Raw genomic sequence first — 72,089 nt, 5'->3', positions numbered from 1 at the left:
TATCCCTCGGGTGGGCCCTCTTTTATTTACAGGCCTACCCCCTACGTCGGTTCCGGCACACCACACCGACTTATCCATACCTGCAGGTTCTAATCATCATTAATTAGCCGACCACAAGTGAACAATACAGTCGTCGTTAAACTCTGCTAAGATTCATACAGCTTGCCTGACCCATGAGTATTTGTGAGCTGGGTTGAATCATGTGCGGGGAGAAATATGTTCATTTGCTAATCACTTGATACAAACCATAAAGGCATGTTTCATATGACAACAAAATGGGGAAGTACGAGTCTTGCTGGCACAGCGGATGTGGGAAACACTCAGACTTGTGTTCACAACAATGATTCAGCACTTGTATCAGGTGGGGAGAATAAGTGTAGCACAGCTAATGAGATGTTGTCACAGCTAAAGTGCTGAGCACAAACCTGAAACTCTGTTATGCAACCAAGCTATTAATACCAGTCACTGAAATATTGTCACACCATTAGGGCTCATTTACACTTGCTTTGAATTTAACACATTAAAGCGGTAGTAAACCGCACCTTTTTGAACTACTTGACCTCCGAAATATTTACTCCCTTTCATGACAAGGCTATTTCTTGCGATGTGGCACTGCGTTACTTGAACTGACAATTGCGCGGTCGGGGACGCTGTACCCAAATAAAATGTATCCCTATTTTTTACCACAAATAGAGCTTACTTTTGGTGGTATTTGATCACCTCTGCGTGTTTTATTTTTTGTGTTTTAAAAAAAAAAGCCTGAAAATTGTGAAAAAAAAAACAATATTTTTTACTTTCTGCTATAAAACATATCCAATAAAGAAAAAATTGAAAAAAATCAAATATCTTCCTAAATTTAGACCAATATGTATTCTGCTACATATTTTTGGTAAAAAAAAAAAAAATCCCAATAAGCGTATATTGATTGGCTTGCGGAAACGTTATAGCGTCTACAAACTATGGGATATTTTTATTTATTTTATGTTTTACTAGTAATGGCGGCGATCAGTGACTTATAGCGGGACTGCAATATTGCGGCAGACAAAATGGAGACTAACTGACAATTTTGACACTTTTGGGGACCACTGACACTAATACAGTGATCAGTGCTAAAAATATGCACTGTACTAATGACACCAGTTGGGAAGGGGTTAACATCAGAAGTAGGGATCGACCGTTTATGCACTTTCCCCGATATATCGGAATCGGCCCCGGAGTGACATCACTTCCGGGTACTGTCTGGCGCCAGATTGAAAAAATTACAGCATTCAAAACAGTCAAACTTGGCGTTTTGAATGCTTAAGTGCAGAGGAGGGATTTGGGGTCTTTTAGGGTCCATGTACACGGGACGTTGTTAAAAGTCCCTTTGAATGCTGGAATTTTTAGGACGTTTGAAACGTCCGTTCGGTCGCGTTTGTACCCGCGTTTAGCGGGCGTTTGCGGGCGTTTGCGTTTAGAACCGTTCCTAGAGGTCAAAAAAATGATTCCCGTTTAAAATGGAAAAACGCGAACGCCAAACGCGGGTCATCGCGTTCGGTCGCGTTCGGACGCGTTCGGTCGCGTTTTTGCGTTTGAAACGCCGGGAAACACACGTTCGAACGCAAATAATTGCATTCTAAAAAAAGTCCCTGAACGCAACTCCCCGCAAACGACCGCAAACGACCTGGTGTACATGGACAGATAAGATAAAATGTAGATGGGTTCAGGGGCTTCTAAAAAAAACGCCCAACTGCTCCTAAACGGCCATTTCCAGCGTCCCGTGTACATGGAGCCTGAGACCCCCAGATCCCTCCACAAGAGTACCTGTCAAAAAAAAAAAAAATTTTTTTAAATGTACAAAAATATCAGGCCGATACCGATATGCATTGGCCAAAATATCAGTATCGGTATCGGCTGATCACTAATCAGAAGCGATCAAAGGGTTAACTGTGTGCCTAGCCTGTGTGCCTAACCTGCAGTGGGGGAGGTGCTTTTACTAGTGGAAGGCATGGATCGGTGCCCCTGCTTTACAGGAAAACAGGATCCATACCTTCTGTACTGACAGAACGGCAATCTGTATAATCACAGCAAGAGTGAGGTGATGTGCATGCGCGCCCACCCCAGACCCGGAAGTGCAGGATTAGGTACTAGGTACGCAGTGGTGTATTTTGGTTTTGTGCTGCCCTAGGCAAGACTAAAATTGGGCGCCCTCCCCATGTAAATTTTCCCCACTCCTTTATTAACGGATGTGTCTTCCTCCAAAATTGAAGGACTACAAGTCCCAGCATGAACCCCTGAGATCTCACGAGAGGGGGGGAGTGAGAGGGGGTTGGAGAGACAGGGTGGGTGAGGGAGAGAGAGGGGAGTGGGTGAGGGAGGAAGAGAGAGAGAGGGGTTGGGTGAGAGAGGGAAAGAGAGAGGGGGGTGAGAGGGGGGGATGAGAGAGAGAGAGGGGGGGAATCGAAGAGAGAGAAAGGGGGGGATGAGAGAGAGGGGGATGAGTGAGAGAGGGGGGGTGAGCGAGAGAGGGGGGATGAGCGAGAGAGAGAGAGAGGGGATGAGAGAGAGAGCGAGAGAGAGTGGGGATGAGAGAGAGAGTGAGAGGGGGGTGAGAGAGGGGGATGAGGGAGGGAGATGAGAGCGAGAGAGAGGGGGATGATAAAGAGAGAGGGGGTGAGACAGAGAGAGGGAGGTGAGAGGGAGGGAGAGAGAGGAGGGGTGAGAGAGTGAGGAAGGGGGGTGAGTGAGAGAAAGAGGGGGGTGAGAGAGGTGGTTCTAGCAACCAGTGGCCAATAAAGTCTCAGGTGGTGGGGGGTGGCTTTTTTGCTGCCCCCCTGCAAAGTGCTGCCCTAGGCCTGGGCCTTGTTGGCCTAGGCCAAAATACAGCACTGTAGGTACGTGATCCTACGCACGAGAGCCACCATATATGTAAGTTATATGGTCTGCAAACAGTTAAAAAAAACCCTGCAAGAAAATGGCATAATGTGCTAGTAGGCATCACATACAAGCACATTATGAAATACTTTAGAACGAAGCCCTCCAGCATTGCGCTGTCACCGCTGATTGAGCTTCCACCTTCAGTCTTCTTTCTGTGTTCGAGTGCTTTGGCCATCTGATTGGCTGAGCTGCTATGATGTCACTCCAATGTATGCGTGCGGGAGTCACGGCCGTGGCACAAAGCTTTGAAGGGAAATCTCCGGCTGCATAAATTGTGAATATCTCCTAAACAGTGCAAGTTTAGGGGATATTCACTGTACCTACAGGAAAGTCTTGTTATAGGCTTACCTGTAGGTACAAGTCAAAAAGAAGACTTTACTTCCACTTTAAGCGTCTACCACTTCAACATGCTTTTTTAATGTGTTTTTGATGCTTCAGTATTGCTTTAAAGATGCTTTTTTGAAGCATTAATGAAGCTTGGAAAATGCCCTGTGTCTTAATTTTCTATTTGTTTTAAAGGGGCCCATTAGAACTCCAGCTCATTAGTACCCTCGTTCAGCAGATCCCCAGCTCTTTAGTACCCTTGTTCAGCAGATCCCCAGCTCATAAGTACCCTCGTTCGGCAGATCCCCAGCTCTTTAGTACCCTTGTTCAGCAGATCCCCAGCTCATTAGTACCCTCGTTCAGCAGAACCCCCAGCTCATTAGTACCCTCATTCAGCAGATACCCATCTTATTAGTATCCTCGTTCAGCAAATCCCCTGCTCAGTACAACCCCCAGCTTTGCTGATCCCGCGCTCAGTAGTAACCCCCAGCTCTGGTGATCCTCCTCTCTCTCCTCCCACTATATTGCTCCCATGCTACTCACCACGTGTGACATCTTCTAGTTTCCCCTGCTCTGGTCCCCCCGCTCTGCTGATCCTCTGCCACTCAGTCCTCTCTCTCTGGTCCCCGCTCACCTTCTGCTATAGCATTCTCACGTGTGCAGTGTTGCCAACCGCCCGTAGATTTACGGACAGCCCGTAAAAACAGGGCACTTTTCTCCTGCCCGTAAATGCCCGTAGCAGGAGAAAAGTGCCAGTAAATCTACGGCGGCGGCGGCACTGTCAGAACTGCGCGTGCGCGGCGCGCAGTTCCGGAGATCCCCGAGCTCTCTCGCACTCGCAGAGAGATGCAGACTCGCACTGGATGATGATCGTCGCCGGACGAGTGCCACGGCCCGCCTGCGCCGCCCCTGCCTCCACCGTCATTTAAATTTTCCCGCCGGCCGCCAGGCGCCGCGCCAGCAGTATGGAGTGGAGTCTGTGCTGCAGCGCAGCTGTGGAGTGTGGACAAGAACTAGAACTCTAGAAGATGCCGCTGGACAGACGGATGGTGGAGTGGAGTGGACAGAGCAGACAGGCTGCGACAGCAGAGGCAGAGAGAGCACACAGAAGAGCAGGAGGACTGGTCTGGTGAGTGGGGTTCTGAGCCACCGAGGCGCAGACACTCAGCTAGCAGTAGCAGCGCAGACTGTCACTGAAGTAGTAGAGAGATGAGTCAGGGGGCAGAGGACATCAGTGTCCTGCTCCTGTGCCCCCTTCGCCTCTCCACAGGTTACTGCAGAGTCACACAGCTTCACTCTGCAGTAATGTCACTGATATGGCTATGGAGAGGTGAAGGGGACTTAGGAGGAGGACACTGATGTGGAGAGCTAAGGTAAGGGGGACAGAGGAAGAAACTACTGTGAGGGGGTGAGGCGGGCACTTCCATTGTCCACGCAGGCTCTGACCACCCCCCTGTGCCATGACCGCAGTCTCTGACCACCCCCTGTGCCATGACCGCAGTCTCTGACCACCCCCTGTACCATGTCCGCAGTCTCTGACCACCCCCCTGTGCCATGACCGCAGTCTCTGACCACCCCCTGTGCCATGTCCGCAGTCTCTGATCACCCCCTGTGCCATGTCCGCAGTCTCTGACCACCCCCTGTACCATGTCCGCAGGCTCTGACCACCCCCCTGTGCCATGACCGCAGTCTCTGACCACCCCCTGTGCCATGTCCGCAGTCTCTGACCACCCCCTGTGCCATGTCCGCAGTCTCTGACCACCCCCTGTGCCATGTCCGCAGTCTCTGACCACCCCCTGTGCCATGTCCGCAGTCTCTGACCACCCCCTGTTCCATGTCCGCAGGCTCTGACCACCCCCCTGTGCCATGACCGCAGTCTCTGACCACCCCCTGTGCCATGACCGCAGTCTCTGACCACCCCCTGTACCATGTCCGCAGGCTCTGACCACCCCCTGTGCCATGACCGCAGTCTCTGACCACCCCCTGTGCCATGACCGCAGTCTCTGACCACCCCCTGTGCCATGTCCGCAGTCTCTGACCACCCCCTGTGCCATGTCCGCAGTCTCTGACCACCCCCTGTGCCATGTCCGCAGGCTCTGACCACCCCCCTGTGCCATGACCGCAGTCTCTGACCACCCCCTGTGCCATGACCGCAGTCTCTGACCACCCCCTGTGCCATGACCGCAGTCTCTGACCACCCCCCTGTGCCATGACCGCAGTCTCTGACCACCCCCTGTGCCATGTCCGCAGTCTCTGACCACCCCCTTCACCATGCCCGCAGTGTCTGACCACCCCCTTCACCATGCCCGCAGTGTCTGACCACCCCCTTCACCATGTCCGCAGTGTCTGCCCACCCCCTTCACCATGTCCGCAGTGTCTGCCCACCCCCTTCACCATGTCCGCAGTGTCTGCCCACCCCCTTCACCATGTCCGCAGTGTCTGCCCACCCCCTTCACCATGCCTGCAGTGTCTGCCCACCCCCTTCACCATGCCCGCAGTGTCTGCCCACCCCCTGTACCATGCCCGCAGTGTCTGCCCACCTCCTGTACCATGCCCGCAGTGTCTGCCCACCTCCTGTACCATGCCCGCAGTGTCTGCTCACCTCCTGTACCATGTCCGCAGTGTCTGCCCACCTCCTGTACCATGTCCGCAGTGTCTGCCCACCTCCTGTACCATGTCTGCCCACCTCCTGTACCATGTCTGCAGTGTCTGCCCACCTCCTGTACCGTCTCTGACCACCTCCTGTACCATGTCTGACCAGAGTCTGCAGACTCTGATGTAAGGGGGAACTCTGTGCTGGCTGGGTTATGGTAACCCAACCTTCATGTAAATTTGAGAAATATGTTTTTTGACTTTTGTTTAACTTTAACACATTGCTAATAGCACTAGCTATATGTTTATAGTTAAAATATTGATATTTGCACGGTTTAGCACTAGGGATGTAACGATATCAAAATCTCACGGTACGATACAATTTCGATATTGACCTCACGGTACGATATTTATTGCGATATTGTGGAAAAGTTCACGGTATTGCAGTCACTCACTACCTTCTCTCTAAGACACCACATTTTGTGCCTCATGCTCTTGTCCCCACTAGCACCTACTATGATACCTCTTCTCTTAGCACTGTCTTCTCAATGTGCTTACTCTGAGACTGTTACTAACAGGTGTTGTACTCATGTACTTCTGATGTCCATCCTATTCCACAGTGTTACCATATCTAGGTAGGTAATGTCTTATACAGCTTGGTAACACTTGTTTTGCAGAGTTCTGCAGCCAATTAGTGTTTTAACACTAGGACTGAGAGGCCATGTGTGGTTCCTGTGCTCTTTTGGTGTTATCCATCAGAAACCACTATTTAAGACCTCTACATGACTTCCTTGTAGTGAATGTGTCATTTATTTAGAACACAGAGAATGTCATGGGCTTGCTCTGCAGCATGAGTGTAATGCAAAAACAATTAACACTACATCTTTTACCATGTGCTTTAGTAACTATCCTCTCTTTCTGTGTAAATTAATCCAGTAGTAAAGTGGCGTCAGTGTTTTTTTTTTTTTCATTTAATTTCTTTATTCTTTATCACATTACTCACCGGCAGTCCGGTATCACTGTCTTGCCGTGGTGCCTGCCTGGTGGAAGCTGGCTCTGCTCCGCCGGCCGAGTCCGCCACTCTCGTGCGCTGGCTCCGCCTCCGCCCCACAAGCCCGCCCACCCACACTGCTCCAAACCAACTGGCAGCCGCTCGCCTCGGCTCGGCCAGTAGCAGTGCAGCATAGAGGTGAGTGACCGAGGAGCCGACGAGACACAGAGAGAGACACAGAGACGGCGGCCAGACACCGTGCACCCACCACGACGATATCGGGCCATGTAAACCACCGCGATACCGCGATAGCGGTAATATCGTTACATCCCTATTTAGCACTGAAAATTGTTATTTTAGGTACTTTTTTCAGTGTCCGTAAAAAATTGGTGCTGTCCGTAAATTTTGGACGTTCTGTCAGTAAATTTCCCTCCGGGGGGTTGGCAACACTGCACGTGTGCCATCTGCTATTTGCTCTGCTCCGGTCTGGACCCCACTCACCTTCCTGCTGCTCCTCGCTGCATATCAGATATGACGCGAGGGGGGCAGTAAAAACAGGCAGCTTGTTTTTTTTTTGGAAATGCATTTAAGGCATTGTATTATAACTGCCCGTTTAAAAAAGTGGTCCACATCACTTCTAAATTATGCAACAGATCAGCGTGTTTAAGTGGCCCTTTCCCTAAATATCACATTTCTGCACGCGGATGTGAAATCAGCTAACATTTTTTTTTTCTATGTTTTACTTACAGGGGGTGGCGCGGCTCGGCTGGTGACGTCATCGCATTGCCCCCTGTGGCATCCTGTACACCAGCTGCCAGCCAAGTACGTGCGGGTGGCCTCATAAAGGGGCGGCGCCGTGCACTGCTGGCTCGGAGGGGGGGGGGGTTCATAAGGCCCCCTCGTACATGTGGTCTATGTGAGGGGCACACCCCCTGTTCCTCCTCCCCCTCTTTCAGACTATATATAAATATATATATATATATATATATATATACACACACACACATATATAGAGGCCCTGGGGGTTTTGACGTCGCTCACCTGACTGCTAAACAAGCTTTGGATGACACCAGGTAATATATTTATGTTAGTTTCCTCTAGATCATGCAATAGCAGGTGCCTGGGAGGGCCATGTATATACCCCCCCCCCCCCCTTTTATCTTGCTCACTTGGCTCTTTCTTCCCTACAAACCTCTGGAACTACAGTATTGGGATGACCACAAACTTTCCTGTTTGTCCCCAAGAGACACCCTGCCTTGGAGTCTACCATAATACATAAGTAAGCCCATTATCTGCACCTTGCTCTGTCTATTACTAGTGGGAGATCCATAGTACATATGTTTAAAGTGGAGTTCCAGTCCCCATAATCAATTTTTTTTTAAATGCTCCGCTGGGAACGTTAGAGTTTCTTCTTTACGATTTTAAAAATGTTATTAACTTCATTTTTCTTTTAAATCAATAAAATCTTACCTGATCTGGGAAGCAGGCAGGGGCCATTGAGGTTGTGGGCATCCAAAGCCCGCTTGTATTTATTTCCGGGATTTGGTGAAGCTGGCTACCCAGCATGCACCTCCCGATTTCGCGCTTGCGCAGTAATGACACTGCACGGCGCAATTTCTTCATTAGGCGAGTCTCATGGACTCTTGGGATAGACGACGCCGATATCCCAGGAGCCCATGGGAATTGCCTAGGCGGCCGGGACTGCAATTGCAGCGTACACAGATCAAAATAAGGTATTTAGACATTAAAAAAATATATATATATTATCTAATTAGATATGCACTGTGGATGGCCATTTGGATAAAAGTAAATTTAAAAAAATAGGTGGAACTCTGCATTAAGAAATAAACAATTATAAAAGGTAGTTAGACACCACACCTAAACCATTGACCTTTAAGACCTCTGTATAGTGTCATCCACTCTTGCTGTCTATTTTCTCCCCCGTGTGGGCCTCGTTGGGCTGATTTCATAACTGTGGGGTCTAGGTAGGTATAAATGCTGTAAGAGCAAAACTACTTTTTTTTCATTATTGTTGTGCATCTCACTCTTGATCATCCTGCTCTTAATTGGCAGACTTATGACCACTTTGGGCCTTCCTTTTTGACCTCTTGTGGGCTCAGTGATGCGGGTTGCAGCGTCTCCACCGGATGGATCTTTGGTAGTAGGCAATGGCAAAAACCCTGTTGTGTTTCTTTTAAAAGGATGCAGTTTTCCATTACTGATGTGTGAGCTAATAGGGTCATTATATAAATATACACATGATGTGATTATTCTGTACTAACAGATGTGCATGAGTTTTAACTGTACCCTTTTTACATTTTAGAAAAGTCTTATATTGTAACCACTTACCCCTAAAGAACAAACTTTTAGTTTTTGAAACGCTTTGGATCTTTACTTCTGTTCATATACAGATGAATGTGCTTACCTTTGTAAACGCAGCAATAGTACTACATTTAACCGCATTGGTATTTTATTGTATACAAATGTCCTTTTTTGTATATATATATATATATATATATATATGTCAATAAAGTATATTGTATACATTTTGAAATCACGTTGATATTTATGCTCTAAAAAATCCCATTGGGGGTTGTGTCTATTCAGCCTACTTTTTTCTCTTCCACTTCTTGGTATCCCTGACTGCACAGATGCCCCCTAAGAGTGAAATCCCGGTACCCAAACTGCAAGATCTCACAATATTGTCATACTCTGCACACGAGATGAAGCATGTGACATCATGTGCTTTATCTCACGCATGCACAGTATCACAGACATTTTCAAAATGACCACGCAGGAACCAAGACCCAGGCATTACAGGGACAGGACAAAAATAGGTAAGTATGAAGAAAAAGTCAAGAGCATAGACGTAAACCCTTGTACACACCTGCCAAATTTTGGCCTATGTATACACCTGTCTGTTCGACAGAAGCCAGGAGCCTGCCTGTCAAAACACAAAGGCACAGCGGGGGAGATTGTTGCACCAACATTACTTGTGTTAGTACAGTGATTTCTTTTTTTTTTTTGTTCAGCCCCCTGGGAGAACACAAAAGCTTTGCGGATCGGGTTCCCCCTTCAACACTGACTGCGTTGATAGGGGAATCTAGCAATTTTCTTTCCTAAAAACCCGTGGCTGCAGAAAAGAAAATCAGACCACTAATGGCCAGCATTATACATGCCTAGATATTCAAAGCGAACACAGCTTTACCCAATTTACGTATTTAGATGAACTTTGTTTGAAAAGTGAACAACTTCTATGTATTAAAATCAGGCATTTTGTCACGCTGGAAGTCCAATCTTCTCCCAAATCTCAGGTGTTTTGTAGATTGCATCAGGTTTCCTCTGCACTTTTCTGCATTCAATCGACCCTCTCTCACAAGCAAGTCAGGGCTTGATGCAGAGAAGCATTCCCATCCCATGACACTGTCACCACCCAGCTTCACAGTGCGGATGGTATTTTTAGAATACATGCAATGTTTGGTTACACCACACAAGGTATTTAGTTGGATGGTCAAAAAACTTAATTTTGTTCTCTAGACCAGGTGACTTCATTTTTCTACCTACCTTCTAACTAACTGTTGAGAGATGTCTTGTGAGTTATAGGTAACAGTGGCTTTTTGCCACTCGCACATAAAGCTTCATATACAGTATGCACAGTAGAGATGAGCTTGGGCGGACTCCCCTCTATCTGAACATTAAAAGGCACTCTTTTTCAAGCTGCGTCATTCATCATGCCACAGCAAGCACACATAAACAAAGGTCTGGGAATCTGGTGACATCAGTGCCCTCATATGGTCACGTCTATATTTCATTCACTAAATATGGGCAGGTGTCCATATGAGGGCACCGATTTCACCAGTATTCTTCCCCTTTGTCTACTGCAGGGTGAACTGTTAACTGTTATATTAATCAGTTGCCGACTGCCCTATAGCACTTTTACTGCTAGAGGCCAGCCGCGCTGTGCAGGATCACGTATACCTAATCCTGCACTTCTGGGTATTGGGCACGAGTGTGCGCCACCGATGGCTCGTTCCTGCTGTGATTCTTCACAGCGGGAGCTGATCAGCGCCCACCCGGTGGACCCAATCTCCGCCGCCACCTGCTGATCATTCTGTACACAGGCAGAACGGCAACCTGCCTATGTAAACAAGGCAGACTGCCGTTCGGTTATTAAGGAAGGCATTGATCCAGTGTTCCTAAAAAACAGGCACACAGATCTATGCCTTACTCTAGTCCAGTGATGGCAAACCTTGCCACCCCAGATGTTTTGGAACTACATTTCCTATGATGCTCATGCACCCTGCGTTGTAGCTGAGCATCATGGGAAATGTAGTTCCAAAACATTTAGGGTGCCAAGGTTCACCATCACTGCTCTAGTCAAAGCACCTCCCCCCACAGTAGTAGAACACCAGCTAGGCACACAGTTGACCCTTTGCTCTCCCCGCATGTTAACCCCTTCCCAGCCAGTGTCATTAGTACAGTGACAGTGCATATTTTTTTTAGCACTGATCACTGTAATAATGTCACTGGTCCCCAAACAAAAGTGCCAGTTAGTGTTGAATTTGTCCACTGCAACATCGCAGTACCGCTATAAGTCGCTGATAGCTGCCATTACTAGTAGAAAAAATATATAACTAAAAATTAAAAAAATATATATCATAGTTTGTAGACACTATAACCAATTCTTATCCACTTATTAGGATTTTTTTTTAACCAAAAATATGTAGCAGAATACTACATAGGAAGAAATTCGATTTTTTTTTTATTTTGTGTTTTTTAGCAGAAAGTAAAAAATAAATAAATAAATATATATTGTATATATATATATATATATATATATATATATATATATATATATATACACATATACATACAGTGGGTACGGAAAGTATTCAGACCACCTTAAATTTTTCACTCTTTGTTATATTGCAGCCATTTGCTAAAATCATTTAGGTTCATTCTTCTTCTCATGAATGTACACATAGCACCCCATACTGACAGAAAAAAACAGAATTGTTGACATTGTTGCAGATTTATTAAAAAAGAAAAACTATCACATGGTCCTAAGTATTCAGACCCTTTGCTGTGACACTCATATATTTAACTCAGGTGCTTTCCATTTCTTCTGATCATCCTTGAGATGGTTCTACACCTTCATTTGAGTCCAGCTGTGTTTGATTATACTGATTGGACTTGATTAGGAAAGCCACACACCTGTCTATATAAGACCTTCCAGATCACAATGCATGTCAGAGCAAATGAGAATCATGAGGTCAAAGGAACTGCCTGAAGAGCTCAGAGACAGAATTGTGGCAAGGCACAGATCTGGCCAAGGTTACAAAAAGATTTCTGCTGCACTTAAGGTTCCTAAGAGCACAGTGGCCTCCATAATCCTCAAATGGAAGACGTTTGGGAAGACCAGAACCCTTCCTAGAGCTGGCCGTCCGGCCAAACTGAGCTATCGGGAGAGAAGAGCCTTGGTGAGAGAGGTAAAGAAGAACCCAAAGATCACTGTGGTTGAGCTCCAGAGATGCAGTCAGGAGATGGGAGAAAGTTGTAGAAAGTCAACCATCACTGCAGCCCTCCACCAGTCGGGGGCTTTATGGCAGAGTGGCCCGACGGAAGCCTCTCCTCAGTGTAAGACACATGAAAGCCCGCATGGAGTTTGCTAAAAAAACACCTGAAGGACTCCAAGATGGTGAGAAATAAGATTCTCTGGTCTGATGAGACCAAAATAGAACTTTTTGGCCTTAATTCTAAGCGGTATGTGTGGAGAAAACCAGGCACTGCTCATCACCTGTCCAATACAGTCCCAACAGTGAAGCATGGTGGTGGCAGCATCATGCTGTGGGGGTGTTTTTCAGCTGCAGGGACAGGACGACTGGTTGCAATCGAGGGAAAGATGAATGCGGCCAAGTACAGGGATATCCTGGACAAAAACCTTCTCCAGAGTGCTCTGGACCTCAGACTGGGCAGAAGGTTTACCTTCCAACAAGACAATGACCCTAAGCACACAGCTAAAATAACGAAGGAGTGGCTTCACAACAACTCCGTGACTGTTCTTGAATGGCCCAGCCAGAGCCCTGACTTAAACCCAATTGAGCATCTCTGGAGAGACCTAAAAATGGCTGTTTACCATCCAACCTGACAGAACTGGAGAGGATCTGCAAGGAGGAATGGCAGAGGATCCCCAAATCCAGGTGTGAAAGACTTGTTGCATCTTTCCCAAAAAGACTCCTGGCTGTATTAGATCAAAAGGGGGCTTCTATTAAATACTGAGCAAAGGGTCTGAATACTTAGGACCATGTGATATTTCAGTTTTTCTTTTTTAATAAATCTGCAACAATGTCAACAATTCTGTGTGTTTCTGTCAGTATGGGGTGCTATGTGTACATTCATGAGGAAGAAGAATGAACTTAAATGATTTTAGCAAATGGCTGCAATATAACAAAGAGTGAAAAATTTAAGGGGGTCTGAATACTTTCCGTACCCACTGTATACAGTGCCTTGCAAATGTATTCGCCACCTTGAACTTTGCGACCTTTTGCCACATTTCAGGCTTCAAACATAAAGATATAAAACTGTAATTTTTTGTGAAGAATCAACAACAAGTGGGACACAATCATGAAGTGGAATGAAATTTATTAGATATTTCAAACTTTGTTAACAAATAAAAAACTGAAAAATTGGGTGTGCAAAATTATTCAGCCCCTTTACTTTCAGTGCAGCAAACTCTCTCCAGAAGTTCAGTGAGGATCTCTGAATGATCCAATGTTGACCTAAATGACTAATGATGATAAATAGAATCCACCTGTGCGTAATCAAGTCTCCGTATAAATGCACCTGCACTGTGATAGCCTCAGATAGCCTCAGTCCGTTTAAAGTGCAGAGAGCATCATGAAGAACAAGGAACACACCAGGCAGGTCCAAGGTACTGTTGTAGAGAAGTTTAAACCCGGATTTGGATACAAAAAGATTTCCCAGGCTTTAAACATCCAAAGGAGCACTGTGCAAGTGATAATATTGAAATGGAAGGAGTATCAGACCACTGCAAATCTACGAAGGCCTGGCCGTCCCTCTAAACTTTCAGCTCATACAAGGAAAAGACTGATCAGAGATGCAGCCAAGAGGCCCATGTTCACTCTGGATGAACTGCAGAGATCTACAGCTGAGGTGGGAGACTCTGTCCATAGGACAACAATCAGTCGTATACTGCACAAATCTGGCCTTTATGGAAGAGTGGCGAGAAGAAAGCCATTTCTTAAAGATATCCATAAAAAGTGTCGTTTAAAGTTTGCCACAAGCCACCTGGGAGACACACCCAACATGTGGAAGAAGGTGCTCTGGTCAGATGAAACCAAAATCGAACTTTTTGGCAACAATGCAAAACATTATGTTTGGCGTAAAAGCAACACAGCTCATCACCCTGAACACACCATCCCCACTGTCAAACATGGTGGTGGCAGCATAATGGTTTGGGCCTGCTTTTCTTCAGCAGGGACAGGGAAGATGGTTAAAATTGATAGGAAGATGGATGGAGCCAAATACAGGACCATTCTGGAAGAAAACCTGATGAATTCTGCAAAAGACCTGAGACTGGGACGGAGATTTGTCTTCCAACAAGACAATGATCCAAAACAGAAAGCAAAATCTACAATGGAATGGTTCACAAATAAACATATCCAGGTGTTATAATGGTCAAGTCAAAGTCCAGACCTGAATCCAATCGAGAATCTGTGGAAAGAACTGAAAACTGCTGTTCACAAACGCTCTCCATCCAACCTCACTGAGCTCGAGCTGTTTTGCAAGTAGGAATGGGCAAAAATTTCAGTCTCTCGATGTGCAAAACTGATAGAGACATACCCCAAGCGACTTACAGCTGTAATCGCAGCAAAAAGTGGCGCTACAAAGTATTAATTTAAGGGGGCTGAAATATTTTGCACGCCCAATTTTTCAGTTTTTTATTTGTTAAAAAAGTTTGAAATATCCAATAAATTTTGTTCCACTTCATGATTGTGTCCCACTTGTTGATTCTTCACAAAAAATTACAGTTTTATATCTTTATGTTTGAAGCCTGAAATGTGACAAAAGGTCGCAAAGTTCAAGGGGGCCGAATACTTTCGCAAGGCACTGTATGTCAGGTCACCTGTGGCCAGGTGACGACTGCACCCTGTTGGAGGCAGGGGTGCAGCGCAAGGTAGTGAACCCGATAGCAGACTGCTGCGGATGGACCGGAACGTGAGCCCAAGATTCCCCAGGGCGTGGAGTCTAAGACCCAGCAGGTGTTCACCAGAGCCTCTAGTGGTGAGGATGGACTTGGCTGCAGCTGGGCTCAGGTTGCAGCCCCTGGGGTCCCCCGGGTCACGCTCCGTAGGGAGAGAAGGGAAGCAGACACTCAGGACACAGAGAATGGTGATGGGTAAGCCGAGGTCGGGGTAACAGGCAGACAAGGGTAACCAAGGGACAGGCCAAAGGTCAGAGTAACAGGCAAACAGGAATATTCAGAGAAAAGCCAAATTCGGTACACAGAAAAGTAGATCAAGCACACGGCAAACAGAAAACAAACACTGTTGAACAGCAAAGCAGACCTGCAGTGCACTGGTTAATATAGACTTCCTGTGATGACCTGGGAGGGGCAGGAACAGGAAGTAGAGGTGATAAAAAGGAACCAGAAATGCAGTCTGACCTCTAATACAGACATGAAGGGACAGGTAAGCTTGTCAACACTATTGCAAGTCCATGACACTGTATACATGTCCTTCTCAAAAAATTAGCATATTGTGATAAAGTTCATTATTTTCTGTAATGTACTGATAAACATTAGACTTTCATATATTTTAGATTCATTACACACAACTGAAGTAGTGCAAGCCTTTTATTGTTTTAATATTGATGATTTTGGCATACAGCTCATGAAAAACCCAAAATTCCTATCTCAAAAAATTAGCATAGCATGAAAAGTATCTCTAAACGAGCTATTAACCTAATCATCTGAATCAACGAATTAACTCTAAACACCTGCAAAAGATTCCTGAGGCTTTTAAAAACTCCCAGCCTGGTTCATTACTCAAAACCGCAATCATGGGTAAGACTGCCGACCTGACTGCTGTCCAGAAGGCCATCATTGACACCCTCAAGCAAGAGGGTAAGACAGAAAGAAATTTCTGAACGAATAGGCTGTTCCCAGAGTGCTGTATCAAGGCACCTCAGTGGGAAGTCTGTGGGAAGGAAAAAGTGTGGCAGAAAATGCTGCAGAATGAGAAGAGGTGACCGGACCCTGAGGAAGATTGCGGAGAAGGACCGATTCCAGACCTTGGGGGACCTGCGGAAGCAGTGGACTGAGTCTGGAGTAGAAACATCTAGAGCCACCGTGTACAGGCGTGTGCAGGAAATGGGCTACAGGTGCCGCATTTGAACCAGAAACAGCGGCAGAAGCGCCTGACCTGGACTGTTGCTCAGTGGTCCAAAGTACTTTTTTTCGGATGAAAGCAAATTTTGCATGTCATTCGGAAATCAAGGTGCCAGAGTCTGGAGGAAGACTGGGGAGAGGGAAATGCCAAAATGCCTGAAGTCCAGTGTCAAGTACCCACAGTCAGTGATGGTCTGGGGTGCCATGTCAGCTGCTGGTGTTGGTCCACTGTGTTTTATCAAGGGCAGGGTCAATGCCGCTAGCTATCAGGAGATTTTGGAGCACTTCATGCTTCCATCTGCTGAAAAGCTTTATGGAGATGAAGATTTCATTTTTGAGCACGACCTGGCACCTGATCACAGTGCCAAAACCACTGGTAAATGGTTTACTGACCATGGTATTACTGTGCTCAATTGGCCTGCCAACTCTCCTGACCTGAACCCCATAGAGAATCTGTGGGATGTTGTGAAGAGAAAGTTGAGAGACGCAAGACCCAACACTCTGGATGATCTCAAGGCCGCTATCGAAGCATCCTGGGCCTCCATAACACCTCAGCAGTGCCACAGGCTGATTGCCTCCATGCCACGCCGCATTGAAGCAGTCATTTCTGCAAAAGGATTCCCGACCAAGTATTGAGTGCATAACTGAACATAATTTTTTGAAGGTTGACTTTTTTTGTATTAAAAAACACTTTTCTTTTATTGGTCGGATGAAATATGCTAATTTTTTGAGATAGGAATTTTGGGTTTTCATGAGCTGTATGCCAAAATCATCAATATTAAAACAATAAAAGGCTTGCACTACTTCAGTTGTGTGTAATGAATCTAAAATATATGAAAAGCTAATGTTTATCAGTACATTACAGAAAATAATGAACTTTATCACAATATGCAAATTTTTTGAGAAGGACCTGTATATATATATTATATATATATATATATTTGAAAATTGTAATTTTTTTGTTTATAGCACAAAAATAAAAACTGCAGAGGTGATCAAATACCAACAAAAGAAAGCTCTATTTGTGGGGGGAAAAGGATACACGTTATTTGGGTACAGCAGTGCATGACCATTAAATTGTCAGTTAAAGTAATGCAGTGCCGTATTGCAAAAAAATGGCATGGTCAGGTGGGGGGGGGGGGGGGGTAAATCTTCTGGAGTTGAAGTGGTTAAAAGGGGTGTATATAATAAATCAACCCGTTAAAATGTATTTTTATTGTAACTCATAAATAAGATTGCAGAGATCTGTTTTCATTTTAACATGAGTGTATTTTAGTTGAAGAATGTTAAATAAGGAAATAAAATCTGCTGTGGTTCAATAACTTTTGGCAATAAAACACAAAAACCTTTAAAGGAGGTGAATACTGTAAATGTAGCTGATTGAAGTCCTAGCAAATTATAATTTATGGATCTTGGGATAATGACATACAGCAAGTGGCCAAGCCTTAATCTTACCAGGAGCACCTACATGCCTGCCAGTATACAAGAACAAACAATAATTCTCTTCCCATGCATACTTTACACTGTACACACATTTACAACCTATATGACAGTGCTGGCATAGGCAGAGGTTCAGAACTGGGCATGTTGTGCGTAATTACCGATAACTCAATAATATTAAAAAGCACATGACAGGGAGTACGGCCAGATCATCATATGACTGAGCACAAAAGACATTAGATAAGCTTTTGTATCTCCAACGAGGTTAAACTCATTTTACAGTACCCTCTCTCTTGGCAGAATGTCTTTAGTTAAAGCACTCTTCCACTTGTCTACACAGTAGTCTATCTGTTATTGGGCGGTTTAATACGTGGTCATATTTCTGGGGCAAGAATAATTTACTTAGAGTGGGATGATGATTAGTAGAAGTAGTTCTGTAATTTGGGTTCATATACAGTGCCTTGAAAAAGTATTCATACCCCTTGAAATTTTCCAAATTTTTTCATGTTGCAACCAAAAACGTAAATGTATTTTATTGGGATTTTATGTGATAGACCAACACAAAATGGCACATAATTGTTAAGTGGAAGGAAAATGATGAATGGTTTTCAAACTTTTTTTTACAAATAAATATCTGAAAAGTGTGGCATGCATTTGTATTCAGCCCCCTTTAGCCCCTTTCACACGGGCAATCCGATCCGCCTGTCAGTTTTTCAGGCGGACCTGATCGGATGCTCCATGCATCCCTATGAGGCAGCGGATGTCAGCGAAGACATTTCCGCTGACACCCGCTGCTCTCTGATATGATCCTGTCCTTGAAATACGGACGGATGGAAACCCTATTTTCCATCCATCTGGAGGATTGGATCGGATGAGAACGGACAGGCGGTCCGTTCTCATCCGTTCTCCCCATAGAGGACAGCGGGAATCTGACACCTCCGTCTCTGCACACAAAGCGGAGAAGGAGCTGTCATCCGCCTACTCAGCAGAGATCGGCGGATCGATCCCCCGTTGAGCAGAACAAGCTCTCTCCCGTGTGAAAGGACCCTTTTCTCTGATACCCCTAACTAAAATATAGTGGAACCAATTGCCTTCAGAAGTCACCTAATTAGCAAATAGAGTCCACCTGTGTGTAATTTAATCTCAGTGTAAATACAGCTGTTCTGTGAAGCATTCAGGAGGTTTGTTAGAGAACCTTAGTGAACAAACAGCATCATGAAGGCCAAGGAACACACCCAACAGACCAGGGATAAAGTTGTGGCGAAGTTTAAAGCAGGGTTAAGTTATAAAAAAAATATCCCAAGCTTTGAACATCTCACGGAGCACTGTTTAATCCATCATCCGAAAATGGAAGGAGTATGGCACAACTGCAAACCTACCAAGATATGGGCGTCCCCCTAAACTGACAGGCTGGGCAAAGAGAGCATTCAGAAGCAGCCAAGAGGCCCATGGTAATTCTGGAGGAGCTGCAGAGATCCACAGCGCAGCTGGGAGAATCTGTCCACAGGACAACTATTAGTCCTGCACTTCACACATCTGGCCTTTATGGAGTAGTGGCAAGAAGAAAGCCATTGTTGAAAGAAAGCCAGAAGAAGTCCGTTTGCAGTTTGTGAGAAGTCATATGGGGGACACAGCACAGTGTGCCCCCTGCAGGCGGTAGTCTGGAATCACGTCTATATACATGATTGAGTGCACAGCTGCTGCCCTGTAGCAGTAAAACTGCTTTGGGGCGGACAAGTGGTTACACTAACTTTTAACGTGGGGCTGAATGTTGCCTGAACAGAAAAATTGATGCTGAGTTGGATGACATGTTGGCATTCATGGTTCCCTCAATGAACTGTAGCTCCCCAGTGCCGGCAGCACTCATGCAGCCCCAGACCATGACACTCCCACCTCCATGCTTAACTGTAGGCAAGACATACTTCTTTGTACTCCTCACCTAGTTGTCGCCACGCACACTTAAAACCATTTGAACCAAATACGTTTATCTTGGTCTCCTCAGACCACAGGACATGGTTCCAGTAATCCATGTCCTTAGTCTGCTTGTCTTCAGCAAATTGTTTGTGGGCTTTCTTGTGCATCATCTTTAGAAGAGGCTTCCTTCTGGGAGAACAGTCATGCAGACCAATTTGATGCAGTTTAGCATATGGTCTGAGCACTGACAGGCTTACCTCCCACATCTTCATCCTGGCAGCACTCATACGTTTATTTGCCAAAGACAACCTCTGGATATGACGCTGAGCACGTGCACTCAACTTCATTGGTCGATCATGGCGAGGCCTGTTCTGAATTGAACCTGGTCTTGGCCACCGTGCTGCAGCTCAGTTTCAGGGTCTTGGAAATCTTCTTATAGCCTAAAATAGCTGTAAAGGCTTGGGTGTTTTTGATCCTAATGCATTCCCTGCACAAAAAAACACCCCATTAACTATACCCCCCCTCTCTAAACACTTATCCGAGTAGGTCGACTAGGGCCAGAGCTGTTCTGGTTGCAGTCTTTTCTCCCCTCTCTTCCTCTTCTCACAGGTACTTGAGCAGCAGTGGGACTCCTGCTTCTGTCAGTCAAATCCTGTGCCGAGGAGGCGTGCGGTGGATAGGATAAGGGATGCGGAGGAATGGATTGCCAAATGTAGGGGTGTGTGGGAGCGCAATGATGCGAGGTGGCGGCCGTGGCTTGACCTGGCCCTGTTGCCCTCGAGCCTAGATCGGGCCCTACTGGTGCTGGCCGAACAAACCTTCGGTGGGCTGTGAAGACCCTGAGGCCCACATCGTCCCTTATTTAGAGTAACAGGTGTACGGATGCCCTGGGCTTCTTGGGCGCTGGAGGTGGTTATGGCGCGGCAGTCGGAGAGCTCTGGATGTTGACAGGTACGATACTTACCTCCCCCTCTTTCTCCTGCTCCCTCTTTTCTCCTTCTCTTCTCCCTCCCTTTTCCTTTCCTCCTTTCTCTCTCCACATGTTGTTTATACTATTTTTTGATAGATGCATTACTATGCCTCCGGCGGTACAATTGTTCTCCACTTATACCGTGGGGGGGCGGCGGCACCGAGGCTGCCTGTGTTTTCCCGTTGAGACCTTGGCTGTTAAGCCCCCCCTGCTGCCTGGCTTGGGTGGCGGGGACGTGACCTGGGGGGCCCCTGGCTGGGGGGGAGGGCGCGTCGGAGGAAGTTTGTTGGAGGCTAGATTGCCCCCCTTCCTTGGGGTGGGCCCTGGCCTGGGGTCCCTCGGGCTGGCTCCGTTCAGTGGACTGCGCCGTGGTCGCCTGCTGCTAATCTGGGACTTTGGATGCCGGCGGTCCGCCTTATGTCTTACGATGATTGAGCTATCATATTCACCAAGCATGTGCCTCTGTATTCTGACTTGCTATGATGCGTTCATGTGGGTTTGGCACTGTTTGGCCTTACCCCTGTTTTCTATTTCGGTGAACTATTGTTTCTTTTTCTGTGATTTAAAATAAAATAAAGATTCATAAAAAAAAAAAAATCCTGTGCCAAGGGATCGGGGGGCAGGGCCTAGCCGTACTGTCTGGGTCTATGGATGCAGGCAGCGTGGCTCAGGTGAGCCCTCAGGTGGGCTCCTATAGGGATCGGCTTCCTATGGGGGCCACCGGGAAAAGTAAGAGCCAATAGCACCAGCAGGGGACCCCAGAAGAGGAGGTTTGGGGGCGCACTGTGCAAAACCATTGCACAGAGCAGGTAAGTATAAGATGTCGGTTTAAAACAAAAAAAATTGATTTAAGAATACGTTAAACTGGTTTATTAACTGGCTTTTTACATAAATACCCTAGTGTGAATTAATGTATGACTCAATATGCTGGCACTATAATAAGAAAATATACAAAACTTAAAGGCTAACACTAACCTTAGAAACACATTATTTTACACCTGTATCTAATTGTCCCGTATCCCTCCAAACAGCTTGCCGAGGTTCATTTTTCTCATAGCAGCTGTAGCTTTTGAAATTAGCATGGCTGTAATGGGTTCTGCCCACATCCACATTTATTTACAGAGATCGAATGGACTTGTAGTTAATGGATTACGAGTGCGGTGATAAGCGCACTCGTAGTTTATTGGCACTTCCTCCAGCTCTCAACTTAAAAGTCTATACAGGCAGAGAGCTGAAGGAACAGTTTGCTCTAATCATGGGTGCAATGCTTTGCAGGTTCCTGTGGGAAAAATTATAAATTCATATTTGCACATTTTTTTTTTTAAAGGTGAACTTAAGGTGCTTTTCCACTGCATGGTACGGCTCGCTTAAACAGTACCACCTCGGTTGGGGTTCCAAGCAGGCCGTACCGATACCATATCCCACAATACTTTGCATACAGCATTGATTGTTTGTCACTACTAGCCACTGATTGGTTAGAGAATTGTTGTAATCCCACCCACTTACTACTAAGTACTACAACAGTGGAAAAGCAAACCAAGCCGAGTAGAGCCTATACAGTGCTGAAAGGTGCCGACTCGTATCACACAGTAGAAAATCAAACTGAGCCGAGCCGGTACTTGCAGTGGAAAAGTGCCAATAGCCTTTTAAGTGGTCCTAGCACCAGATTTCTTTTTTGTTACATGGAAAAAATTAACTCTCAATTTGATGTTGACAACTTCACTCTAATATATAAAAAAACTAACAAAAATTCAAATTTATGAAAATATATTTAATATATAAAATGTACTACACACGCCTCAATAAACAGGCTTGCTTTGTCATCATGCCTTTAAAAGATCTGCAGGTGGAGGGTATATGGGAATTTTCCCTAGTGAAAACTTCTTGGATTCAAACTGTGAGAGTTCTTTGTCAGAAAATTCAGACCGTGGTGTGAAAACAGGATTTTTACTGCTGGCTACTGATGTTGAGGTCACACTTGGTGGATGGCTTACTGACACACCTGATGCTTGCCCAAATATTGAAGTAGTGGCAGAGCTGGCAGCAGCCGTTTTGAATAGATCAGACACAGCACTTGTTTTTGCTCCAAAACCTGATGTCACTGTATTAGCAGTAAGACCTCCAAAACCAGAAGTACTTGGATCACCTCCAAAGACTGATGTTGCACTTTGCCCAAAACCAGAAGAAGTTGTTGTCCCCCCAAAGCCTGATGTGGTACTCTGCCCAAAACCAGAAGCCGCTGTTGTTCCCCCAAAGCCTGATGTGGTACTCTGCCCAAAACCAGGAGCTGCTGTTGTTCCCCCAAAGCCTGATGTGGTACTTTGCCCAAAACCAGAAGCCACTGTTGTCCCTCCAAAGCCTGATGAGGTACTTTGCCCAAAACCAGAAATTGCTGTTGTCCCTCCAAAGGCACCTGTGGCAGGAGAAGATGTATTTGCAGGCAGAGCAGTTGTGGCTGCCCCAAACCCAGAAAAAGCAGATGCTCCAGCACCTGAGGGGGCGGTGGGTGCAAAAGAAAATGTAGAAGCCGAAACTGCCTTTGCAGTGTTGAAGCCAGATGATGCTCCATCAGAAGCTGTCGTTGCTGCAAAAGTAAATGAAGCTGCGGATTCCGTCACTGCATTGCTAAAACCGGTTGCTGGTTTGTTGGCAAATCCTGAAGCACTGGGAAAACTGGAAATGGTCCCTGCACTAGGTGCCTGAGAATCTGGCTTGAAGCTGAAATTAACGACAGACTGAGGTGCACTGCTGGTGGAAGAGCCTGCAAAATAAGAGATTACTGTTAAATTAGGGTAAGGCAGTAAAATTGCGGATTAGCTGCCTGCTCTTACAACCCCCTGGATGCATGTCTAAATGAGCTCTTAGAAAACATTCATACTGACAGGCTACACCATGGATTACTGCAATTGGTTGGTATAATAAAGCAAAACTGAAGTTGAACATAAAGTGCTAGAGGGTACAGTTTATGGCTGAAGAGACGATTATAAACTGCTTTACCTTTTTTTTTTTTTAAAGCATTTTTTTTTTAGATTAAATCCTAATGCACATAAAAAAAACAAAAAAAACACAAGAGGTTGCCTCCATCTATCAATAAACAGCTATACGGCAGTATTTAGTACTATCATATAGCTGTTTATTGATGCCAATTTTTGCCATCTAAGCATGGATACATTCCATGCCCAATCATAAGACTAACCCATTAAGACTGACCCATTCGATTATGTCTTTTACTTTTAATAACTTATTCACAGTTTATTTCTCAGTTTTTTGATTATGGACAGTATTGGTCACTCTAGGGTCAAGTAACATTAGCCTTATGTATCCCCTTGTTCTTTCCTCCACATGCTGCAGTATCTAGTGCCAGTTTGGTTAAACAAGAGTTAATAGTGCTGGGCTCCTACTACCGCCCCCCACTCTTTACAGCATATAAAGACTAGATCTTGAGCCAATCTCCTTCCTATGGTTTGATAAAGGAGCCCTCCAGTCTGACCTGAAACATGAAGCCACGCCCCCTCCACTTCCTGTCATCACCCAGCCAAAAGAAGTGATGTTTGGAGCCACAGCCATCTTGCCACTTCTGGAAGCTGCTGATGCTTATGTTCCAGTCTGAAGCCTGACAGCAGTACTTCCATGAAGAACTCTGCTTCCACTAGCCTCACGGTGATCCCACGGAGGTCTATAACAAACCTTGTTCCACTTTTATTGTCTTTGATACTTTATAGACCTAGATGGAGGCGCCCTCTAGTGTTTGTTTTTTAAACAGAAAAACAGCTTGTCTTCAGCAAGCAAAAACAGTCTAACAAGTGCTGGTGCAAAAATAAAGAGTCGGTCCATCTCCACTCCAACATATTTGCAAGCTACCATCTGCCTTAGAGGTCCACAGTTCAGCAAGCGTGTCTCAGCCACAAGCTAGCCCACACTGCGCACTCAGCTGTGTTCTGCGTTCTCCCTCACACACAGGTGCTGGCTGTTTCCTCTTCCTTTTCTGGACTTGGATCCACTGGGGTTAACCCCTTCGAACCAAAATCCCCATAATCAGGGTTTGAAGGTTCTTCCCTCCAAAAACCCTTCATACCTCAGAAATTCCAGGTCCCTAATGTAGATTTACCAATCTGGAGTGTACTGAAAAATCAGTTCTCTCCTTTCTAGCAAGACTACCCCTCTCCCCCTCACCCTACATGGGAGAGAACCCCTAAATACTCAATGTCTTCAAACTGTCCCCCTTAAAGCAACCACAACCCAAATAGTGGGGAAATATACCTGCTGCTCAGGGCCCATCCCTGGCATTCTGTACACATTTAAAGGTTTGTTATCCCCAACACTTCATATCCCTGATATGTGCCTGCTGTACCATGTACTTGTATGAGAAAAACTCCTGTTCTCTTTGCATTGTTTCCTTTTGCCTGAAATCCCTGGTGTACCTGCCAGTCCCCTTCCTATTAAAAACTAACCACACTAAGCAGGAGAACACACCGTGGTCAGTTCTCTAGCTATGCTGGGAACTCAGTGTGCTCTCCTCCAATGATTAGACTTGTCCTGACATGCCCCTGCTGCACAGTCATTCACTAGGAAGCTCAGCATACTGCTGCTTCTCCTCCCTCTTTTGCAGCAGGGAACCGAGGGATTGTGATCACTTATACAAAAAGGGAAATAAAAGGGATTTACAATTTCTGAATCACCATGGCTGTTTAATAAACCTAGAAACTAAATACAATTAAAAGTATGGAAACAATGGAGTCCCCAGGTAAAGCTGATCAGTCTATCCATCTGATACAGTAATCATGTCTGTGCTGGCCTACTGGTGTTTCCTTTATGGCATCAGTAATCAGTATGAACAGTATCCACATTCTATGACTTCTAGAACGTTAATGGAAACTTACTTGTAGTGGGAAAGCAAGAGTTTTGTTGTCCTCCAAACGCGGGAGCTGAGCTAACTGCAGGCTTGTTGAGCTCACTGATCTGAGGAACAATAGACCAAGAATTAAAAAAATGCACACAACCTGGAAATGTATTCTTTACAAACATTTCTTAACAAACACAGTCTTTAAAGTGTTACTAAAGCCACAACAGTAAAACCAGTAGGTTTGTTCAGTTAAGCATGCGTGTTAAACTCACTGTGGAACCTAAGGGGTTAATCCACTGCATTGTGTAAAAAGGCTGTGTAATCCTGTCTTCTCTGATCCTCCCCCCCCCCTCCTTCCACTGTCCCCAGAAAATTTCATGATAACACAAAGTCTATTGAGTCAGGCTGCACATGCTCAGTTCAGTGTGTATTGCTAGAGAGTTTTTTTTTTCTGATTGCATGTGATCAGCATAGGGCCAATCAGCATCGGCCGGGCAGAGGGTCAGGGGTTCTGCAGTCTCATAGGACAGTCAGAAAACTCCTTCTACAAGCTTTAACCAGTGCTTGGCTGGACACTGATAGAAATCACAAGACTGCTATATACTACTGATGAGAAAAGGTATTTAGTAGTTTATATTTACTAAAATAATTGCATTTCCATGTTTTGTGTACTGTGGGAGATCAGATATAGTGACTGCAGGTTGCTGGGTTTGTTAACACTTTAAACTTGGCTGTTCAAGGCTCAGTCTGAGGTACACTGGCAAAATATCAATGCACAAAAAAAGAAAAGAAAAGAAAAACAGTTTCCAGTCATTACAGTTCACACCAAACACACTACATTTTTTAGACTCTACCAAAAAACTCAGACCCTGCCTTTAGTCTGAAGCTTTCCCTCACTGTACTCAGTTTTCCTTTGTCTTCTGAGCTAAAGGACACCAAGTGTAACTCTGGAATAGACTGAGGAGATCCTGTTTGCTCAGGGCGTCAAGGACCCGTCGCCTGAAGAAGAGTCATCATGGTGGCCTGCATTCACCGAGTAGTGGAGCAGAGCACAGCACTGAACTCATTACATTGGTTCTATTTGAGGACCACCCATCTTCAAATTAAGACTCAAAAGGAGCCAGGCATTCACCAGACTAGCCCAAGGACTGTGGAAAAAGGGTATATAAATTGAAATAATAAAGCATAAAATACTGCTGGGTGAGCCTCCAGGGGGCTGAGCTCAGAGTTGTGCTTTACAGGAAAAAAAAAAAAAAGTGAAATCTGAACAAGTCTATGACAGGGGTCTCCAAACGTTTTACTTCGAGGGCCACATCATATATTTTACAGATATTCAAAAAAAAAAAAAAAATGTTATTTATAAATGAATTCTCAGCCACGGAATAGAGATGAATAGAATTTGAAAGGCTGCCATTAGCAGGGCTGGGTGGGACACTTGTATCCTCCACCTGCATCTAAATGCCAGAGCTTTGTGCACCAGGGCCAAACATTTAGTGTGCATGAGGCCTTACACCTGTGTTCCTGTCAAAGTCGCCCCATCAGATTCTCCCTGCCCATTTTTGTCCCCATACATCTGTGTCCCCATCAGAGTCTCCCTGCCCATCTGTGTCCCCATCAGAGTCTCCCCCATAGATCTGTGTCCCCATCAGAGTCTCCCCCATAGATCTGTGTCCCCATCAGAGTCTCCCCCATAGATCTGTGTCCCCATCAGAGTCTTCCCCATACATCTGTGTCCCCATCAGAGTCTTCCCCATACATCTGTGCCCCCACCAGAGTCTCCCCTATACATCTGTGTCCCCATACGTCCCCATCAGAGTCCCCCCCCATACATCTGCGTCCCCATCAAAATCTCCCCCAAATACATCCGTGTCCCCATGAGAGCATCCCTATACATCTGTGCCCCCATTAGAGTCCCACCATACACCAGTGTGCCCAGCAAACTCTCCCCCAAATGCATGAGTCCCCATCAGAGTCTCCCTATACATCTGTGTTCCCATTAGTCTCCCCTATACATCTGTGCCCCCATCAGAATCTCCCCCAAATACATCTGTGTCCCCATCAGGGTCCCCCCATACATCTGTCACCCCATCAGGGTCCCCCCAATACATCTGTGACCCCATCAGGGTCTCCCCATACATCTGTGTCCCCATCAGGGTCTCCCCATACATCTGTGTCCCCATCAGATTTCCCCATACATCTGTGTCCCCATTAGAGTATTTTTGCCCATTTGTGTCCCTAGCAAATTTTTTTTCATATATCTGTGTCCCCATCATATTCTCCACACACAATTGTGTCCTTATCGGACTCTCCCTGCATGCCTGTGACCCCATTAACACCCCCTTGCACAATTGAGTCCCCATCACAGCCATCCCCACACATTTGTGTCTCCATCAGAGCCACCTCCCCACACCCATTAAAACCCCCCCTGCCCATTTGTGTCCCCATCAAAACCCCCTACATTTGTGTTCCACACCAGAGTCCCATCCCCACTTTTGTATCCCCATCAGAGATCCCCTGCGCACTTGTGTCCCCATCAGAGGCCCCCCTGCACACTTGTGTCCAAGGAAAGTCTCCCTACAAAATCGTGTCCTCATCAGTTTTTCCCTGCACACGTGTCCCCCTTAGAGCACCCCCTGCACACTTCTGTCCCATCAGAGTTCTCACACTTGTATCCCACATCAGAGTCCCCCCTGCACACTTCTGTCCTCATCTGGGCTGGCTTTGGTGCAGACTTACTGCACTTTCCGGCTCCCGTCCTGTTACTCAGGCACGCTGTGTGTGAAATTACAGCGGTAAAGGACACTGCATTTAGCTGCAGGCAGGAGCCAGGAAGCTTAAAGAAATTCCGGCACAATACCATCTATGCTGATTGACCATGTATCTCCTGTAAGTGCATTACTGCTTTTTTAAATAAACTGTCTAGAATATATCACACTATCTGCTGCTTCATTCCTTTACACCCCATGCTTGGAAACCACTGGCCCTTTGGTCAGAGATTTACCTCGCTACAGGCTGGTCACGAAGGAAGTGGTAGTGGATACAAGTGGAACTACAAGCGCCCATTGCCTGCTATTTGAGACTCACCCTGCTGTAGGCTGGATACGGAGGAGGGAGTAGTCGTTATTAGTGGAATCAAAAGCACCAATTACCTGCTGTCTGGTAAGGGAATATTTTGGGTGGTTCACTTGGAGTTTGGAAGCACGATTATTTGTGGTCATTAGTTATATTTTGTGCACACCTTATTTCCGTCTGGTAAGGAAGAATTACACTTGGTGGTGGGTTTTAACACTGAAGTTGAAGAAGCTATTCATTCATTTTGTGGAGCACCAGTTTGATTTTATCATATATGGACACTTATGTTTGATGTTCTATGGACTTTTTTTGAAACACACCATTCACTTGGTATCCAACCTTTGTTTGTTTGCAAATTTGTTTGAGTTGGATTCATTATTTTGTTTTAGCGCACCTTATCCTTTACATATCTATATTCTTATTCATCTGGCACTGAATACCGGTAGCAGCTTTAACGTATCTCTATCAGCGCACCCTCCCCCATATACATACCCCCTCAATGCCTGTCAGTATGCAGAACAAGCCCTGCAACCTGTGCAGAGACTGTCCCTGCAGTGAGTCTGGTGACTCTAGCTGCGGGCAAGAAAAAACATCCTAGCGGGCCGCATGTGGCCATTCACACCAGTGTTTTTTTAAACAACAGACGCAATGGTAGCCTTTGACAATACAAATGAACATCAATGTAGTTCATTGAATCTTCCTGGATTGAGGTAACAACTACACTGACAGTTTACAGGGGCCTGACACTTCACCCACAATCTTCTGATCGCAGGTGCAATGCTTTCCAGGCTCCTAAGAAAATAAAAATAGTAAATGCAAATTTTTTACCTGCAAAAAAATGCATTAATATTTTTTTTTTTTTAAAAAGGTAAACTTATACTTTAAGTTCCCTTTAAAATATTTTCATGGAATTCAGTGCAGAGCACAGGCTGAGTAACCATGGACCCTAGCTGGTACCTTCAAGTGATTTAGTGCTGGAAAGCTTTTGAAGACAAGGCCGTTGGACGTGTCCCCTTTAACCCTGCCCCACTTCACAAATTCTCAGTTTTCTAACAAGCAAAGAAGAACACAGGAATACAATGGAGTGTGGCCTGTCTCCAGTACTATACTCCTAGATATAGAATTTACAGGAAAGTCAAAATTCCTCTTACAATAATTGTACAGTACAGGATAAAGGCTGAGTATTCATAGACCCTATGGCGCCTCCAAGCAAGAAATGAGAAAGGTGGGCAATAATTAGGCAAACAGAACTATGTAAACAAGCCCCACAACAAGAGAGTCAACCGACCTAAGTTTACAGTGCCGCAGCAAGAACCTTGTGGTTGAAAGCTGCATATGCAGAAAATTGTCTACCTGATAGAACTAGCAAATGGCATAAACAGAGGACCAAATGGCAGTCTTACAAAGCTATACAACAGACATCTGGGTGCCAGGATCACAAGGAAAAATCCACTGACCTCGTGGAGTGATCATATAGAAGCACAGGAAGATATTTGTCCTTTAGAGTGTAAGCTCTGGTGAGGAGATGTCTTATCCATCTAGGGATGGTGGACTTGGAAGCAAGATATCTCTTGCAAGGTCCTAAGGGTCGAAACAGGGCGAACGCTTTTGAAAAAGAAGAGACCAGGCCAAGGCATGTTCTTTTTAGAGAGCTTAAGGCCAAATTCTGCTCAAGTCCTTTTTGTAGTAAGGACAGAATGGAAGGTAGTCATTTTGGGGATTGAAGTAGTATTCTTATGTATGATAAAGCTTTCTGAGAGTGGCTTTTCTTGCTTTTAGCAAAACTAGGAATCACAGACCTTTCAGTTCTTTAAATCCTTCCAATAATGCCAGTGACTGAGAAACAGAATGGAATACAGGGCTTTGAGACAACAGGCCTGGCATGTTGTGAAGAAGCCAGGGGTCATCTCCTAGAAGTCCTAGTATGTCTGCATTCAAGGTTTTTCTGGGTCTGTTGGGTGCTATTTTGTTGAGCAGACGAGGTAGAATGCACATTGGCTTAGGTTAGCCTAAACTGAGACCAAGGAATTAAGGCATCCAGTGCCAGTGCTAAAAGATCCTTGGTTCTGGCCACAGAGGTGACTTGTTGAATCTCAAGGCCATGATATTCACACCTGGGATCCCCTATATCTAACATTTAAGGTTAAAGATGCTGGGGGGGAGCCCATAATCCGCCTTCCAGTTGTCCACTGTTGGCATGTGGACAGTCAAGACTGCTAGATAGTGTTTCTCTGTCCAAGGGATAATCTGGCTTGCTTACTTCAAGTTTGCATGACTCCTTGTACCTCCTTAGTGATTGATGTAGGTCACAACTTTGGCATTGTCTGATTGCACCCTGATATGGTTGCCTTCAAGAATGGGCGCTGCAGAGCCAACCCTATTGCTCTGAGCTCCAGTGTGTTGATGGAGAGTTTTGCTTCCACTGTTCATCATGTTCCCTGAACTGTGAAGGAGAGTTTTTCTTCCACTGTTGATCATGTTTCCTGAACTGTGGAGGATCAGAACACAACTCCCCAAGCCTGAAAGAATAACATCCGTCATTATTTTCCAGTGATATGGAAGGAAAGACTTACCTGATGATAAGGCTTGGCTGGAGACCCACCAAACTAGGGAATTCCTTGCTTGGCGGGACCGGAACATGGGTAGGTGGAGAGAAGGGCCCTGCTTGTTCTATGCCAAGATGATGTTGTATTGGAGAAGACTCAAATGAAAGTGAGCAAATGGAACAGCCTCAAGGCTACTATAGAACCCAAAACCCTCATGGAGAATCTCGCAGAGGGTCTCAAGTGTGAGCTCTAATGGAAAGGAAGACTTTTGCTTGGGAAGTGTCCAGGATCAGACCCAAGTATTCCAAGCAAAGAGAATATTGGAGAGCGGATTTTTAAAGGCTGATCACCCAACAAAAAGCCTGTAGCATCTGAATTGTCCTGTGGATGTTTGCAGATAGCTGGGAGATAGAGGAATCCTTCTAGAGAAAGTAGTTTAGCTAACATATGACCTGGATGTCCTGAGTTCTTAGAAGGGCAAGAAGAAAAGCAAGGACTTTCCTGAATACTCTGGGGGAAGAGGAGAAGCCGCAAGGCAGTGTGACAAACTGGATTGTCTCCCATTGGAAAGTGTAGAAATCTCTGATGAGGCGGATCAATTGTAATATAAAGATAGGCGAAATTTTGGAAAATGAAGTCATGTGTTCAGTGATTTTTAGCTCCAGGATAGAATGAATATCCCCATTGCGTTCTGGGAACATGAACATATCTGAATAGAATCTTTTGAACCTGTCCTGGAAGGGTACTAGCATAACTGCTCCCTTGGACAAAAGATGGTTCAGGACATTCTGTAGTCTTAAAGCAGAAGGAGCTTCACTCTCTCAATCAACATTAACTAATTTTATTGCTTATGCTGCTAGCCTTAGTAAATAGATAGGAAAGTATACCATATTTATTTGTTTTCTTTTTTTTATTCTTTTATTTATTTATTTTTTTAATTTCTTCAGTTACTTCCTGGGTTCAAGGCCTAGGCCTGTCATACATTCCAGGAGTCTCCAGAAGGGGTTTTCTCAGCTAAGTAGTAAGCCCTCATGCCTTAGCTAAGGGCAGATGGATTCCAAGAAGTAAAGGCTACCTGAATCATCTGTCCTTACTCAAGATAGCCATGGCCAGAAATGCTAGGGGAGTGTTTTTCAAAGTAATTTCTCAGTAAAATAAACACGGGTACACAGATTGATAGGGGTGTTTGCTTTGAAAATTAAAAACGAATGAAACCGTTTTTGGTTAGTGATGCTCAGATGCAGTGTAGTTCCACTTTAACTATCCTTGGGCAGATTTTGTTTAATTTGAGAGAAGAATGCAGTGAGGGGGTAGAGCTTTGAACTCTATTTTGTACCTTTTTGAAGCCAATTGAACCCACAGGAATGGGATGTCAGTGACTCAGAGAAAACTGAACAGACATCCTTCCACCCTTATGAATAAGGGCACTCCTAAGGGCTTTGGGGAGGGCCTGGTCAGCTTTGCTCAGCTGACCATGCTTTGATTAAATGCATGCGAATAGAAATTAGAGCCAGTCTGGAGATTTGTGCCATTATTTATTCTAGTGCATCCACACAATTAAGTCAGAGGATAACTGCTATAATTAACAGTTAAAAGTACAGTCCTGGAATACAGGATCATGTTGGTTGATCATTGTCATAGTCCAGTTAGCTGTGGTTTGACAGACAGAAATTAAGCAATACCTCTTGATAGGATAGAGCTTTGCAATGGTAATTATCTTTTTAGATTTAGGGCAGTTTGTACGCAAAAAGGCACATTGAGACGTGCGATTTAAAGTAGAACTATGAGCAAAACTTTTTTTTTTCACTTGGACAGAGCAAGGGAGGGTTATAGCCCCTGTCAATTTTTTTTGCCAACTGTGTCACATTGGGGAGAATTCCCTTCACTTTCTGTTCCATAGCCAATCATGAAGTTAGAGGAAATCCCTGCATATGGCAAATTAAGAGAATTTTTTGGGGACCCCCAGGTCACCAGAACTAGTGTTCCCATTGGAAGATTTCGCCCCCTATTTATTTTCTGGGGACAATTCAAAATTGGGGATATTCTTTTACTTTCACTGATAATAGTAAACAGGACAAACAGAGAAGATAAATCTCCTTAACGTGGACACGGACGGCAATAAAAACTGACAGGTGTTCTAATTCCTCTCCACTCAAAGTTTTAGCTTTAGTGACACTTTAAGTACAACAATGACTTTTGTACACAGCATAAGTGAGCATACCAACACTGGCAAGTATATAGTGTGAAGTCGTAACGTCAGGTGCATAGGAGCCTAGGGGTGAGAAATCAACACCACCTCCAGGTCCTTTTTATTCCTTTCTGTGGCTGCCTCTTCTAGGCCAACATATCAGGATCCAACTCAGTTAGAGACAGGCTGGAGAAGGAATCTTGCATTACGAGCCCTAGAAAGTGATGGCTGTATTAAAGTTGTTAGAGGTCTAAGGAGTTTTGACATATTTGCAGAAAAGTCTGCCTTTATCAGGTAGGTCACTTCTTGCAAGCATGAGTTGGAGCTAGAATGGAATGAAGAGATCAGTGTTAAAATAAAGTCCTGCTCTGGGGCGCAAACAGCCCCAGTTTTTACAGTAATGGTCAGAGATAAAGGATGACCCTGTCTTACCTGTCCAGGCTTTGTCCATCACAGTGGACATACCCTCAGAGGGGTCTTCAGGGTCTGAGTTCCATAAGAATGGATTACAGCCCTGGACCTGTAGAGCATCCTGTGGCTAACACCACATTGCACAGAGCGCCGAGGGGAACGCCCATGCAGGGTTCAGTGGTTGAAGCAACATTACAGGGGTCCGAGTAAGGTTCCCAATGTTTTGCTGAGGCTGCACCAATTTGGATACTGTATTAAAAAGGTAGTGAAGTTGATTGAAGAATCCCAAGATAAAATAATAATTAGTTAAGCAAAGCGTTATTTTCTTTGTAAGAGGCAAGAGGTCCATCAACTTAGGACACTAGCAAAAAACGGAAGACTTACAGAGCAGGGTACAGTTACAGGTGGGGGGGGGGGGGGGGGGCATGTCCTCAAAAACATGCCAGAGTCCTGTCATCTAAAAAGGTACCAGGCTATAACTCAGGGGCTATGAATACTCAGGCTGTGTCCTGTACTGTAATATTATGATAAAGTAAATCAGTCCTAGGATATTATTCATTATATCTGTGAAGTCTTGAAAGCCTGTGTTCCTGCAGACAAACAACAAATACAATTTAAATTTCGATTTATTTACCAGTGCAGTTTGAGATGAAATATTTGCGTTCTTAATCGCGTGTATCCTCTGTTTCCACTGGGTGGCTAGTTGCTGCACTGAATTCACCTACCAAGAAAAGAAAAGATAAAGGCTTTGCAAATACCAATGTACACTAAAATAGCTACAACAAAGACAAGGACACCCTCATATTCATACAATAGAAAGGTATCTGAAAAGAAGCTCCCTTAGTGAAACCTTTTAAAAGTATTAGGAAAAAGATAACAATAATTAGATTGTCTGTAGTAGAAAAACTCTGGATAACATAGGAAAAGATTAGACCCTCCACTGTAATTTTCACTGCTCTTTGAGCCTTTTAGATTTTCCCTCACTTAAGCAGCCCATAGATTACAGTTTTTTTTTGTTCAACCAGCAGTTTGAAAAAAAAAAAAAAAGACTCAATTTCCCCAACCACATACTCAATGTGTATGGGGAATCCTCCTCACTGAGTTATCGTATTCTGACAGTGGGCAGATTTTCCAAAGAATCAAAGATTTTTTATAAGTACAATGAAGCGTGTTTTTTTTAAGCTTTTAGCCACACCCATTTTTCCACGCTACGCGCCACAGTTTACTTCCTCTCTCAAGTGTCCCTCATTCTGAAGTTCAAAAGTTGGGAAGTATGGAGCTATAGTATGCAGTTTGCACACCAGTGCTGAATAAAGAGCGGTAGCTGCCAGAGTTAACTTTGCAAGTTACCCAGCAGGACCACCTAGCAACCAAGCACCTGCTGGGTAACTTGGAAAGTTAACACTGGCAACTCCAGCTGTCTATTCAGCGCTGGTGTTTCTCTCCCCAGTTATGCCGCTTTCCTGCTCCACTCTCCTGTGACTCCCCCTCTGCATGTATGAATCAAGTAGGAAGGGGCCTGTGTAATGCAAAAGGGGTCCAGTCCAGAGGTATGTGGGGGGGGGGGTGCTATGTAATGCAAAAGAGGTACAGAGGTGGGGGGGGGGGCTGTGTAATGTAAAGGGATCCAGGGGTGTGGGAGGGGGTTGTGCAATGTAAAGGGTTGCAGAGGTGTGGGGGGCTATGTAATGCAAAAGGGGTCCAGAAGGTGTGGGGGAGGGCGCTGTGTAATGTAAAGGGGTCCAGAGGTGTGGAGGGACCCTGAAATGTAAAGGGGTCCAGAGGAGACACCCCATCACCTTTAATCCAGTGCCGGGCAAAGCTCCCTGGCGCTGATCTTCACGCCCCTCTCTGATGTTGGAAGGGGGCGTCCTAGGATTAAATTTACCTTCCGGCTGACGCCCCTGGTCTTTTTCCTACCTAGCAACACCCCTGCCCGACACGTGCCGGAAATGTAACCTTTTTTGAAACGGTTAGATCAATGGGCTTATTTCTGATTTGAGTAAGGTAATCCCTTCTCACTTCTTTTTTTTTTTTGCTGCGTGTCCTTGTTGCAGATTTACCCTCACTCTGGTGAAAGCGTTGTCACATGAACAGTAATTGAGGAAAGTATCTCTGACAGCATCCCAGAAAGCAGTTAAAAGTCATAAGGAATTATAATCCTCATCCACTCTCTTCAAAATTACACAAAAAATCGTTTTGGCTTGAGTTTAAATGGCTAACCAGTCAAAACACAAAACAAAGCATTCAGATTTTGGGCTGATGTCAGTAAATTCAACCCAGTGTGTGATATCTGAATGCTCGGCTCAGCCCACCTACTACAGCTGTTATAAAGGTTTCACTATAGGGAAGTTTATTTTATTTTAGGTTACAGAGGTTGCAGGTCAGAGAACATTTGTGTTATATTGTAACTAGGGATGCACTGATACCAATTTTTTTTTCTTTGTTACAGAGAGTACAGATACTTTTTTAAGTACTCGCCGATACCAATTACCGATACCTACCGGCAACTGTTCTGTTTACACTAAAGCTGTCAGCAATCGTACAAAGCACTGAAAAGTTTTTTTACAAATTACATTTTTTTTTTTTTAAATTGTGCTTTTTTTCAATGTGAAACGTGTAAATATATTTTAAAGGTGTAAAAATATTAACGAACAAAGCAAAGAAAAAAAAAAAGTTTTAAATTACACTGAACAAAATTATAAAAATGCAACACTTGTTCTTGCCTCCATTTTTCATGAGCTGAACTCAAAGATCTAAGACTTTTTCTATGCACACAAAAGGCCTATTTCTCTCAAATATTGTTCACAAATCTGTCTAAATCTGTGTAAGGGCTCTTTCACACGGTCCGCCTCCGTAGGCGGATCCGTGTTGCTCAGCGGGGATCGATCCGCGATCCCCGCTGAGCCGGGCGGATGACAGCTCCGTCTCCGCTTGCAGAGCGGAGAGGGAGGTGTCTCAGCCCCCGCTGCCCTCTATGGGGGATCGGATGAGAGCGGACCGCTTGTCCGCTCTCATCAGATCTGATCCGATTACTGAACGGATGGAAAAATAGGGTTTCCATCCGTCCAGATTTCAAGCACAGGATCGGATGCGGATGGCAGCGGGTGTCAGCGGAGGTGTCTCCGCTGACACCCACTGCCCCATAGAGCTGCATGGAGGATCCGATCAGATCCGCCTAAAAAACTGACAGGCGGATCTGATCGGATCGCCCGTGTGAAAGAGCCCTTAGTGAGCACTTCTCCTTTGCCGAGATAATACATTCACATCACAGGTGTGGCATATCAAGATGCTGATTAGACAGCATGATTATTGCACAGGTGTGCCTTAGGCTGGCTAAAAAAAAAAAAAGGCCCCTCTAAAATGTGCAGTTTTACTGTATTGGGGGGGTCTGAAAACCAGTCAGTATCTGGTGTGACTACCATTTGCCTCACGCATTGCAACACATTTACTTCGCATAGAGTTGATCAGTTTGTGGATTGTGGCCTGTGGAGTGTTGGTCCACTCCTCTTCAATGACTGTGCGAAGTTGCTGGACATTGGCAGGACCTGGAACACGCTGCCGTATACCCCAATCCAGAGCATCCCAAACATGCTCAATGGGTGACATGTCCGGTGACTATGCTGGCCATGCAAGAACTGGGATGTTTTCAGCTTCCAGGAATTGCGTACAGATCCTTGCAACATGGGGCCGTGCATTATTATGCTGCAACATGAGGTGATGGTTGTGGATGAATGGCACAACAATGGGCCTCAGGATATCGTCACAGTACTTCTGTGCATTCAAAATGCCATCAATAAAATGCACCTGTGTTCGCTGTCCATAACATACGCCTGCCCATACCATAACCCCATCGCCACCATGGGCCACTCGATCCATAGCGTTGACATCAGCAAATCACTCACCCACACAATGCCATACATACTGTCTGCCATCTGCCCTGTACAGTGAAAGCCGGGATTCATCCATGAAGAGAACACCTCTCCAAAAAGCCAGACGCCATCCAATGTGAGCATTTGACCACTCAAGTCGGTTACGATGGAGAACTGCAGTCAGGTCGAGACCCCGATGAGGACGACGTGCATGCAGATGAGATTCCCTGAGACGATTTCTAACAGTTTGTGCAGAAATTGTTTGGGTATGCATACCGACTGTTGCAGTAGCTGTCCGGGTTGCTGGTCTCAGACGATCTTGGAGGTGAAGATGCTGAATGTGGAGGTCCTGGGATGGTGTGGTTAAACGTAGTCTGCGGTTGTGAGGCCGGTTGAATGTACTGCCAAATTCTCTAAAAACGCCTTTGGAGACAGCCTTATGGTAGAGAAATGAACATTCAATTCACGGGCAACAGCTCTGGTGGACATTCCTGCAGTCAGCATGCCAATTGCACACTCCCTCAAAACTTGCGAAATCTGTGGCATTGTGCTGTGTGATAAAGCTGCACATTTTAGAGTTGCCTTTTATTGTGGGCAGCCTAAGGCACACCTGTGCAATAATCATGCTGTCTAATCAGCATCTTGATATGCCACACCTGTGAGGTGGATGGATTATCTCGGCAAAGGAGAAGTGCTCACTAACACAGATTTAGACTGATTTGTGAACAATTTTTGAGAGAAATAGGCCTTTTGTGTAAATAGAATAAGTCTTAGATCTTTGAGCTCAGCTAATGAAAAATGGAGGCAAAAACAAGTGTTGCGTTTATAATTTTGTTCAGTGTATTAATAGTTTATAAAATAGAAGTGAAAAATAAATCAGCAGGAAAATAATAGAGGAGAATAAGAAGTTAATTAAGGCTGATTAGAGTAATTTTAGGGTTAAGAAGGGGTTAAACATTTAATTAAAAAAATCAAAACAAAACTTTTTTTTCATACTTAACAGGTTGCTTTAAAGTGGTTCTAAATAAAGCCTTAAGGATTTGCACCTTAATGCAGTTTATGCATTAAAGTAAAAAAACCTTCTGTGCAGCAGCTGCCCCCAGACCACCTATTTTCCTTACCATCCGATCCAGCGATGTGCACAAGAGCACAAGAGCTCCTGCCACTGTCTCTCTCCTCATTGGACAGCGAAAGCGGCTTTTCTTGGGGGCACCCGATAAAGAGGAAGGGCCTGGAGCGCCAGTGAGAGACCCCAAAAGAAGAGGATCGGGCTGCTCTGTACAAAACCATTGCACAAAGCAGGTAAGTATAACATGTTTGGTATTTTTAACCACTTCCCCCAAATGGACGTTCCTGTATGTCCTTGGATTTAAGTGGTTATACCAGGGTGGTGGGTGCACCAACAGGCATCATATTCATTTCACCTGGCGATTCTTCTTAATGCAGAAGTGATCCGAGTATCTAATTAGGCACTCGATCACTTCAGCAGGTGGCAGAAGTATGCGGTCTTACTACAAGACAAAGCAAAATGCCTTGTATACTGCCTGGCCAGTTCGCACCAATGCATGTACTATTTGAAACCATGTGACGTATCAATACCACGATCTTACCACACACCAGCGGCTGCATTCACTGGTGTGAATAAGCCCTTAAAAGGGATATAAACAAAGATATTTATCTGTGCAAAATCAACCCTATTCTACCAAAATTAGGACATTTACATAGTTCTGCATATTTCCAGAATCCCGTGCTGTGTAACATTCCAGGCGCAATTCTTCTGGTGAAATATCTGCAAACCCTGTAACATACAAAATGCAAATAGTGTGAACATAAAAGATAAAAAAAACAAAAACAAAAAAAAAAAAAACACTATACACAATACTTCATTTAATTTTTTTTTTTTAAATACCAATGGAAAAACTAGATGGGTGAGCCCTTGTGACTGATTTGTAACATTGTTATAAAGGGCTCAACTTCCCTAACACAGGACTACAGTCAGGTCCATAAATAATGGCACATCGACAAAATTCTAATCTTTTTGGCTCTATACCCCACAATGGATTTGAAATGAAACAAACAAGGTGTGCTTTAACTGCAGACTTTCAGCTTTAATTTGAGGGTATTTACATCCAAATCAGGTGAACGGTGTAGGAATTACAACAGTTTGTATGTATGCCTCCCACTTTTTAAGGGACCAAAAGTAATAGGACAGATTAACAATCATAAATCAAACTTTCACTTTTTAATACTTGGTTGCAAATCCTTTGCAGTCAATTACAGCCTGAAGTCTGGAACGCATAGACATCACCAGACGCTGGGGTTTCATCCCTGGTGATGCTCTGCCAGGCCTCTACTGCAACTGTCTTCAGTTCCTGCTTGTTCTTGGGGCATTTTCCCTTCAGTTTTGTCTTCAGCAAGTGAAATGCATGCTCAATCGGATTCAGGTCAGGTAATTGACTTGGCCATTGCATAACATTCCACTTCTTTCCCTTAAAAAACTCTTTGGTTGCTTTCGCAGTATGCTTCGGGTCATTGTCCATCTGCACTGTGAAGCACCGTCCAATGAGTTCTGAAGCATTTGGCTGAATATGAGCAGATAATATTGCCTGAAACACTTCAGAATTCATCCTGCTGCTTTTGTCAGCAGTCACATCATCAATAAATACAAGAGAACCAGTTCCATTGGCAGCCATACATGCCCACGCCATGACACTACCACCACCATGCTTCACTGATGGTATGCTTTGGATCATGAGCAGTTCCTTTTTTCTTCTCCATACTCTTCTCTTCCCATCACTCTGGTACAAGTTGATCTTGGTCTCATCTGTCTATAGGATGTTGTTCCAGAACTGTGAAGGCTTTTTTAGATGTTGTTTGGCAAACTCTAATCTGGCCTTCCGGTTTTTGAGGCTCACCAATGATTTATATCTTGTGGTGAACCCTCTGTATTCACTCTGGTGAAGTCTTTTCTTGATTGTTGACTTTGACACACATACACCTACCTCCTGGAGAGTGTTCTTGATCTGGCCAACTATTGTGAAGGTTGTTTTCTTCACCAGGGAAAGAATTCTTTGGTGATCCACCACAGTTGTTTTCCGTGGTCTTCCGGGTCTTTTGGTGTTGCTAAGCTCACCGATGCGTTCTTTCTTTTTAAGGATGTTCCAAACAGTTGATTTGGCCACACCTGATGTTTTTGCCATCTCGCTGATGGGTTTGTTTTGTTTTTCAGCCTAATGATGGCTTGCTTCACTGATAGTGACAGCTCTTTGGATCTCATATTGAGAGTTGACAGCAACAGATTCCAAATGCAAATAGCACACTTTAAATTAACTCTGGACCTTTTATCTGCTCCTTGTAAATGGGATAATGAGGGAATAACACACACCTGGCCATGGAACAGCTGAACAGCCAATTGTCTCATTACCTTTGGTCCCTTAAAAAGTGGGAGGCACATATACAAACCGTTGTAATTCCTACACCGTTCACCTGATTTGGTTGTAAATACCCTCAAATTAAAGCACATCTTGTTAAATTTCAAATCCATTGTGGTGGTGTATAGAGCCAAAAAGATTAGAATTGTGTCAATGTCCCAATATATTTATGGACCTGACTGTATGTCTCACCTCCTTGAGCCTATTCCCACCCATCATTCTGCTGTCCAATGAACAAAACCTTATTGGCTACTGGGGCTAAGCTCCAAGTCAAGTCATTAGAAACAAAGTGAAAAAACAGTGGCACATAATCACCTTGGCCTTCGGTCATTCTGAATGACTAAAGGCCTAGGCCATGGAGAAAATGCATCGCTGGATGAATTACTTGTTCAAAGCTGGCATGTAAACAGTGCCTGTTGGTTATGCACAATTGTTTGAATGTCATTTCTGCGCAGTGGCAGTGCACATAGTCTATTAAACAACAGACGTGAATGTTAGCACGAACGTTTACATGCAAACAACAGAAAATATGGACTAAAAGGAGGACCTGACATTAATCCTGGTTCCTTTGGCTTATGCAGCTAAATGCAGCGAACCAAAATGGAGCAGTATGAATGGACCCATACCATACTTCTGTCTGCAGATCCGTATAAATTACAGAATGCAGTAACGTGTACACCTGTGTGCATGGGCCTTTAGAGGGCCCAATGGAATAGGCTGTCTGGAAGTTAAAATAGTAATGGTGTTTTAGATATCAGTTTAAGCATACCGTGAACAGTTCTTCTGGAAAGGGACTACCTAGTAAAACTCAAAATTAAATTTGCTTTATAAGGGAATAATCAATTTCTTACATCATAAAAAAAATTAAACTCAAGCATTATATAGTAGGAATACCTGTTACATTTCTTGTATCCTTGCTGACGCAATAAATAGAGAAAATCCATTGCCCAGAAGATTCCCAGGCGTCCAAGTCACGTTTTATATCCTCACTGTGTGAAGGAAAATGGCCAGAGTGATTATTTTACTGATTATTAACCCAATACTCCCTTGACAGTTAAAAGACACACGGTGCCACTACTACAGGATTTAAGTCTCTAGTCTATGCCATCACTAAAAAACGTCCTCATCACAGCTCAATCTAAAGTGATCTTGTGAATCAAACAAGCCTATTAGGCATAAAAAACAAACAAAAAACAAGCTCTTCAGAGCTATCTTAAAGCAATATTAAAGTCTTGTTTCCTTTATTTTGTGTGTAAAATATTAAACATGTTATACTTGCCTGCTCTGTGCAGTGATTTTGCACAGAGCAGCCCAGATCCTCCTCTTCTCAAGTCCCACGCCCGCGATCCTGGCTCCTCCCTCCGGCCAGGTGCTCCCACAGCAAGCAGCTTGTTGTGGGGGCACCTAAGCAGGCGCGCTCTGTGTGACCATTCACACACAGAGCCACAACTCAGCCCCGCCATCTCCGTCTGCTAATTGGCTCACTGTCTGACAAAAGGCAATCAGGAGTGCGAGTCCTCAGAGAGGCAAGGCTCTCGTGGACATTGCTGGATCCAGAGGGGGCTCAGGTAAGCATTGACACTGCCCTAACTGGACTGTTTTGTTTTTTTGATCTCATGCTTTAAAGGTGGAGGAGAGTGCTGGAGTCTTATAGACCCCAGATGTTTCCATAAAGAGGACCTGTCATGCTTTATTTCTATCACAAGGGATGTTTACATTTTTTTTGTGATAGAAGTAAAAATTAAAAAGGGACACAGTAAAACAAAAAAAAAAAAAAATCCTTTTCAATAAAACAAAAAAAAAAAAAAAAGTAAAGCGTTCCCATGTGCTCATGCATTTAAGGGTCGTGCACGCATATGTAAATGGTGTTTGCACCACACATGTAAGGAATCGCCGTAATCGTTATATCGAAACCAATAATTCTAGTGCCAAACTCCCTTTGTAACTCAATCTTTTTTAAAGCTTTGCCTAAGGATATTTTTAAGTTTTGTATAGATTGTTGCTATTCCAAGCTATTTTAAAGCGTGACATGTTAGGTATTTACTCGGTGTAACATCTTTTATAGTTTACCAAAACATTGGGAATATATATATACATATAAAAAAGTCCAATCTGCAGCACCTTATAGAGTGGATTTGTTTTTCTATACCATTGGAGTTGGGGTGATCTCTGTTGTCTGCTTTGCACCTTTGCAAGGATCTGTTTTTTTTGATGCGTGTGTGCTGCCCTTAACCAGCTTATACAAGAAAGAAAATATATATGTGTATATATATATATATATACATACACAGTGGGTACGGAAAGTATTCAGACCCCCTTAAATTTTTCACTCTTTGTTATATTGCAGCCATTTGCTAAAATCATTTAAGTTCATTCTTCTTCCTCATGAATGTACACATAGCACCCCATACTGACAGAAAAACACAGAATTGTTGACATTGTTGCAGATTTATTGAAAAAGAAAAACTGAAATATCACATGGTCCTAAGTATTCAGACCCTTTGCTGTGACACTCATATACTTAACTCAGGTGCTTTCCATTTCTTCTGATCATCCTTGAGATGGTTCTACACCTTCATTTGAGTCCAGCTGTGTTTGATTATACTGATTGGACTTTATTAGGAAAGCCACACACCTGTCTATATAAGACCTTCCAGATCACAATGCATGTCAGAGCAAATGAGAATCATGAGGTCAAAGGAACTGCCTGAAGAGCTCAGAGACAGAACTGTGGCAAGGCACAGATCTGGCCAAGGTTACAAAAAGATTTATGCTGCACTCAAATGGAAGATGTTTGGGACGACCAGAACCCTTCCTAGAGCTGGCCGTCCAGCCAAACTGAGCCTTGGTGAGAGAGGTAAAGAAGAACCCAAAGATCACTGTGGCTGAGCTCCAGAGATGCAGTCAGGAGATGGGAGAAAGTTGTAGAAAGTCAACCATCACTGCAACCCTCCACCAGTCGGGGCTTTATGGCAGAGTGGCCCGACGAAAGCCTCTCCTCAGTGTAAGACACATGAAAGCCCGCATGGAGTTTGCTAAAAAAACACCTGAAGGACTCCAAGATGGTGAGAAATAAGATTCTCTGGTCTGATGAGACCAAAATAGAACTTTTTGGCCTTAATTCTAAGCGGTATGTGTGGAGAAAACCAGGCACTGCTCATAACCTGTCCAATACAGTCCCAACAGTGAAGCATGGTGGTGGCAGCATCATGCTGTAGGGGTGTTTTTCAGCTGCAGGGACAGGACGACTGGTTGCAATCGAGGGAAAGATGAATGCGGCCAAGTACAGGGATATCCTGGACAAAAACCTTCTCCAGAGTGCTCTGGACCTCAGACTGGGCCGAAGGTTTACCTTCCAACAAGACAATGACCCTAAGCACACAGCTAAAATAACGAAGGAGTGGCTTCACAACAACTCCGTGACTGTTCTTGAATGGCCCAGCCAGAGCCCTGACTTAAACCCAATTGAGCATCTCTGGAGAGACCTAAAAATGGCTGTCCACCAACGTTTACCATCCAACCTGACAGAACTGGAGAGGATCTGCAAGGAGGAATGGCAGAGGATCCCCAAATCCAGGTGTGAAAGACTTGTTGTATCTTTCCCAAAAAGACTCCTGGCTGTATTAGATCAAAAGGGGGCTTCTACTAAATACTGAGCAAAGGGTCTGAATACTTAGGACCATGTGATATTTCAGTTTTTCTTTTTTAATAAATCTGCAACAATGTCAACAATTCTGTGTTTTTCTGTCAGTATGGGGTGCTATGTGTACATTCATGAGGAAGAAGAATGAACTTAAATGATTTTAGCAAATGGCTGCAATATAACAAAGAGTGAAAAATTTAAGGGGGTCTGAATACTTTCCGTACCCACTGTGTGTGTGTGTGTGTGTGTGTGTGTGTGTGTGTGTGTGTAATATATATATATATATATATATATATACACACATATACACATACACATACACACACACACACACACACACACACACACAGATGTTGTGTTTTTTTTTGCAATAAAATTCATTAAAGTGTATTTTTTCCCAAAAAACTGCATTCAAAAACTGCACAAAAACCAATGTGAGATAAAAAAAATTGCAATGACCACCATTGTATTCTCTAGGGCCTGTGCTAAAAAATTTGGGGTTCAAAGTAACTTTCTAAAAAAAATAGATTTTTACATGTAAACAAAAAGTGTCAGAATAGACCTGGGTCTTCAAGTTAGTGAAGCATATAGGGAATATGTGTAAAACATCATAATTAACAGCAATCAATTAGTTTCTATATTGCTACGCTCAGGTCAGTAAATAGTGAAAAAGTACTGGTTGTAGTCTGCGGCTGATCAAAAACACGGCAGAGCCCATCTGAGGTTACTCACACTTAATCATTAAAGTGGTTGTTCATTCATTTTTGAAAAAAAATAAAAGTCAGCTGTTACAAAAACTGTAGCTACTGAGTTTTAATAATAGGATACTCACCTGACCTGTCCCAGGATCCAGTGATGTCCTCACCTGGCCGGTTTCTTCACAGTGCTTTGGTCCCTGGCGCTGGTATACTAAATATGGGCAGCCGGATGTGACTGCTTGCGGCTTCACAGCTAGCTGCTCACTGCGCATATGCGAGCTGTGCTGCGCTTTCTATATGGTCCAGCAGCTTTCTGGGACCTGTGACGTGTCCCAGAAGGCTGTGGGGGAATGAGGGGGGAGCTCAGATTGCCATAGCATTCTTACCAGAAGTGAGGGAGCAGGTATCTGTCAAAATCACCCTCCAAAAAATAAAGTACCAAATGTGAAGGGGGAGGGGAGAGCAGAACTTCCCCTTTTGTATGAAGTTCCACGTTACCCCCCTTCATGACCAGGCCGCTTTTTGCGAAACGGCACCACATTACTTTAACTGAGAAGTGCGCGGTCGCGCAATGTTGTACCCCAAAAAAAATGTATGTCCTTTTTTCCCCCCAGAAATAGAGCTTTCTTTTGGTGGTATTTGATCACCTCTGCAGTTTTTATTTTTTGCGCTTTGAACAAAAAAAAAACAAAAAAAAACAAAAACGATAATTTTGAAAAAAAAAAAAACGTTTTTTACTTTCTGTTATAAAACATATCCAAAAAAAAAAAATCTAATTCTTCACCAATTTAGGCCAATTTGTATTCTACTACATATATTTGGTAAAAAAAATCCCAATAAGCGTATATTGATTGGTTTGCGCAAAAGTATATGTATATATATAGTGTCTACCAGTAATGGCAGTGATCAGCGACTTATAGCGGGACTGCGATATTGCGGCAGACAAATCGGACACCTAACTGACACTTTTGACACTATTTGGGGACCAGTGACACTAATACAGTGATCCGTTCTGAATATTATGCAGGTCATTGTTCTAATGACACTGGCTGGGAAGGGGTTATCACCAGGGGTGATCAAAGACTTTAAATGTGTTCCTAGGGTGTGCTTCCTATCTGTGGGGGGGCTTGTACTGTGGGAAGGCAGAGATCTGTGTCCCTGCTTAGCAGGAACATAGCCTTCGCTTGCCACAAAACGGCGATTTGCATTGTTTACATAGAGCTGCTGATTGGCTCCCTCCCGCTGTGTCCAATCAAAGTGGGAGCGGGTCGCCAGCAGCGCGCCCCAGACCCGGAAGTGCAGAATCACGCATAGGTATGTGATTCTGCCCAGAGGGGCTGCTCTGCCACAGTAAATGTACGTGGGGTGGTCAGCATCTGGTTAAGGGGACACTAAACTATGGTTTAGTATCCTCCTCCAAATTCCTTTAAATCACATCTGTGATCTGATTTTCTGGGGTGGCTACACTTGTTCTTCATGGTACCACTGTATGTAGAAATGTGGCCATCCTCTCTTGCCCCTCCGAGATGGACTAGGGAGTATGGGATTTCTAGTGTGCATAGAAAAGGGCACCTGTCGGCACCTAGCATGCACTACTTTTTCCAAACAAATGGAAGCAAAGGGGAAAAGGAGAGGTTTGGGATCTTTTAGAGGACATTACAAGGAGGCAGAAAAACGCAGTAGGAAATTATTTCATGAAAAACAGAGTACAAGGAGTGGATATGTGGAGAATAAGGAAATCATTTGGTGTAACTTCAATAAGTAGATTTCTTCTGCTGAAGCATTACAATACAGGTCACCCTGCTGTAACCATTAGGCTTCTTTCACACGGCCGCTCCGCTACTTTAGTCCGCTGCGGGACTTTTTTTTTTTTTTCCACGGAGCGGATAACATTTCTGTCATCCGCTCCATGTGCCCGCATATCATCCCATCCGTTTGCGGATGATATGCGGACATAATGTAAGTCTATGGGCATTGCGGATGTCAGCGGATGACACCGCTGACATCCGATTTTCCTTCCTTTCCGTTTTTTGAACGGAGGAAAAATAGGGTCCTGTTCCGTTCCAAAAAACGGAACAGAACTGAAAGGAGGAAAATCGGATGTCAGCGGATGGTATTCCGCTGACATCCGCAGTGCCATTCACTTACATTATGTCCGCAAATCATCCGCAAAAAAATAGTATGATTTGCGGACACACGGAGCGGCCGTGTGAAAGAGCCCTTAGCAAAAAAAAAAAAATACATAAACACTAACAACAAAGAATAAACAATGAAGTTACTCACAAGAGGCTTCCATCTTTGTCTGATTGGGCGTCTTTGGAATGATCCTGGGAGGAGAGAGTAGAAAAGCGATTTTGGGCAGAGTAGGATGCTGCAGAGGAGCCGGAATTGTAATTTCTGCTTCTATTATCCTGGGAATCAGAATGTGGTGCATATGATGTCTGGCTGGTATCTCTGGACCACGTCGTAGACTTGGAAAAATTAGAAGGCTGTACATATCTCTGGTTGGATGATGTCCATGTTCTGGAACCAGCTTTGGAAAAAAAAAAAAAAAAGAGAAAATTTAATATATTATATTATATTATATATATATATATATATATATATATATATATATATATATATATATACACACACACAGTATATGACACTTCGCTCTTACGTGTAAAAATCAACTCTTTTTTGCTAGAACCCCCAAATATTACATTTTTTTTTTTTTTTTTTAGCCCAGACCCTATAGAATAAAATGGTGTATGTTGCAATTTATTTCACACAATATTTGCGCAGCGATTTTTTCAAACGCAATTTTTTTGGGGAAAAAAAAACAAAACAGTAAAGATAGCCCAATTTTTTTGTATAATGTAAAAGATGATGTTACGTAAATAAATAACCCAACATGTCATTCTTTAAAATTGCGTTTGCCCGTGGAATGGCGGCAAACTACGGTGCTTAAAATTCTTCATAGGCGACGCTTTAAACGCCTTTAAAGATTACCATTTTAGAGTTGTACAGGAGGTCTGGCGCTAGAATTATTGCTCTCGCTCTGACGTTCACGACAATACTGCACGTGTGGTGCAATCACTGTTTACATATGACTGCGGGAGTAACGTATGCGTTCGCATTTGCATGTAAGCACGGTGGGATGCGGGCACTTACATTTTTTTTTTTTTTTTTACACGGTTTTATTTTTTTGTAATAACTTTATTGCTATTACAAGGCATGAACAACATCCCTTGTGATAGCATGGGTCCTGACAGGTCCTCTTTATGGAGAGATTGGTCTAATAAACCCCAAATCTCTCCTCTGGCCCCCCATGCAGCCGATCAGAACAAGATCGGTCCGATCGGCTGCTTCTCTGGTGGACAGGTAAACAAGGGAGCGGAACCGGAAGTGACAAATACTCGTCGCTCCTGGTTTCCAGGGTTACGGAGAGGGGAATGGTGTCAGTTCCTCTCTCTGTAACAGGCAGCAATCGCCGCAATGCTCCTGGCCTCTGCAATGGGACCGGAGAGACCAGGAGAGGTGGCGGTGACCGCAGGAAGGGAGTGGGGCCCCCTTCCACCACCTGCAGAAATGGCCAATTAGCAACTAAGATCACTTCCGCCTGAAACTGAATCGCCGGCTGCAAAGAATGATACTGGGATGATGCCTGTAGGCGCAGGCATCATCCTGGTATTACCACTAAACCCCAAGGACGTACGGCTACATCCATTTGGGGTAAGTGGTTAAACCTGTGCCTGTGGCAAAAACTAGGATTTGTGTGCAAAGCATGCAGGGAGTTCCTTCATAGCCATACAGAATTACAAAACCACATGCATGCGCATCCTTGCTAGTATTCAGAGCCAAAAACAAGGGAGATTTTCACCGTCCCCAACCTAAACAGTGTGCCCAAGAAACATAAAGCATCCCCTAACACTAAGTATCCCTGCTGCCTTGTTGCAAAAATTAAAAACGTGGATATCTATAAAAAAAAAAAAAGAAAATACCCAAGAGTAGAGCTGCACGATTAGTTGTTCAAAAATTGCAATCTCGATTCAACCCCCCTCACGATCTTAATCCAGCATTTCCACAATTCATTGCAGAGCCATTGTCTGCTCAGAGCTGTCCAAAAAATAAATAAATAAATAGCAGCCCGCAAATGTTTATCAACATTGCTCAGCGCTGAGAGATAAATAGAAACATTGTATCATTTGGTTCTTTTGGATCAAGGGATGAATTCGGATCTGTAACTGAGGTCAGTTTAACCCCTTAAAGACTTAGAGCCTGTTCACATCTTAGCGTCAAATCATGGCAAATTGTGGGACACCTGTGCAATCCTTGTCACTTCCTATGGCACCCGAAAATCGGTGCAATTTTGCTGCAATTGTCACCCGACGAATCGCGGTAAAATTGCGCAAGCAGAATCGCGGGACACCTTTCGCCCAAAAGAAGTTCTTGTGTTTTTTAGGAGTGTTTTCCCTCACTTTGGAGATATTTCTTCTCACATCCTGTTGCATCTACAGGACAGACAGGTAAGGCTTCATTCATACTTGTGCGGCTCCAAAATCACACGATTTCCAATGCAACTTTGATATTGCTTTACACTTTACAAGTCGCATCGAAGTAGTGCAGAAACCTTTTCAAAGTCGCTGCAATTTTAAGTCGCATGACAAGTCGCTTTAGCATGAACAGAACCTAAATCTCCAACAAGAGGCGTAAATGGAAAAAAAGGTGGTTATAACCAATCCCTAGTCTATCCAAAATTACAATAAAGTTTAAATCCCAGTCTGAGCGACCTATAAATGGAGAATAAGAACACCTGTTCCTGCGGGTGAGAAGACTCCTTCAATGAACCCTTCCTTTCTTTACATTCACTCAGCCCTCTTCCCATCTACTCCTCAAATAACTTTAATCCATCCTCAAATGTATGCATGCACCTTTCTCTCTGTTTTCACAAAGTGCACTTTCTCTGAGCCCATTTCTGTACTTCCACTACCTTAAATTAAGATGAAAGTCAAATAATGGTCAGTTGCTACATCCTATTAAAGTGGTTCTAAAGGCTGAAGTTTTTTTACCTTAATGCATTCTCTGCATTAAAGTAAAAAAACCTCCGTGCTGCTCCCAGCCCCCCTAATACTTACCTGAGCCTGATCTCGATCCAGCGATGTGCATGAGAGCAGTGGCTGTCTCCCTCCTCACTGGGCAGACTGATAGGAGCAGGAGCTGTTCTCGCAGCTGTCAATCAAATCCTGTGAGGCGGCAGTGGGGCTCTGGAGCCCCTATAGGAAGTGGCTTCCTACGGGGTCACTAGCTGTACAGCAGGAGCACCAGCAGGGGATCTGGGCTGCTCTGTAAAAAAACATTACACAGAGCAGGTAAGTTGATATATTAAAAAAAAAAAAAAAAAAAACATCCTTTAGAATCGCTTTAAATGCTACATTCAAAATGAGACTGTTTGGGGATACAACATCTGCGTTGGCATTCATCATCACTGGCTGTATTTGTTTCTCCAAGGCCTCATTCACATGGTTGTAATACAGTGTACACCCATGGAGGGCTGTGTACCTGCATACAGTAGGCGTTCCACGCATCCCTGTGCAGGCAGTCCCATTATTGTCACTTGAGATGCAGCCGCTGAATGGACAACCACCGGTCCCAAATTGACAGCACTGTCTGCATTAAGAGCCTCGCACCCTCACGGCTGTCAAACTGGGAGCAAGGGTTGTGTTTGTGCAGCTGTTGTATCCCAATTGACAATAATGGGACTGTCTGCCTGTGTATTCCAGTGCTGGCAAACACCGCCCTCACATGGTTCTGAACTGTACTACACTTGTGTTAACGAGGCCCAGGGCTGTGGGGGGAAATTCATGAAGTTGAGCAGCATTCTGCTCCCCCCTAAAGTGGAACTAAACCCTTCCATCTTTTTTTAGGCAAGAAAGCTGCCATCTTATGCTGGCCATACACTATACGAAAAATTGGCAGAAATTCGGTCATTTGGACAGTTTGATAGTTTTTCGCCCAGTTAATGGGCACAAATCGGTAATCAGTTTTGGCGTTTTTGAGCCAAAAAAAACAAAGGACAAGTTTGGAAATTTTCTGCTGAATGAACGATTGGTTGAAAGGTTAATGTGTTTCTGGTCCAAACTGTTTGTACTAGGTAAATGTGAAAAAAACAAGCAATAAATGGATTCATTTACGTCCATTAAACGATCGGTCATTACATGATGGCACTATTTTTAGTCTTACACCCGAGTGTTCATTTTTCAAAAATGAGTTTGAACGATTTTTCGTATAGTGTATGGCCAGCATTAAGCCCCGTACACACGTACTGATCGTCGGCCGAATGATCGGCCGTCTTTTGTCCAGGGCTGTCGACTGCAGAAGTGATGTCATGTGATGGTTAACTTTCCTTGTCTTTTTTCTTTTCTGAGCATGCCCAGTCTTGCTAATCTGCTGTCTGTCGGCCGAATTCTGTACTGACTGGCGAACAATCGGCCGTTCTGGTGTTGGCCAACAAAAATTTTAATGCCTGCAGGACAGATTCTGTTCGACTGAAAATGCGCTGTCGGAAGCATCATACTAACAAGCCTACAATCGGCCGATCGGTCGTCGGCCGAATATTTACAGCCGACAATCGGTACGTGTGTACGGGGCTTTAGACTCCGTTTGATCTGCAACTGCCACATGTGGTCAGTTATGACGCCAGCCATTTGTTGGTTTGACAGTCTGGTTGAGAGTTTACGCAAATGTGACAGTTCGCAATCCTGACACGCGTCAGGTACAGTGCCTTGCAAAAGTATTCACCCCCTTGGTATTTTTCGTGTTTTGTTGCCTCACAACCGGGAAATAACATGGATTGTTTGAGGATTTGCATCATTTACAGAACATGCCCACAACTTTAAAATGTTTTTTTTTTTTTTTTTTTTTTTTATTGTGACGCAAACAAATAAGACAAAATAACAGAAAAAGTCAATGTGCATAACTATTCACCCCCCTAAAGTCAATACTTTTGTAGAGCCACCTTTTGCGGCAATCACAGCTCCAAGTTGCTTTGGATAAGTCTCTATGAGCTTGCCACATCTTACCATTGGGATTTTTTCCCATTCCTCCTTGCAAACTGCTCCAGCTCCTTCAAGTTGGAGGGTTTGCGCTTGTGAACAGCAATCTTTAAGTCTGACCACAGATTTTCTTTTGGATTGAAGTCTGGGCTTTGACTAGGCAATTCAAACACATTTACATGTTTCTCCTTAAACCACTCAAGTGTTGCTTTAGCAGTGTGTTTGGGGTCATTGTCCTGCTGGAAGGTGAACCTCCGTCCTAGCCTCAAATCACGCACAGAGTGGTACAGGTTTTGCTCAAGAATATCCCTGAATTTAGCACCATCCATCTTTCCCTCAACTCTGACCTGTTTCACAGTCCCGAGTGCTGAAAAACATCCCCGCAGCATGATGCTGTCACCACCATGTTTCACTGTGGGGATGGTGTTCTTTGGGTGATGTGATGTGTTGGGTTTGCGCCAGACATAGCGTTTTCTTTGATGGACGAAAAGTTCAATTGTAGTCTCATCAGACCAGAGCACCTTCCTCCATACATTTTGGGAGTCTCCTACATGCCTTTTCGCAAACTCAAAAATGTGCCATTTTGTTTTTTGCTGAAAGTAATGGCTTTCTTCTGGCCACTCGGCCATAAAGCCCAACTCTATGGAGCGTACGGCTTATTGTCGTCCTATGTACAGATACTCCAGTCTCTGCTGTGGAACTCTGCAGCTCCTCCAGGGTTACCTTAGGTCTGTGCTGCCTCTCTGATTAATGCCCTCCTTGCCCGTTCCGTGAGTTTTGGTGGGCGGCCTTCTTGGCAGGTTTGCTGTTGTGCCATGTTCTTTCCATATGGTTATGATAGATTTGATGATGTTCCTGGGGATCATCAAATATTTGGATAGTTTTTTATAACCTAACCCTGACTTGTACTTTTCAACAACATTGTCCCTTACTTGTTTGGAGAGTTCCTTGGTCTTCATGGCAGTGTTTGGTTAGTGGTGCTTCTTGGTTAGGTGTTGCAGCCTCTGGGGCCTTTCAAAAATGGTGTGTCTATGTAATGACAGATCATGTGACACTTAGATTGCACACAGGGGGACATCATTTCACTAATGATGTGACTTCTGAAGGTAATTGGTTGCACCAGAGCTTTTTATGGGCTTCATAACAAAGGGGTTGAATACATACGCACATGCAAATTTTCTGTTTTCTATTTTTTAAAAATAGTTTCATGTATATATTTTTCTCATTTCACTTCACCAACTTAGACTATTGTGTTCTGATCCATCACATAAAATTCAGATTTACAAAACATTGAACATAAGGCTGTAATGTAACAAAATAGGTAAAAAGTCAAGGGGGTGAATACTTTTGCAAGACACTGTATGTAAATGTTTTTGAAACTGTTAAATTGATGGACATAACTAAAGGCAAAACTTTTTTTTGTCTTGTATAGAGTATAGAGATTAGAACATCAGCTAGTTTTTAGGGCTGTCTGTGCCCCCATTAAAGCGGAGTTCCAGCCATTTAACTCACCTGTCCAACGGTCCAGCGATGCGGCCACCCGAAGCCTCAATCCTCTCCCTTGGCACCACTGCTGTGGGCACCCGGCTGTGACAGTTTGCGGCTTCACAGCCGGGTAACCACTGCGCATGCGCGAGTCGCGCTGCGCGTCTTGATTGGCCGGCAATCTTCTGGGACCTCTGACATGTCCCAGAAGATTGCAGAGAGGGAGGGGGGAGAGGAGAACTTCCGTTCAGGGCGCCGCGCCGCTCCGAGCGGAAGTGGGAGCGGGTACCTGTCAAAACTAGGTACCCGCTCCCCCCCCCCCCCAAAAAAATGACATGCCAAATGTGGCATGTCAGGGGGTTAGAATACCTAAAGCGGAAGTTCCATTTTTGGGTGGAACTCCGCTTTAAGGAGAGTCACCCCTCTCTATTTGTTAACTAACCATTCTCATTGAAAATTAAAGTAAATCCTGAATTTTGGGTTGTCCCAAGAAAAATAATAGAGGGGAAATCTTCCGATGGGGACACTAGCTCTGGTGACCTGGGGCCCCCCCAAGGAATTCCCTTAATTTGCAGGGATTTCTCACTTCCTGTTTGGCTATGGGACAGGAAATGGAGAGAAATCTCCAATAGGACACAGATGGCGAAAACATTTTTTCACAGGGGTTAGAACCCTCCCTTACTCTATCCAAAATGAAAAGAAAAAGTTTTGCCTATAGTTTTACTTTAGGCCTGGGTTTAAAAATATGCGTGCAGAAATCACACTGCGATTCAGGGATGAGATTGCGGGTGAATACCTTTGTGGTTTTAGGCTCAAAGTCGCAGGACATGCGAGATGCTATGTATCTCTATGGGAGCCGTTCCAACCGACACTACTGAAGTCGCTGCAACTTCAGAAAAGGTTCCTGCACTACTTAGATCTGACTTTGACACGGCTTCAATGCCAGAGAGTGTAAAAATCTTATCCAACTCCCTTCAAATCTGAATCGGACTCCAAAGATGCACTGAAAACCACACAACTTTGGAGTGGGCTAGTGTGAAGTGAGCCTTAATGAGAATTTTCTACTGATGCGATTTTCAGTCTGTCTTTCTGCACAAATCGCCCCCGCTGGCTTCCACGCACAGGTCAACCACCCCCCCCCCCCCCGCTGGCTTCCACGCGCAGGTCGCAGCCACTCCGACTTCCACGTGCAGGTCGCCCAACCCCCCCCCCCCGACTTCCACACGCAGGTCGCCGCCGCCCCCCCCCCCGACTTCCACACGCAGGTCACCCACCACAACCCCCCCCCCCGACTTCCACGCGCAGGTCACCCACCACAACCCCCCCCCCCCGACTTCCACGCGCAGGTCGCCCACCACAAGCCCCCCCCCGACTTCCACGCGCAGGTCGCCCGTGCCTCCCCCCCTGACTTCCATGCGCAGGTTGCCCAACCCCCCCGACTTCCACGAGCAGATCGCCCACCACAACCCCCACCCTGGCTTCCATGCGCAGGTCGCCCAACCCCCCCCCCCCCCCGACTTCCACACGCGCAGGTTGCCCGTGCCCCCCCTCGACTTCCACACGCGGTCAAGAATGCTATTCTCCAACGATCCGATGTTGGCTTCTTGATTGGACAGTGCAGGATGATGTCACTCATTTATTCCTGTACACAGACACTGTGCTGGAAATGTAAATGGCGCTGTGCATGCGCTGTTGGTGTTCATTCCCTGGAGAATTATGAACCAGCAGGTGTGAGTATTTTATGGAATGTCCTGCCTGGTACAGAGATTTCCCCTCACTTCCTGTCCTGCTATCAACAATGTGACTATACAGGAAGTGAGGGGAAATCTGCACCAGGAACACCGACAGATATGGTCCCCACTAATCTACTACAGAGAAGAATCCCCTCACTTCCTGTCTGGTGATAAGGTTGTTATTGGAACAGGAAATGAGAGGAAATCTCTGGAATGGTGTCCCCCATAACAACACATGAAATGACCGGTGTGTGCATAGGGTGACAACGCTTCTCTGACGTCACTGCAGGGTGAAGAGTGTTGTCACACTGCTAATGACAGGGAAGAATACACAGACTCTCACCCGGGGGCTGCTGGTAGTGATAACGGCTCTGCTCCTGTCGGCCTCCTCCTCCTCCTCCTCCTCCTCTCGGATGTTCGTTCCAGCATCGATCTCCGTACCGGCACCGGCCCTGTAGAAAGAAGCTGCAGATCGCCATCGTTCCCGCTATCAGCCACAGACCACCCGGGAGAGCCCTGACTACCGGACCGTTTACCCGGCATGTGAACGGAGGAAGTGACGTTAGTGGAGGGCGGGGCCTACCGTGCTATACAGTGTGTGGCTGTGGCTTCAGTCACAGCAAACTCAGGAAGGAGAAGTAATGTGTGATAGAGGGAGGGGGCAACTACAGAACTGTGCATTGGGCTAGTCTGGAATAGGGTGCTGGATAGAGTGGGGAGCTGGGAGGTGTAAGGTTTTGGGAGCAGAGTGAGGGGTTCTGGGTGGAGCAGAATGGAGTAGAGTGAGGGGTACAGAGTCAGGGGTACTGGTTGGAGTAGGGTGCAGAATGGAGTAAGGTGAGGGTTACTGGGTGGAATAGGATGCAGAGTGAGGGTTACTGGGTGGAATAGGATGCAGAGTGAGGGTTACTGGGTAGAGTAGGATGCAGAGTGAGGGTTACTGGGTAGAGTAGGATGCAGAGTGAGGGTTACTGGGTAGAGTAGGGTGCAGAGTGAGGGTTACTGGGTAGAGTAGGGTGCAGAGTTAGGGGTATTGGTTGGAGTAGGGTGCAGAGTGAGGGGCATTGGTTGGAGTAGGGTGCAGAGTGAGGGGTACTGGGTGGAGTAGGGTGCAAAATAGAGTAAGGTGAGAGGTACTTGGTGGGGTAGGATGCAGAGTGAGGGGTACTGGGTGGAGTAGGGAGCAGAATGTAGTAAATTGAGGGGTACTGGGTGGGGTAGGGTGCAGAGTTAGGGGTACTGGGTGGGGTAGGGTGCAGAGTGAGGGGCATTGGTTGGAGTAGGGTGCAGAGTGAGGGGTACTGGGTGGAGTAGGGTGCAAAATAGAGTAAGGTGAGGGGTACTGGGTGAGGTAGGATGCAGAGTGAGGGGTACTGGGTAGAGTAGGGTGCAGAGTGAGGGGCGCTGAGAGGAGTAAGGTGCAGAGGGAAGTAAGGTTGGGGTGCTCAGTGAAGTAAGGTGAGGGGTGCTGGGTGAGGTAGGATGCAGAGTGAGGGGTACTGGGTGGAGTAGGGAGCAGAATGGAGTAAATTGAGGGGTACTGGGTGGGGTAGGGTGCAGAGTGAGGGGTACTGGGTGGGGTAGGGTGCAGAGTGAGGGGTACTGGGTGGAGTATGGTGCAGAGTGAGGGGCGCTGAGAGGAGTAAGGTGCAGAGGGAAGTAAGGTTGGGGGTGCTCAGTGAAGTAAGGTGAGGGGTGCTGGGTGGAGTAAGGTGAGGGGTGCTCAGAGGAGTAGGGTAGGGTGCTGGGTGGAGTACGAAGCAGAGTGAGGGGTGCTTGGTGAAGAAAGGTTAGGGATGCAGACTGAGGTGTGCTCATTAGAGTATGGTGCAGAGTGGAGTAGGGTGAGGGAAGCAGAGTAAGGGGTACCAGGTGGATTAGGGTGCAGAGTGGGGGGCACTTGGTGGAGTAGGATACAGGGTGGAGTAAGGTGAGGGGTACTGGGTGGAGTGGGTTGCTCGGTGGAGTAGGGTGCAGAGTGAGGGGTGCTTGGTTGAGTAAGCTGAGGGTTACTGGGTGGAGTAGGGTGCAGAGCAGGGGGTACTGGGTGGAGTAGGGGGCAGAGTGGAGTAAGGTAAAGGGTGCAGTGTGACGGGTGCTCGGTGGAGTAGGGTGCAGAGTGGAGTAAGGTGAGGGGTACTGGGTAGATTAGGGTGTAGAGTGGGGGGCACTTGGTGGAGTAGGGTACAGAGTGGCGTAAGGTGAGGGGTACTGGATGGTGAGGGGTGCTCGGTAGAGTAAGTTGAGGAGTAGGGTGCAGAGTGAGGGATACTGGGTGCAGTGGAGTAAGGTGAAGGGTACTGGGTTGCTCGGTGGAGTAGGGTGCAGAGTGAGGGGTGCTCGGTGGAGTAAGCTGAGGGTTACTGGGTGGAGTAGGGTGCAGAGCAGGGGGTACTGGATGGAGTAGGGTGCAGTTTGGAGTAAGGTAAAGGGTGCTGGGTGCAGTGTGACGGGTGCTCGGTGGAGTAGGGTGCAGAGTGGAGTAAGGTGGGGGGTACTGGGTAGATTAGGGTGTAGAATGAAGGGAAACTCAATCTGTGCCCTCTGGATAGAGTTGAGTGCTGTGTGGAAATAGAATTACAATGTTTGTACTGTCCAATTGTATGCTCTAATGCCCCGTACACAAGTGCAGATTATCTGAAGACTTTTGTCTTCAGATTTACCTTTTCTATGTAGTGCAAGGGCCTGCCGGATTGCATACAAATTGAAAGTGTTTAGGTTTGACCTCATATTATATGGTTTTGGTAAGTCTACAGACAAAAGTCTTCAGATAATCTGAACGTGTGTACGGGGCATTCGTTTACACATTCCATACAGTTACACTAGGTTCACACCTATGTGTTTTGTGTGTGCCGTATTTGGGGCTGCAAAAAAAAGTTGCATGCACAGTTTCAGAAATGTAGCTGCGGGGAAATCCCAGTCTTTTTGACCATGCAATTTCCCTGCAGTAGCCGCACACGCACTGCAATTTTACATGCGTGGGGGTGCCATTCAGAATGAATGGCAGCCCCGCGTGTTTCTGCAGAACAGTGCGTTTTCACTGCAAGTAGTTGTGGGAATCACTGCGATTCTTACACCCAGAAGTGTAAACCTAGCCTTGGGGTAGATTTGGATGTGCATTTAAATTTCCCATTACTCTGAAGCCCGATTTAGAGGCTACTGACAGGTGAGTAAGGGTCCTTTCACACCAGCGATCCGATCAGATCCACCTGTCAGTTTTTTAGGCGAATCTGATCGGATCCCCCATGCATCCCTATGGGGAAGCGGATGTCAGCGGAGACATGTCTGCTGCCATCCGCATCCGATCCTGTCCGTGAAATCCGGACGGATGGAAACCCTATTTTCCATCTGTCCAGGGGATCGGATCCGATGAGAGCGAACAGGCGGTCCGCTCTCATCCGATTCCCCCATAGAGATGCATTGGGCTCTGACACCTCCCTCTCCACACACAGAGCAGAGAGGGAGCTGTCACCTGCCTGCTCAGCGGGGGATCTGTGTATCGATCCCCCGCTTAGCAGCACGGATCCGCCTACGGAGGCAGACCGTGTGAAAGAAGCCTAAAGGATGCAATGCCTCTTCACCGCCTGTTTTATCTAGCCCAGGGGTCTCCAAACTTTCTAAACAAAGCTAGTTTATTATCCTTCAGACTTTGGGGAGTCCGATTATGGGCAGGGGGAATAGGATATTTTCCTGACATCAGTGGAAGTAAACATTGCCACATTTGGTATTAGGGGGCATCATAGTGCCCCATTATTGCTGTTAGTGGGAGAAATGGTGCACCATTTTTAGTGTCAGTTGGCAGAATAGTGTCTTGTATCTGTAAGATAAAACAGTGCTCCAAGGGCCAGATAAAGGCAAGGAAAGGGCTGCACCCAGGGCACTGCCCTAGGCGATCCAAGTGGGAGCGGGTACCTGTTAAAACAAGGTACCTGCTCTCTCCTCCCCCCCCCCCCCCCCCCCCCCACAAAAAAACACTCCAAATATAGTTCTTGAAGTTCTGCTTTAAGCTAGCTAAACACTGATCCAAATGTAATTTAAACCAAAAACATTTCATATACAGTATGTGCAGGATGCCCACAGAAACGGAAGACACTAATACAGGAGGTGTTACTGGCCTTGTAAAAACAAAGAGGGGTGAGGGAAGCCTGAAAAAAAAAAAAAGCTAGCTTATGCAGCCACCACATCTACTGATTGGTAAGCTGAAATATATTCGCTTTAAAGTATAACTAAGGGAAACTTTTTTTTTTTTGTTTTGGAAAGAGTGGAGATGGATTAGAACACCTATCAGGTTTTTATTGTGGTCTATGCCCCCATTAAGAAGATGCACCCTCCCTACTTGGCCAGTTTACCATTATCATCTACAGTGAAAGTGAGGGGAAAAAGCCAAAGTTTGGGTTGTCCCCAGAAAAGTATTTGAGGGGAAATTTACCAATGAGGTCATAAGTTCTTGTGACCTTTGCAGGGATTTCCTCTCACTTCCTGTTTTAGCTATGGGTCAGGAAGTGAAGGAAGATCTCCCTAATGGGACACAGATGGCACAAGATAAACTTATAGGGGGTATAACCCTCCCTTACTCTATCCAAAATAAAAAGTTTTGCCTATAGTTAACATATAGCAAAACATAGCCAACCAGGTAAAACAGGAGCTCAACCAGAACTGGAGCTCACCAACAGGAAAAAGTACACCCTCAAGAGAATGTGGGCACAGGCTGCAGCCTGCAAAACATTGTGGCCAAACGCAGCATCCAAAGATGCAAGTACATTTTTGTGAATGTGTGTACAGACAACCACGTGGCCGCCTTGCACACCTGAACCACTGACACCTAATGTCGAAAGGCCCAGAAGGCACTGAGCACCCTCGTAGAATGCGCCTTGACAGGGATAGGAGGAACCTGACCCTTAATAGAATAGGCCTGCACCACCGTCTGCCTGATCCATCTGGAAATGTTCGCAGCAGATGCAGCCTGCTCCTTACTAGGACCATCCATAAGAACAAACAAAGAATCATATTTTCGAATCGACTCAGTCACCGCCAGGTACACCCAAATTGCCTGGACTACATCCAGGGAATGTAGAGCAATTTCTTTAGGATGTTTCGGCTTAGGACATAAGGACGGCAACACAATATCTTCATTCAAATGAAACCCAGAGGCAACCTTAGGAAGGAACGCCTGACAGGGTCGTAAAACCACTTTGTCCCTGTGAACCACCAGGTAAGGTGACCGACAGGACAATGCAACCAACTCTGACACCCTACGCGCAGAAGTAATAGTGGCCAAAAAGGCCATCTTCTGTGACAGAGTGACCAAAGGAAGTTCACAAATGTTTTCAAAAGGAGGCTTTTGAAGTACCGACAGTACCAAATTGAGATCCCACGGAGGTACCAGGGATCGCACCGGAGGAGGCAGATGGCGAACTCCCTGCACGAAGTGCGAACCAAGGACTTCACTGCCAATGGCCTTTCCACAAAATATTGCCAACACGGAAATCTGGCCTTTGATGGTGCCCAGAGCCAAACGTTGATTTACACCTAGTTGGTAGAAACTCCAACAGGTGAGACACAGAAAAGAAACAGGGAGAAACCCCCGGCGAGGCCGGTCTGGTGCCACCAGAATGACTGGAATCCCTTCTACCTCGATTCTGCGTGGCAGTCTCAACAGAAGTTGCATCGGAGGAAAAGCGTAAATCAGACGATACTGACCCCAAGGGGCCACCAGGGCGTCTGTGGCGTCAGGCAGAGAATCCCGAGACCTTGACATGAACCTCTGAACCTTCCTGTTGAGACAGGAGGCCAACAGGTCCACATCAGGGGTCCCCCACCGGAGAGACAGCTGAATAAACACCTCCAGGTGAAGAGACCATTCTCCCTAATCCAACACCTGCCGACTGAGATAGTCCGCTTGACAATTCTCTACTCCCTGGAATGTGCACAGTGGAGAGGGCCGGAGCATATAGTTCTGCCCACCTCAGGATAGCGGCTGCTTCCCATCCGCCAGGGCACTCCTTGTGCCCCCTTGATGATTGACATATGCCACAGCCGTAGCATTGTCCTATTGTATCCTCACCGGGTATCCCTGCAGACGATCGGTCCACTAAGACAGACAAAGCCTGATCGCCCGAATCTCCAGGATGTTGATCGGCAGACTGGACTCCTCTCGAGTCCAAACACCTTGAGTCCCAAGACACCTCCCCACAGACAGACATGCATCCGTGGAAATCACTTTCCAATACAGGAGGAAGAAAAGACTTTGCCAGGCGAAGCGCCGGGAAGCGGAGCCACCGTATCAGAGACCCTCTCGTACCCCGACTCAACAGGATCAGATCGTCCAGCGACTGCGGATCCTTGTCCCTTTTGGCAAGAATCTCTCTTTGCAGGAGGTCTGGTATAGAACTGAGAAAACTGAACCTTCTCGAAGGTGGAGACCATTAATTTCCAGCACTTGCATGCAAGTCCTGAGCGACAACCGACGGTTGGACAACAGGAGCCGAATCGCATCCTGCAACTTCAGTAGTTTCTTCTGTGGAAGAAATACACGGGCTGATGCTGAATCCAGTGTCAAACCCAAGTAGTCCAGCTTAGTGGACGAAGTCAAGGCCGATTTCTGAAAATCCAGTGTCCATTCGAACTGTAGAGTTTGCAAGGTAATGTCTAAGTCAACTTGAGCTGAAGAAGACTGCACGCAGAAGCAGATCATGCAGGTAACCTAGTACCACGATCCCCTCCTGCCGAAGCAAGGCCAACACTGGGGCCAAAACTTTTGTGAACACCTGAGGAGCTGAAGAGAGACCAAAAGGTAATGCTACAAATTGATAGTTGCCAGACATATATTGGAATATGAAGGTAAGCGTCCTTGAGATTGATAGAAGCCAAAAAATCCCCTAGACGAAGGAAAGCCACTACCGTGAGACAGGCGTAAACTGGAAGGAAAGAGCCTTGCTGGAGGCAAGAACCGAAACTCGATCTTGTAGCCGAACCGAATCAACTCGTGGACCCATTTGTCCTGCATGAGCAAGGTCTACAGGTCCGGAAAGAATCGAAGACGTCCCCCCACCCCAGATACGGGTGAGGGCACCCCTTGAGGCTGGGGAAGGCTTGTCTGAAGAACCAGTAGTGCCACTTTTGACTTACCATTCCAGGGTCTCTTGGAGTCGCCTGCAATGTTATGGGTGGATATTGAACCCTATTCCAGTCGGACGAAAGGGCCGCTGGTGACCCAAGAAAAAGGGCCTAGGTTCCTTGCCCCTAGCAACCTGCAAAACAAAGTACTCTTGCCTCCTGTAAGGTCCTTAAGGATTTCCTCCAAGAGGCACCAAACAAACGGTCACCTACAAAGGTAGATCAGTCAGCACCTTTTTAGAAGCCCGGTAGGCCGACCAGTACTTTAACCAACTCATGCGGCGAAGGATCACCGCCGTCACAGATACTCTGCCAGCCAAAGGGGCCACATCCAAAGATGCATCACAAATATTCTGTAGCCCCTGGATCAACTGATCCGTCAGCTCAGGAGGATGGTGATCCCCTTCCAGATCCTGGCGTAAAATTTTGGACCATTTCGGTAATTTCTGGGATACCAAGGTGATAGCAAATACCGGCCTTAACATTGAACCTGCTACAGTGAAAAGGTAAGGAACCAAAGCCTCACTCTCTTGTCCACAGGATCCTTAAAGGATGGAGAATCCTCCTCTGGCAAAGTGTGGCCTTATTCAGCCTGAAAACCTGAGAGTCCACCGACGGTAGAACCGTCAGTTTCTTTAGGAGAGACTCCTCAAAGGGATATCTCCTAGCGAAACACTTAGGTATTCCAACCATGCATTTCGGGGATCCCCACTGACGAGCAACAATCTCGTCAAAGTAGGCAGGAAAGGAGAGCACCTTAGTCACCTTGGAAGATCTGCGGGTGCCAAACTGCACCAGCGTTGCCGACTCAGCATTAGCTGAGTCCTCCAACTTTAGAGTTTCCCGCACCGACAAAATCAATGCCTCCACCAGCGCCTTTTCACGCGTGGCTGCAGAGGAAGATGGTTCATCCTCAATGTTAGAGCCCTCAGGGTGCATTACCCAGTGGGCTGACTCGCATCTGGCCAAATCCACCTCAGAGGCAGAGGATTCAGGTGAAGGGGGGGGGGGGGCTTCTTGCTAGGCTGCCTTTGCAGGGCCATATTAACATTTCACACAACTGACTGCCGTCATGGCCACCATTGCAGAATGAGACCCAGAGGGTCCTGCAGCTTCAAGGAGTGGGTCAGGTGGTGATACATGTTCCAGGGGCTCCATGGTTAAATCGGAGCCGCATTGTGCCCAAAAGAAAAAAACTTTTTTTTTAGAAAAAGAAAAACCCTGCACAGGAGCACCACAAGGATCAGCGCACCCGTGTCGCTGTATATAGCAGAGGAAGGACTGTATACCCACAGGGACTCCCCACCATGCACCCAGAGCGACAAAATGCCTGCCACACTGCGATCAAAGAGGAAGAGCGGACACTGTCATTAGAGGCCCCCGCCGCACGTCACCGCACTGGACTTCAAGTAAATGGCCGCCGCATAGACTACAATGGGAAACCCAAAACAAAGCCGCCGCACTACACAAACATGACCGCCGAGGCTGAAAACAAGCATCCACGGCAAAATGGCGGCACCACGCAGGACCCCACTTAACCCCAGGAAAGTAATAGTCCACCAGAGGGGAGCCCCCCCCCCCAGTGCAATAAATGCAGGCACCCTTAACAGGGAGCCGCCAGTAGCACATTCTCACCGCCCTCCGGCCCAGCACCAATGTAACACTCCCACCCAGAAACACCCGTGCACCCCAAAGGGGGCCTAGGGGAGAGGGCTGGGGGCAGGTGAGGGCGACCAATGCAGGGAGAACCCCGCTAGGGAGAGGGGGAAACCATGAGGGAAGGAAGGACACAGAGGGCCTACCTTCTCCAGGAAGGGCTCGCGACCACCCCAGCATTTCCCAGAGAAAAGGGGAGGCACTACTCACCACACCTTGGCATTACGTGGGCACTACTCCTGGCAGTCCACCGCACCATCTTGGAATGGGGGTGCTGCAGCCAGAGGTACGCTGCGACTCTGATCGTGACCAGGGCTTTGCGACCTTTACGAGGTGTTTCACTCACCAGCCAGCCCCAGTCCAGTGGGGCTATGTCGTGGCCAACCTAGCGCTGAGCTAATAGTTGGGTCGCGATCGCAGGCCAGACTGGGAAGGCAATAAGGATCTAGGATATCCAGTGCGTTGCCCAGTCCAGCTGTTGATTGTATTTCACACAGGAACAATATAACAGAGAGAAAAGAAAAAGTTCCATTTAAAAAATGAAAATGCCAGGACCGCAGATCCCATCAGGGAGCCAAGTCCTTACTCCTAAATAGGCAGAAAAAACTGAAGTTCTATAGCAGGAAGTGATGGTATACCCCCCTGGGACTGCCTCAGGGGCGTAGCCAAAATTGTTTCCGTCCAGTTTTACCCCTGAAGAGAGAGCAGCATAAGTCCAAGGGTCTAAGAAGACATGGAGCTATGTCTGTCAGTGAACAAAAGAGGAATATATATTATATATACAAACACATTATATATATATATATATATATATAGCTGCAAGAAAAAGTATGTGAACCCTTTGGAATGATATGGATTTCTGCACAAATTGGTCATAAAATGTGATCTGATCATCATCTAAGTCACAACAATAGCCAATCACAGTATGCTTAAACTAATAACACACTAAGAATGAAATGTTGCCATGTTTTTATTGAACACACCATGTAAACATTCACAGTGCAGGTGGAAAAAGTATGTGAACCCCTAGACTAATGACATCTCCAAGAGCTAATTGGAGTGAGAGGTCAGCCAACTGGAGTCCAATCAATGAGATGAGATTGGAGGTGTTGGTTACAGCTCCCCTGCCCTATAAAAAACACACACCAGTTCTGGGTTTTGCTTTTCACAAGAAGCATTGCCTGATGTGAATGATGCCTCGCACAAAAGAGCGCTCAGAAGACCTATGATTAAGAATTGTTGACTTGCATAAAGCTGGAAAGGGTTATAAAAGTATCTCCAAAAGCCTTGCTGTTCCCCAGTCCACGGTAAGACAAATTGTCTATAAATGGAGAAAGTTCAGCACTGCTACTACTCTCCCTAGGAGTGGCCATCCTGTAAAGATGACTGCAAGAGCACAGCGCAGACTGCTCAATGAGGTGAAGAAGAATCCTAGAGTGTCAGCTAAAGACTTACAAAAGTCACTGGCAAATGCAAACATCCCTGTTAGCGAATCTACAATACGTAAAACACTAAACAAGAATGGATTTCATGGGAGGATACCACAGAAGAAGCCACTGCTGTCCAAACAAAACATTGCTGCACCTTTACAGTTTGCACAAGAGCACCTGGATGTTCCACAGCAGTACTGGCAAAATATTCTGTGGACAGATGAAACCAAAGTTGACTTGTTTGGAAGAAACACACACTATGTGTGGCGAAAAAGAGGCACAGCACACCAACATCAAAACCTCATCCCAACTGTGAAGTATGGTGGGGAGGGCATCATGGTTTGGGGCTGCTTTGCTGCGTCAGGGCCTGGACGGATTGCTATCATCGATGGAAAAATGAATTCCCAAGTTTATCAAGACATTTTGCAGGAGAATTTAAGGCCATCTGTCTACCAGCTGAAGCTCAACAGTAGATGGGTTTTGCAACAGGACAATGACCCAAAGCATAGAAGTAAATCAACAACAGAATGGCTTAAACAGAAGAAAATACGCCTTCTGAAGTGGCCCAGTCAGAGCCCTGACCTCAACCCGATTGAGATGCTGTGGAATGACCTCAAGAAAGCGATTCACACCAGATACCCCAAGAATATTGCTGAACTGAAACAGTTCTGTAAAGAGGAATAATCAAGAATTACTCACCGTTGTGCACGTCTCATCTGCAACTACAGGAAACGTTTGGTTGAAGTTATTGCTGCCAAAGGAGGTTCAACCAGTTATTAATTCCAAGGGTTCACCTGCACTGTGAATGTTTACATGGTGTGTTCAATAAAAACATGGCAACATTTCATTCTTTGTGTGCTATTAGTGCCGGTTCACACTAACGTGGCACGACTTCGGGGGCGACCTGTGAAGTTGCGTGCACCGCGACTTGCATGGACTTCATATAATGAATGTCTATGCAAGTCGCTCCGATGTCGCCCCAAAGTAGTACAGGAACCTTTTTCTAAGTCGGAGCGACTTGAGTCGCTCCTATTAGAACGGTTCCCGTAGCACGCAATGGACCGCGACTTGTCAGGCTGGCCAGTCGCCTGACAAGTCGCGGTAGTGTGAATGGGGTCTCAGTTTTAGCAGACTGTGATTGTTTATTGTGGTGACTTAGATGATGATCAGATCACATTTTATGAACAATTTGTGCAGAAATCCATATCATTCCAAAAGGGTTCACATACTTTTTCTTGCAGCTGTGCATATATATATATATATATATATATATATATATATACACACACATACATACATACACACACACACACACAGTAAACCCCCCTCCATTGCGGGGGTTACGTTCCGGACCCAGCCGCGAAAAGTGAAAATCCGCGAAATAGAGAAACCCTATTAAAATGCATTGTAGGCATGTTTTTTTTTTACTGTCACTGTACGTGTACGTGTAAAAGCTTTTACGTTTTAAGGTCTTTAAACACACTTTTAAAACAATAGAAACTCATTTAAACACATAAAAGATACTGAGAGACAGAGCAAGAGCTATGGAAAATACAAAAATTTCATTTTTAATGATTTATATAGTAAAATAACATTACAGAAAAAAACGCAAATTACCGGGACTGCAAAAACTGAACCGCGATGGAGCGGGGGATTACTGTATATGAATATGATCCTGCACATAGGGCAATTGCAGGAGATTAATTAGCATTTTTTTTTTTTTTTTACCAAGTTTAAAACGGGAAATATTCACTTTTGACACTTTGCAACCGCCATAGGCGCGTTTACAGTGCATTTAGGGTGCAGTTGTGGTGTGTTTCAATAGAAGTGAATGGATCCAGAGTTTGCAGTGCAAATTCTTTAGGATGTTTTGGCTTAGGACACAAAGAGGGTAACACGATGTCCTCCTTTAAGTGAAAACTGGAAACCAACTTCGGAAGGGAGCACTTTATCCCTGTGAACCACCAGATAGGGAGAACGACAGGACAACGCCACCAGTTCAGACACCGTGCACGCAGAATAGCCACCAAGAAGGCCACCTTCTGGAATAAGGTAAGCAGAGGAATCTCCGGAATACTTTCAAAAGGAGGTTTCTGAAGAATCGACAGCACCAAATTGTCGTACCCCCTGGATGAAGTTACGCACCAGGGAATGAGTGGCTAATGGCCTTTGGAAAAAAATTGCCAAGGTCGAGCGAGACTTGACTCTTGAAAGTACTCAAGGCCAACTTTTGATCGACACCTCGTTGAAGGAAGGCCAAGATCCGAGCCACCGAGTAAGAGCGCGGGGGAGCCCCAAGAGACTCACACCATGCAATGTATGACTTTCATGTACGATGATAGATCTTCCTAGAAGTCGCTTTCCTCGCTCTAAGCAGAGTGGGAATCACTGAAGCAGACAATCCCCTGTCCTTCAGCACCTGACTTTCAACAGCCAAGCCGTCAAAGCCAGAGACCGTAAAGCAAGATGGAAGATTGATTGGCCCCAGAGACAGTAAATCCTCCCTGAGAGGAAGTCTCCAAGGAGCGTCTGTGACCGGGTTGGCGTACCAAGCTCGGCGAGGCCAGTTCGGAGCCACAAGAATGACCGGAATCCCTTCCACCTCGATCCTGCGAAAAAGTCTTGGCAGCAACTTGAGAGGGGGAAAGGCATACATCAGCTGATACTGACCCCACGGGGCCACCAGCGCGTCTGCGGCGTCTGCCAGAGGGTCCCGGGAGCAGGCCGCAAACCTCTGCACTTTTCTGTATCCGAGATGCCAACAGATCTATATCTGGAGTGCCCCAACGAAGGCACAACTGCTGGAAAACCTCCGGATGGAGGGACCATTCCCCTGCATCAAAGACCTGTTGACTGAGGTAATCCGCCTACCTATTTTCCACTCCTGGAATGTGAACAGCGGAGAGAGCTGCAACAAAGCGTTCCATCCATCGATGGATGCCTGCCACTTCCAAGGCCGCAAGGACACTTTTGGTGCCCTCTTGGTGATTGACATAAGCCACGGCCGTGGCATTGTCCGATTGAATGCGCACTGAACAACCCTCCAGGTGCTTGGTCCAGTGGACTAGCTCTCAGGTTAGCTCTCAGCTCCAGAACACTGATTGGTAACCTGGATTTCTCCAGGGACCAGGCTCCTTGAGCAGACAACCTGCCAAGAACACCTCCCCACCAGGACAGACTTGCATCCGTGGTGACAATTGTCCAATATATAGGGAGGAAGAATTTCCCTTGCTTGAGCATTGGAGACCGAAGCCACCAGATCAGGGACTCCCTGGTCACCTGGCTCGGTTGGATCTATTTGTCCAGGGAATTTGGATTCTTGTTCCATTTGAGAAGGATTTCCTTCTGGAGGATCCTCGTGTGGAATTTAGAGAAGGGGACCTCCTCGAAGGATGACATCATCAGTCCCAGGACTCTCATACAGGTCCAAAGGGACGACCATTTGCTGGACAGCAACAGCTTAACCGCAGTCTGGAGTTTTTCCAGAGGAAGAAACACCCTGGCTGAGGACAAGTCCAAAGTCAGGCCCAGGTAGTCTAGTCTCATGGAAGGGACCAGGGACAACTTCTGAAGGTTCAGAATCCACCGAAACTCCGCCAGATTTGTCACCAACACCTTGGGAGACTCCGCACGTAGAAGCAGATCTAGGTAACCCAGAACCAATATCCCCGCTGCCGTAACAGCGCCAGGACTGGAGCCAACACCTTAGTGAAGGCCAGAGGAGCAGAGGCAAGACCAAAAGGGCAACGCCACAAACTGATAGTGATCCTCTCCCACTGCAAAACTGAGAAACCTTTGGTGTCCTGGACAAATTGGGATGTGAAGGTAGGCATCTTTGATGTCTATGGAGGCCAGGAAATTCCTCTGATGTAGGGAGGCCACCACTGTGCGAACAGATTCCATTTTGAACTCAAACAAAGAAATTTATTGCTTAGAGGTCCAGGATTGAATGCACCTTGTCTTCCTTCCTGGGAACCATAAACGGGTTTGAATAAAAACCCTGAAAATATTCCGCACACAGAAACTATTTCTCCCTGTTGTACCAGGTCCTGTACTGCCCCAGAGAGCGCCAGCAAGCGATCCGGGGACAGTCGCACATTGGAAGGGAAAAACCTTACCGGCGGGACAGATCGAAACTTGATCATGTAACCGGACCATATGACCTCTTGAAACCATTTGTCCTGTATCAGAGATAGCTACAGGTCCGGGAACTGGCAAAGATGTCCCCTCACCCCAGATACGGGTGTGGGGGCACCTTCAGGCTGAAGTGGCCTTGTCCTCAGATTGTGAGAAACTAGGATTTCTGTTTGCCAGACCAGGGTCGCTTGGAACCACCTGAGGGAGTCTTGAGGGGCTTTGCCTTATCGACTGACCCTGAGGGACAAAAAAAAAAAAAAAAAAACTTCTTGTGTGCTGAACCCCCGTCTGAGACCGTCTCAGACCCCGTCTGAGATGAGGGTCCTTACCCTTGTTAGCCTGCGGGAGAGAGGTACTCTTACCCCCTGTGAGACCTTTGATAATGTCATCCAGGGTAGCCCTAAACAGGCGATCTCCTTGAAAAGGTAAATTAGTCAAGGCCTTCTTTGAAGTCTGATCCGCAGACCAGCACTTCAATCAAAGTATATGCCGGAGGACCACTGCCAAAACCGACAGTCAGCCCAATATGGGAGCAGTATCCAGCGTGGCATCGCAAACAAATTGCAGCCCCTGCACCAGTTGGTTCAACAGCTCCTCAAAGACAGGAGGGAGACGTTTCCCCTCCAGGTCACAGCATAGTAACTTAGCCCATTCAGTCAATGTTTGCGAGACAAAGGCAACCGTAAACACCAGTCTTAGTGCGGACCCCGCCATGGAGTACATATTGCGGGCTACAGACTCCGCCTTCCTATCCACCGGCTCCCTAAAGGACGGGGAATCCTCCACCGGAATCATGGTAGTTTTATTCAGTCTTGAGACCGGAAAGTCCACCGTAGGTGGCACAGTCCACTTCTTACCAAGGGATTCCTCCAAAGGGTACCATCTAGCAATCTGCTTAGGCACCCCAGGGAAAAGTTTTTGGCGGTCCCATTCTTTTTTGAGCATGGTGTCAAAATACGCAGAAAAGGAAAAAACTTTTGCCGCTCTGGCTTGCGTGTTACGTAACATGCGCCTCAGTCGCAGCTGCGGCCTCCATTTTTAGAGTCTCACGCACAGACAAATAGTGCGTCCACCAGAGCCTTGTCTTGCGCAGCAGTGGAGGCAGAAATGTCATCCTCACTATCAGAGGAGACAGGACGCGAAGTAGCAGACCCGGCAGGGAGATCCACGTCTGCAGTGGCTGAGTCAGACTCAGAATCTGAGACATCAGATGAGGCACGGGTAGGCGTAGGGCGTTTCTTAGCACCTTGCTCTTTAAAGGCCACCTCCACCCGTAGCACAAACAATTCCAGGACCGCCGAAAGTGCATCTATTGACAGCTGGGATCTGGAGAGCCCTGCGGCATCCCTGAGGGATTCAGGTGGGGACACATGGTCTGCAGGGTCAATGTTGCACCAGGGGAACCGGTTAGCAAAAAGTTGGAAATTTTTTTTTTTTAAACGTCCCACCGCGCTACAGCGCCCCCAAGAGGTCAGGCAGAGCGCACTGGAGACCCCCAGCAGAGAGAGAGACCCCCCCTGACTCACCACCCTACACCAAAGATGCACCAAGAGGCTCAGAAAAGTCTGCACAGCACGTGTCAGCAGCGATCGCGATCCAAAATGGAGATCTGAAGATCAGCATCAGGGTACAGGGAGGGGTTCCTCCTACTAAAAACACATCCAGGAACTCCCATTCAGTGATTCCTATTAGAAAAAAACACAGAAAAATGGCACCGGGTGTACCAAGATGAACACCGCTTCATGCAGAGCACATGGGCTACAAGAAAATGGCAGCCTGCGGAGCTACTGAGGACCCCCCCACATTTACTCACCATACAGAAAAGGCGGGCGCCATCTCCTGACAGAACCCCTCTTCGCCGAAGTGGGGGGCTGTCGGCCAAAGAGAAATGCTGTGACTCAGGCCTAGTCCCAGTCGTATGCGACCTGGCAAGATGTTTAACTCGCGGGACCAGTCCCCGTCCAGTGGGACCATCATGCGGCCGACCCAGCACGGAGCTAAGGTCTGCGCATGCTCGATGGCCGGCTGGGGTGACCACTGGATCTATACGTCCAGCCTGTCGCCCAGATCCAGCATAGTTGCTTGAAGATCTCACAAGAAAAAATCTGGAGAAAAAGCTAACTTATGCCCCATACACACGTGCAGATTATCTGCAGACTTTTGTCTGCAGACTTACCAAAACCATATAATATGAGGTCAAACCTAAACACTTTCAATTTGTATGCAATCCGGCAG

General features: G+C 45.8%; 1 protein-coding gene across 1 annotated transcript; it reads right to left on the bottom strand.

The window, feature by feature from the left end:
- Window positions 1-22,306: 22,306 nt before the first annotated feature.
- On the bottom strand, window positions 22,307-56,074 carry NUP42 (nucleoporin 42). Its single transcript, XM_082258058.1, has 7 exons — window positions 55,859-56,074; window positions 47,544-47,793; window positions 41,814-41,908; window positions 39,210-39,286; window positions 34,251-34,337; window positions 25,437-25,515; window positions 22,307-23,317 (listed from the first exon to the last, which is right to left on the bottom strand). Exons 1-7 carry the CDS (start codon window positions 55,992-55,994, stop codon window positions 22,380-22,382), a joined length of 1,662 nt encoding a protein of 553 aa, XP_082114184.1. The 5' UTR covers window positions 55,995-56,074; the 3' UTR covers window positions 22,307-22,379.
- Between the last annotated feature and the right edge of the window lie 16,015 nt (window positions 56,075-72,089).

Source organism: Pelophylax lessonae (genome assembly GCF_965119305.1).
Source record: "Pelophylax lessonae genome assembly, chromosome: 5".
In the NCBI taxonomy this organism is placed as follows: Eukaryota; Metazoa; Chordata; class Amphibia; order Anura; family Ranidae; genus Pelophylax; species Pelophylax lessonae.
This window is presented reverse-complemented; position numbering and strand designations above follow the sequence as displayed.

Bases quoted from the DNA above. Each gene is read 5' to 3' on its own strand.
- NUP42 (XM_082258058.1), bottom strand. From the start codon at position 55,994: ATGGCGATCTGCAGCTTCTTTCTACAGGGCCGGTGCCGGTACGGAGAT. The intron at 39,287-41,813 runs GTATTCCTACTA...TGTATGTTACAG, and splicing joins GGATACAAGAAATGTAACAG to GGTTTGCAGATATTTCACCA. The intron at 25,516-34,250 runs GTAAATAAATCG...ATTGTTCCTCAG, and splicing joins TTTCATCTCAAACTGCACTG to ATCAGTGAGCTCAACAAGCC.